The 72,089-nt window shown below is 42.3% G+C and overlaps 1 protein-coding gene across 1 annotated transcript; it reads right to left on the reverse strand.

Moving 5' to 3' along the window:
* Positions 1-11,017: 11,017 nt before the first annotated feature.
* Positions 11,018-54,068, reverse strand: wdr18 (WD repeat domain 18). Its single transcript, XM_069679213.1, has 10 exons — positions 53,856-54,068; positions 52,733-52,843; positions 52,333-52,466; positions 45,929-46,070; positions 38,616-38,759; positions 37,202-37,266; positions 33,282-33,406; positions 11,728-11,891; positions 11,568-11,636; positions 11,018-11,232 (listed from the first exon to the last, which is right to left on the reverse strand). Exons 1-10 carry the CDS (start codon positions 54,063-54,065, stop codon positions 11,104-11,106), a joined length of 1,293 nt encoding a protein of 430 aa, XP_069535314.1. The 5' UTR covers positions 54,066-54,068; the 3' UTR covers positions 11,018-11,103.
* Positions 54,069-72,089: the final 18,021 nt, after the last annotated feature.

Raw genomic sequence — 72,089 nt, forward strand, 5'->3', positions numbered from 1 at the left:
TCCTCAGATGCAACAAGAGACGAGCATGCGCGCGCACACCGAACACACACACACACACGCACACACACACACACACACTGGTGTTTATCATAAAAGCTGCTACAGGCTGTAGACGGTGTTAAAGCAGGTTCTGAACTCATGAAGACTTTCAGCTGCAGTTTTTCAGACTTTTTTTTTTTTTTTTACAAAAGAACAGGTTTGTTTGTTAACAGCTGTTTATTGAAAAATTAATATATCATATGAAAAACATAAATATTTTTTTTGATCTTATTTTAAACTTTAATATATCGGGTGTTAATCATATACGTTAATGAGAGTAAACTCAGATCATCTTCAGTTGAAACAAAGACACACCAGGGGCCTACACGATGAAGCGAGTTCAACGGACCCTGGTTCTCTTCTCCTGATCTGCTTCACTCAACCTGACAGAGGAGATCGCGCTGAGCGGTCACAAGACGCTGGTTATCAACTCGATAAGTCAACCCAGGGTTCCTCTGAGCGCGCTCACATTAAAGGGGCGTGGTTTGGAGCAAATGACCAATCTAAACACGGGCGAGTCTGCCGTCAGCTGATCGGCATATTTTACAAACTCAGAGCAAACTGTGATTTCAGAAAGAGATGAAGAAGTTTCACATAATGCAGACTGACATCACTCAGCTGCAGCTGCTGGATGCAGGACGGACAAACAGACTGTGTGAATGTGCAGATATAACACCATCACTGCTCCATCATTAGAGCACCATATATTTATTATAGCACTGGTGTGTTACATCAGATTAACACGCTGCACAGATGTGTTTTTGTTGCGTTAATGACAGATTTAGACTTATTCTCTCAGCTGTATCAAACTCTGGAGCAAATAAATATAAATATAAAACCACAATTTAAAGCAGAATGTTTACTGTCATATCTTATAAGTATAAATATAAATATAAATATAAACCCTCATAAATATCTTGTTTTTATCAGTCTCTGTTGTAACTGTATATCAGTAAAGCTCGATGAATATCTTTAATGAATATATTTCATAAAATTACACAGTAAAGCGGAAGTGTTTTATAATGACACTATAATAACACTGTATTACATGTACATTATTTTATCATAGCACTATAACAAATTATTAAATATATTACAGTGTTTATATATTAATTATGTGTCTTATAATACACTATTTATATATTAGTTATGTGTGTTGTATTACAGTGTGTATATATTGATTGTCTTATATTAGTGTTTATATATTAATTATCATTTTGGCCCAGACAGGTTAGGGTTAGGGTTAGGGTTAGCTGTGACACAGTGAATCCTCTGACAGGAAGTTCATGATTTGATTAAAAATGATGAGAGGAAGTTTCTGAGCATCATCAATATTTTATCATCAGAAGAAGCTTCACACTTCAGCCTCACTGTTACACACACTAATACACACTTATACACTATAATACACAATAATACACAACAATACACAATAATACACAACAATACACACTAAAATACAATAATACACATTAATATACAATACTACACACTAGTACACACTAATACAGAAAAATACACACTGTAACACACTGTAACACACTGTAAGACACAGTTAGGTCTGACACACAAAGCAGAACTCTAGCGGCAGCCTGCTAGAGTCGCTCCTCGTCTTTGTGTCTGTTAAATATTGTATTTGATATATTTGACCTTTTTTGTTTTTCTCTTTTATTTAAGTAGTTTAATTTTTCTTACTTTAAAGAAGATGGAGCCTCTCTCTGCGCATTTCCCAGCCCCCACTCCCTACCCCAACCCCGATCACCTCCCTACCTCCCAACACTTCTCACCACCTCATCTTCCTTAATTTTCTATGCTGCGGTGTGCTGGGGCAGCAGGCTAAGACATAGGACACTAACAGACTCAGTAAGCTCATCAGGAAGGCAGGCTCTGTCCTGGGAGTGGAGCTAGAGTCTCTGGTGGAAGTGTCTGAGAGGAGGATGCTGAGGAAACTCAGGATGATGAACAACACCGCTCACCCCCTGACCACCGAGGAGCGCCACAGGAAGTCTGTTCTACCTGTGGCCATCAGACTGTATAACTCCTCCCTGTTCAGCAGGAGGAAAAATGGTGCAACTTCAATAACACCTTCAATTTCAGGTTATATGATGTTTACCTTGTGCAATAATACTTTTCTTTATCGGGCTATATTATGTTCATTATGTGCAATAATATTTTTCTGGCCATATTTATATTTGTATTCATGTTGATATTTATAGAATGCATAATCATGTGCATGACTTCAGATTACTTATTAGCACCATGTGCAGCATCAGAAGCCACATAATATTCTCTTAATAACTCTTGTGCAGTAGAAGCTCCTACTACGTAATAACTGTCGACACTACTCAATTTAACGGCCACCATTACGTCCTGCCAACTTTTATAGATGACTATTGTAATATTGTTTTTCTCTTAGGCAGCATCTCTTTTGCATTAACCCATACACTTTATATTTTATATTCTCACTTATATTTTATATTTTCACTTTTAGATGAGTTGTTGTTTGTGTTTTGTATTATATGTATTGCACTGTATTTTTTGGAGCTATCTGGCACATTACGTTCCTTCGGGATTAATACAGTTTTATCTTATCTAACTCAGTACAGCATTAGACGTGTAGTTTATTTTGAAAATATACACAAATAATAATAGTTATATAAAGTTAACTAAGTAATATAACTGTATTGTTATACAATAGTTATATCACATAGTTATATAATACTATGGTACTCCTTATATTCTCATATAGCTGTATAAATCATATTTTTCTTCTGTCTCTGGATATTTTTATTCATACCTGAAGCTTTTCTGCTCTTCATGACAGCAGCTGCCAGCTAGACCTCCTCCGCCTCATCAGGTTTTCCGCCTCATTTCTCAGCAGCCCCCTCTTACTGAGGATGCTATGATGTATGTGTGACATGAGGAAGTTTCCACACTACAGATCAGTCACAGCAGAATAACACGCTGATTATAAATCAATGATTTAATGTGTTAATCAGTTTAATAATGAAATAATAATTACAGGAGTTACATCCTGTCTTCACGTCCTCACTGTGATCTATGCTGTCAGAAATTCTCCTTACACTGTTAAAAAATCAGTTTCACCTGGATTAGACCAAAGTGATCTTGATCAATCAATGTTTTATTCATGTTATTATTCTTTGATACTACAATATGAGATGATCTGAAGGTCACACTGAAATCTAAACTCTTACCTCAAAATCTAACAAAGGAATGTTCATGTGTCTCATTTACGTAACTGAAAGCAGAATTTATTTACTTCTACACTGAGAGGACTTTTCTACATTGTGAGGACTTTTCTACACTGAGAGGACTTTTCTACATTGTGAGGACTTTTTTACATTGTGAGGACTTTTCTACATTGTGAGGACTTTTTTACATTGTGAGGACTTTTCTGCATTGTGAGGACTTTTCTACACTGAGAGGACTTTTCTACATTGTGAGGACTTTTCTACATTGTGAGGACTTTTCTACATTGTGTGGACTTTTCTGCATTGTGAGGACTTTTCTGCACTGAGAGGACTTTTCTACATTGTGAGGACTTTTCTACACTGAGAGGACTTTTCTACATTGTGAGGACTTTTCTACACTGAGAGGACTTTTCTACATTGTGAGGACTTTTTTACATTGTGAGGACTTTTCTACATTGTGAGGACTTTTCTACATTGTGAGGACTTTTCTACACTGAGAGGACTTTTCTACATTGTGAGGACTTTTCTACACTGAGAGGACTTTTCTACATTGTGAGGACTTTTCTACATTGTGAGGACTTTTCTACACTGAGAGGACTTTTCTACATTGTGAGGACTTTTCTACATTGTGAGGACTTTTCTACATTGTGTGGACTTTTCTGCATTGTGAGGACTTTTCTACACTGAGAGGACTTTTCTACATTGTGAGGACTTTTCTACACTGAGAGGACTTTTCTACATTGTGAGGACTTTTCTACACTGAGAGGACTTTTCTACATTGTGAGGACTTTTTTACATTGTGAGGACTTTTCTACATTGTGAGGACTTTTCTACATTGTGAGGACTTTTCTACACTGAGAGGACTTTTCTACATTGGGAGGACTTTTCTACACTGAGAGGACTTTTCTACATTGTGAGGACTTTTCTACACTGTGAGGACTTTTCTACATTGTGAGGACTTTTCTACACTGTGAGGACTTTTCTACATTGTGAGGACTTTTCTACACTGAGAGGACTTTTCTACATTGTGAGGACTTTTCTACACTGAGAGGACTTTTCTACACTGAGAGGACTTTTCTACATTGGGAGGACTTTTCTACACTGAGAGGACTTTTCTACATTGTGAGGACTTTTCTACACTGTGAGGACTTTTCTACATTGTGAGGACTTTTCTACACTGTGAGGACTTTTCTACATTGTGAGGACTTTTCTACACTGAGAGGACTTTTCTACACTGTGAGGACTTTTCTACATTGTGAGGACTTTTCTACACTGAGAGGACTTTTCTGCATTGTGAGGACTTTTTTACACTGAGAGGACTTTTCTGCATTGTGAGGACTTTTCTACATTGTGAGGACTTTTTTACATTGTGAGGACTTTTCTACATTGTGAGGACTTTTTTACATTGTGAGGACTTTTCTACATTGTGAGGACTTTTCTACACTGAGAGGACTTTTCTACATTGTGAGGACTTTTCTACACTGAGAGGACTTTTCTACATTGTGAGGACTTTTCTACACTGAGAGGACTTTTTTACATTGTGAGGACTTTTCTACACTGAGAGGACTTTTCTACACTGAGAGGACTTTTCTACATTGTGAGGACTTTTCTGCATTGTGAGGACTTTTCTGCATTGTGTGGACTTTTTTACATTGTGAGGACTTTTCTACATTGTGAGGACTTTTCTACACTGAGAGGACTTTTCTACACTGAGAGGACTTTTCTACATTGTGAGGACTTTTCTACATTGTGAGGACTTTTCTACACTGAGAGGACTTTTCTACATTGGGAGGACTTTTCTACACTGAGAGGACTTTTCTACATTGTGAGGACTTTTCTACACTGAGAGGACTTTTCTACATTGTGAGGACTTTTCTACATTGTGAGGACTTTTCTACACTGAGAAGACTTTTCTACATTGGGAGGACTTTTCTATGGATTTCTATGCAATGTCAAGTCAAGTTTATTTTTGCCCAGTATCACAAAGCATGCCTCAAAAGGCTGTACAAATCCTAAAAACAACATTGGCACACAGCAGTAAAAATTGCATAATAAACAAGCACAATACAGACAATTAAACTGTAATGACTGGTATTGGAAGAGGATGGAAAATGTGGACTAAGTGAGGTTGAATGCGATTGCAAAAAGATGTGTTTTTAGTTTACTCTTAAATGACTGAACTAGCCTCTCGAATTTGGGTAGGAAGACGATTCCAAAGGATGCCCTACCACCTACTGATGTTTTGTTTATTTTTGGAGTTATAAGGAGACGGTTATTTTCAGATTGTAGAGCACTGGCAGGTATATAATGAGTGATTAGAGTGCAAGTCTGTGTAATATTTTGTAGGTTAACAGTAAAATCTTGAAGTCAGATCTAGCATGTACAGGGAGACAATAAAATTAAATGAGGGTTATATGATCCAATTTTCTGGTTTGGGCGAGTATCCTTGCAGCAGTATTTTGAACAAGTTTTAATTTTCTAGGAGTTGATTTTGGCAGGCCGGAGAAAAGTGTATTACAATAGTCAGTCTAGATGAGATAACAGCATGAATAAGTGTTTCAGCATCAGCTGTGGAGAGAATGTGACGGATCTTGGAGATGTTTCTTAGGTGGAAATATGCAGTCTTTGTGATATTGTTGATACTTCAAATGAGAGATTTGGATCAAATAGCACACTGAGATTTCTAATACAGGACCTACTGCTTCGGACCAATAATTATCATTTCAGTTTTCTCTGCATTTAGAAGAAGGAAGTTAGACGACATCCATTGTTTAACTTCTGATATGCATTCTTCAAGTTTCACTAGCTGATAACAGGCGTCAGGTTTAATGGAGATGTAAAGTTGAGTATCGTCTGCATAGAAATGAGAGCCAAGTTTGTAGTTATTGATAACTTTACCAAGGGACAGCATGTAAATATTGAAAAGAATAGGACTGAGCACAGATCCCTGAGGTACACCATAATTGACTTTTTTGTGATCTGATGAATGGTTGTTGTGTAGAACAAAGTGAGATCTGTCAGATAAGTATGATCTAAACCAGGAGAGAGCAGTGTTAGTGAGACCAATATAACTTTGGAGGCGATGTAATAGAATGTGGTGGTAAACCATATCGAAAGCTGCGATGAGGTCTAGGAGTACCAATATTAAAACTGAGTCAAAGTCTGAAGCAAGTAGTAAATCGTTTAGAACGTTTGTTGAAGCAGTTTCTGTGCTGTGGAATTTTCTGAAGCCAGATTGATGAAGGTCACACAGGTTATTTGATGAGAGTTGATCTGTGAGATGCTGAGCCACTGCTTTTTTAAGGAGTTTTGAAAATAATCCTAGATGTGTGATTGATCTGTAGTTGTTGATCAATTCTGGATCAAGGTTGCGTTTCTTTAGGAGTGGCCTGATAACCCCTGTTTTAAATAATACAGCCACAATGCCACTAACTAGAGAGCTGTTTATTATCTGTAATAAAAGCGGGCTGAGCATGGGGAAAAGATCCTTAATAAACTTAGAGGGAATAGGATCCAGTAAACAAGTAGTGGGCTTGGAAGAGAGTACCAGTTTAGAGAGTGTGTCAGGAGAGATTATGACAAAGTTGGTGAGTTTGCCGGATGAAGACTGGAGCTTAACGCTCTGAAGACAGTGGAGATGGTTGTGGATTTTAGAAAGAAAGCAGCCACACCCGCCCCCATCACCATCAACGACTCCACTGTTTCCACCGTGGAGTCTTTCCGCTTCCTGGGGACCATCATCAGCCAGGACCTCAAGTGGGAGCTTGATCAATAGGGAAGATCAACATGCCCCAGCATTATTGATCTGGAGTTCTTTATAGCAGCGATGCCCCCACCTCTTCTTGCTTCACGTGATTCTTGAAAACTGGTGTAACTTGGAGGTGATGCTTCATTTAGACTTCCAAAGTCATTTGGCTTAAGCCAGGTTTCACATAAACCCATAAAATCCAGATTATAGTCATTTATTATGTCATGAATAAGCAGTGATTTAGTAGAGTAACATTTTGCAAAGCACCAGGGGAAGCTGGAGAGCAGGGCTTAATGTTGATGATGTTATTGTGACCTCTAAAATTGTTCCTCTTGGATTTTACATCCTGGTTATTACCAATCATGACAGGGATATGACTGTAGAGACGATGGTTATCCATACTGTAGGGATGGTCAGACACTTGGCAGCCATCATTTGTGGTGCTTTGATCAATTAAATGTGAAACAGCAGGCCATGAGCCAGCAGGACCCTCTTTAAGAATGGGTGTGTTTAGAGTCAGGGTGTGGTCATTGGGGTCATGCTGGGATGAAGGTCAGAAAGAGTCAAAAGCTCAAGCTCTGTCCAGAAAGTATCAAAGTGGCTGATAATGTTACAGTGTTACAGTTTCATGTAGCAGACGCTTTTGTCCAAAGCGACGTACATCTGAGAGTTAATACGACACAAGCAACGATCGAGACAGGAGGGGGCGGAGTCAGTGAGAGCCAACAGACAGCTTCAGGTGTGATCCGGGACAGGTGCTGACAGGAAGTGTATAGGGCGCTGATTTTTTTGTTTTTGTTTTTATAATGATCATCAGCAACATCAACAAGGTCAATATAGTCATCATCATCATCATGAGAATCTTTAATCAATATAAACCACATCCTAAATGTCATCATCATCAGTAGCATCAACATCATAAAGGTCAGAGGTCATAAAGAGCTGGGTCTTTAGCTTCTTCTTAAAAGTGAAACGGACTCTGCGGACCGAATGGAGTTTGGTAACTCGTTCCACCACCGGGGGGCGACAGAGGAGAAGAGTCTAGTTAGAGACGTAGGGCCCTGTTGTGATGGGAGCACCAGGCGCCTTTCATTAGCAGAGCGGAGTGGGCGGGACGGAGTGTGAGGACAATGGGCCTCATTCACAAACCGTACGTACGCACAAATCTGTGCTTAAACCGTGCGTACGAACGTTTGACACAAATCTGGGATTCATCAACATGTTCTTACTTGAGTTTGTTCGTACTCTGCGAAAACAACGGTAGAACTTCCTCAGATGCAAAAATGATGAAGGGCTGGCTTTCTCAGACACACACACGTACGGCACATTAGAACTACTCATCTAAAAACAGCCTTTAAAAGACAACAATTAAAACTGCGAATTTACTAATGCATTGACCAAATTCAATTGTTAACTCTAATTCATTAATTGTTGCAATGAGCGTTGCTATTTTCATTTGAATACAATGTTGTTGTTTTTTTCACATTGACTCGTTAATTACAAAACAACACTTTAAATTGTGAAATGACCTTTAGGAGGCGGCTAGGGTTAGGGTTAGGGTTAGGGTAACCCTCATCACTTTCAACCTCAGTGCGTCAACAAATTCCAGATATGAATGATTCTCCAATTATTGCAGCCAGTCTCTCGTCCTGCGCTGTCAGGTCAGGTGCTCCTTGTCCTCCACCTGTTTCCTTCCTTTTTTTCTGCTCAGCAATTCTTTTTTTATCATCCACCTTGATGTCACCTTTATATTCGTTTTTTTTACTTTGGGCCATCTCTTGCTACTTTTCCCTCTTTTTACTCGTCTTCACCTCACCGCTCTCTTCCTCATACGCCGAGCGGATGTCCTTGTACAGAGAAATGGGGGCGTGGTGCAGATAGCAGATTGCGGGCGAGCGTTTGTCAATTTAGAATGATTCTCATTCACTAACATACGCACGGTGGTGAGAACAAAATTGGCCGGTACGCACGTCATGAATCCGACGGTGATTTTGCGTATACACTGACTTTGTGCGCATTTCTACGCATACATTAGTGAATGAGGCCCAATGTGAGGACTTTTCTGCACCGTGAGGACAGACTGGATGTTGTCTGTCCACAGAAAAAATGTAAATAAAGTTGTTTATGTTTGAACCATCAGAGGACAGAAACGGCTGCACTGAAATCCTGAATCATGTTTGATCTTCTTGTTTGAACTGTTTTTGTTATTTTTAATCCAAGTGTTTTTTATGCTGCCCACCTTTTTGGGATTACAGTTTATTATTTTTAGTTTCTTTTTGGTCTGACCTGCAGCAGCAGCGTGAAATGGTTCAGTTCATGAAACCACACTGAAGGAGATTAACCAGTAAAATCAGATCACACAATAAAAGTAGTTTGAATAAAGCAGATTTTTTCCTGAAACTTTGGAATAACATATGGGCTTTGATGCACACACATAAAAACATATTTCATATTATATTTTAAGCAAAATTCAATGAATCTAAACTCCCCGTGTTCACAGCTGAGGCAGTATCATCTTTAAAATATGAGTAAGACTCCTTTAACTGAACTTAACACAGCAAGTATGACTAATAAACACTAGACATAGTGCATTATATTATATTAGTACGGAGTATATTTTTTGGACAGTCTAAATATAATATACAGAAGAAACAGAAACAGCCATGAGATCAGTAAATACAAATTTCAGTTAGTAAGAAAAGTTAATAATTGTAACTCAACAGAAATAGCTCTCCTCTTCTATGCTCCAGGGGTCAGAGGTTAAACGCTGCTTTTTTTGACAGGAGTTTGTTAGAGAAGAGACCTCATATTTAATGTGATTTACTGAAGCTCAAACTGAAGACATTCAAACTCTATTTAAATAACACATTTCTTCTGGTTTATTCAGATCTTATTTTGAAAGTATTTTAAAAACAGGAAAAGACAAGAAGTCTGACCTTTGACATCATACCAGTCAGGTTAATTGAGGTCAAAGACAGAAAGCGGAGGAATCCTTCAGAATAAAAGCCTCTGGTTCATGATCAGTAACAAAGACTAACGAGGAACTTCAACCTCTGACACTTTAGTCATCTGAAAGCTGATTGGTTTCATGATGTGGCAGAGAGAGAAGGGTAGTTAGTGAGAGAGAAGGGTAGTTAGTAAGAGAGAGAGGGTTAGGTAGTGAGAGAGAAGGGTAGTTAGTGAGAGAGAAGGGTAGTGAGAGAGAAGGGTAGTTAGTAAGAGAGAAAGGGTTAGGTAGTGAGAGAGAAGGGTAGTTAGTGAGAGAGAAGGGTAGTTAGTAAGAGAGAGAGGGTTAGGTAGTGAGAGAGAAGGGTAGTTAGTAAGAGAGAAGGGTAGTTAGTGAGAGAGAAGGGTAGTCAGTAAGAGAGAAGGGTAGTTAGTAAGAGAGAGAGGGTTAGGTAGTGAGAGAGAAGGGTAGTTAGTAAGAGAGAAGGGTAGTTAGTGAGAGAGAAGGGTAGTCAGTAAGAGAGAAGGGTAGTTAGTAAGAGAGAGAGGGTTAGGTAGTGAGAGAGAAGGGTAGTTAGTAAGAGAGAGAGGGTTAGGTAGTGAGAGAGAAGGGTAGTTAGTGAGAGAGAAGGGTAGTGAGAGAGAAGGGTAGTTAGTAAGAGAGAGAGGGTTAGGTAGTGAGAGAGAAGGTTAGTTAGTAAGAGAGAAGGGTAGTTAGTGAGAGAGAAGGGTAGTCAGTAAGAGAGAAGGGTAGTTAGTAAGAGAGAGAGGGTTAGGTAGTGAGAGAGAAGGTTAGTTAGTAAGAGAGAAGGGTAGTTAGTGAGAGAGAAGGGTAGTCAGTAAGAGAGAAGGGTAGTTAGTAAGAGAGAGAGGGTTAGGTAGTGAGAGAGAAGGTTAGTTAGTAAGAGAGAAGGGTAGTTAGTGAGAGAGAAGGGTAGTCAGTAAGAGAGAAGGGTAGTTAGTAAGAGAGAGAGGGTTAGGTAGTGAGAGAGAAGGGTAAAAAGGGTTTAAACCCTGCTGCTGCCGCATAACCTTTGACCAGGCAGCATCAACACACACAGCAGACAGGAAGTCATACAAAAAACAAAAGCTTTTATTTTGAAACAACAAAAATCATCAGATTGTGTGTGTGCATTTGTGTGTATATTGTGTTGGTGTCTATGTGGGCTTTGTGAGCAGCTGGCTGCTGAAGTCGTAAAGATCTTTGTTCACTTTCTTCAGAGTTTGAACTTCTTCTTCAAGCTCGGCGACACGAACCTTTGAGTTCTCCCCGTCACCAAACACAGACTGAAACACACACACACACACACACACACACACACACACACACACACACACACACACACACACACACACACACACACACACACACACACACACACACACACACACTATTATTATTCATTCAATCAATCTTTATTTGTAAAGCACCAAATCATAACACAGTAATCTGAGGACTCTTTACAGACAGAGCAACATGAATCCACCATGAGCAGCACTGGTCATGGTTCGACTGGTTAAACTGGTGATTTTCAAAATAAAATACACACTTTGATCATCTTCACGGATATAATTGAGAAACACAAACACATGTGCCCATGATGAAGCCCCGCCCACCTTACCTTGTCAGTCACAGCGTTCATTAAAGAGTTCAGCCTATCAGCTTTCTGCAGATAAGTCTCCTCCTCGTCCTGAAACACAGGAAGAGCATTTCAAAATAAAAGCCATTCAGAGATAATATCCTGGGTAGGAGGAAGTCACTCTGTTTCTGTGATGACTAACCTGTGTGTAGAGTCCGAGCCGCAGACACACCTCCCCCGCCTCCCCCCCATCGCCCTCGGCGATGTGCAGGTGTCGGCTGAAGCGTGGCAGAGGGACGGCGGGACGACTATCGGGCAGGAACATGTTTGCCGGAGCCGCCATGATGACAGCATTTGTTACAGGACCTGCAAGCAGACAGGAAGTGAGGTCAGGAGTGCTTCTGTTACCATGGAGACGGTTTGTGTGTTTAATTACCGATTAGTTATGAATTCATTTACAGTTTGAGAGTTCCATTTACGGAGAAATTACATGTATTTTTCATTCTTTAACGCCAGAATGATGAAACAGATTTATTTCTGTTCACACAGTTTTGAAAATTAATTTCCATTTCTTTGTTATTGAATGTGTCAAATAAGACTGCTGGCCGATACAGCTCAAACAACGTGGAACATGTGCTATACACGGGGAGTCTTCAACAACACTTCCTGTTCACGTACAGGACCTCACAGCCTAGCTGTCTATTCATCTCTCTGACTGGTCACACGGTACGTCAGTCTACTTGTATAACCCAATACCTCGACAGGATGAACGAAAGTCTGTTTCCCCTGAGGCATGAAAACATAAAAACACCAGACTTCATCAACGACACACGACAACACACAATATGAAATGAAACAATCATAAAAACATCACAAATACATCATTTATAAATCTTAGAAGCATCGTGTGGTAACCTGTGAAAGATCATAATGTAAATCAGCTGAACACCACATGGAACAGGTAATCTGCCTCCTGCGTACCTCCACCCTGAGGATAAAAGTTCATATTCTGACCACAGGGGGCGCAGTGGGTCTGCTGTGGTCCTGTGAGCTGAATTCAAGTGTTTCACATTAAAACATCTTAGTTTCCTTAAAGGGACACTATCCTTTGAAAATAGAGACAATGGTGAGCTTTGCACATGTTGCGTCGTCGTTAGCTAACCCTAACCCTAACCCTTCCATGTCAGTTTGTTCCATGTTTAAGTATTTAAGAGTCTAAAAGCTAATAAAGTGAATGTTTCCAGAATATCAGTCGTCCGAAGGCCGCAGCCGTGCGTCTCTTTATTCTTTTATGGATCTCTTCCAGTCTTCAGCCTGACAGCTGATCTCTGATTGGTCCATTAGTGTCAGTCTTCTTCAAACACGCTCGCCATCATCTGAACGCTGCATCACGGCTCTGAGCTCTGATTGGAAGGACAGGTCTTTTCTTCAGTGTGGCGGCAGACTGAACTCTTCTGTCAGCAGACGTCATCTGCGCGTTTTACCAAAGATCCTGAAAGTCATTTTGGGTTTAATTACAAATATTTTGTTGTTATTTAGTTCTAAGGATTTAATTAAAGTATTTATTTTTATTTTAATGTCGTAACAGTCGTCTATCTATTTTGACTTCTCTACAATGAAACATTGATGATGCTGCAGGTTTTCAACACTTTCCTTCCTCTGACAGAAACTTCCGTCTTCTTGTCGATGCAACCGTAGTTTGTATTCAATTCCACAATTCAGCAGCGACACAAGAGGATGAGTTGAAGGCCGAGTGCAACACTGACCATCAAACTTTTATCACATCACATGTCTGAAAGAAGACAAAACTTCACAAACTGTTAAAACCATAAAAACTTGAGAAACAAAATCGGAAACAAAAAACCTGAAACACTATAAATCTTCTCTCTGGTCCTGACGAGGACATTTGGCTGCAACACAAAGTAAGAAGCACCAACGTTCTGAAAGGACCTGAGGAATGCAACACTAACCCAACTCATCAAGACCTGATCAATAATATCGATCAAACTTCCGTGTGAGATCAGTGACGACCTAATCAGGAACCGACCGACTGCAATTTATGCTCAAAGATGTTAAATATTTCTCTTTTTCTTCTCTGCACTGAGACAATTTCAACCTGACAGTTTAAACTGTTCCTGAGAGAAACATTAAACTATAAGAAACATTAAATGAATAAACATGTCAGATAAAAGGAACATGTCTTTTACTTCCTCTCAGGTTCCCAGTTGAATTAGTAAAACATCGGTCAGAAGTCAGATTACAGCGGCTCTCTGCTCCGTCTTCAGTCGATATATCAGTGAATCAACCAGCTGAAGGGGTGACGCCCTGCAGACTCATTTCACGCTGAAGGTGGTTAAATTTACTGTCGATTCACTGAGATCTCTGAAACACCTCTGAAACACTTCAATCTCAACAACACAAACTGAGTCAGGTCTGCTGTCACTCCGACTTCCTGTCTAGGGACTTTTCAAATTGATTTCCCTCAGATTACCTCGAGGATCAAATTAAGACGACCAGGCTTTGGAGGGCGAGGACGATGTTCCCAGTAATGACTGAAGTTATTGATGAATCCATGAGAAGTGAAGCAGGACCAGGTGTGTCACCTGTTCATTTTAACCCATGTAACCCTTCACATCCTGCTGGAGACGGTGCGCTGCCTTTAAAGACGTCGCGTGGAGCCTGACTTTGGTCGTCAGTCACCAGAAATCACAAAATATACATCATATTAGCTGCAGATAATAAACCTGTTGTGTCTCTGTGCAGGTGTGAAGCACCTCTGTCACTGTATGTTGTGTTGTTACTGAGTCTCTGAGGCAGCGATCAGCTGATCAATAACTGAAGCATCAGCTGTAAACCAGGAGCTTCAGTATTCTGATCACGCAGCAGCTGAACAAACAGTCGTCTCCAGCTGTTATTTCACATTAATATCACATTAATATTTGATGAACGCTTCGAAGCTGCTGCTCGGCTCATTTTCCGGTTTATTAATCAGTTTCTGACCTCTAACACACTAAACATCTAAACTGAGGACCAAACCTTATCGATGTAAAAAATGCTCCTCAATTATTTGTATTATATTTATGCTGCAGGTTTATTTCTGCTGGAGCAGCAGGCGTCTCAAACTCTGTTAATATACAGAAATAAGATGTGAGCTGAATATTTAATGCTGAGCTCTGACTCTTACTGACAATCTGCTTTTATTTCGCACAGACCAACTTCTGTTACCGAGAAGCTGAATAAAACATCGAGACGCCTGAGAGACGAAGAGCAGGGCGAGAAAATGAAAACGATGAAAAAATGACCGCCCGGTGACCTGACAGGTGAGAGAGAGAGAGAGAGAGAGAGAGAGAGACAGAGACAAACAGACAGACAGACAGACAGACAGACAGACAGACAGAGAAAGAGAGAGAGACAGAGACAGAGAGAGAGAGAGAGAGACACAGAGAGAGAGAGAGAGAGAGACACAGAGAGAGAGAGAGAGAGAGAGAGAAAGACACAGACAGACAGAGACAGAAACTCCCAAACCTGCTGGGTGAAATACAACAATGTGCAAACACAGCAACAAGGTGTGTGCGCTGAAAGAGGGCGTTCCAACAGCCCCTCCATGAAGACTGTTTACATAGAGAGGTGAGCAGTGCACAGGCTCAGTGCAGGTACACACAGGTGCTTAAACAAAGTGTACACACAAAGAACAAAGAACTGTAAACACATTTTTTAACATAAATAGAAAACATTTTGACTTATCTGTTTATATTTTAAGTTAACACCACATATTCTCTAAGTGATTATAATGCTGAAACGTATGTTTCCCATGTTAATAAAGCTCTTTGAATTGAATTGAAATTGAGAGAGAGAGAAGAGTCCTCTTAGTCCTCTTATCCGGTGTTGGGTCGCGGTGGCAGGAGGCTCAGACATCCTCACAAACATTTTCCAACTCCTCCTGGAGGATCCTGAGTTGTTCCCAATAATACCTCCAGCAAGCTCTGGGTCTGCCTGGGGTTCTCCTGCCAGTTGGACCACCCAGAAAACGGGAGACGACCATGAGGATCCTGATCAGATGCATGAACCAGGTTAACTGGCTCCTTTGAATGCTGTGGACCTCCCTACAGATATCTGAGCTCCTTACCCTATCTCTAAGGCTGAGCCCAGACACCCTGCAGAGGAAACTCATTGGTGCTGACCCTCATCCAAACCGCTTTACACCCGGCTTCAAACCACCCCAATGCCTGTAGGAGGTCACAGCTTGATGAAGCCAACAGAACCACATCATCGACAAAAAGCAGACTTTAAATACTGAGGCTCCCAACAGACAGTCCGGTTGAACTGATTGTGGGACTTTCTGAGCTTAATCCAAAAGGCAGCTGGACTTGCTTGAAGTTCTTGAAGATCTTTCACCCCTCATCCGAAAGGTTTCTTCAGTTCTAAACTGACTGTGGGCGGAGTTAGAATGATAAGCCTCTGTAGGTCATTAGTATGCTAATAGATGTAATCACACTCAGGCAGAAGCTTGTCCACCCAAAGGACAAAACACTCAGACACAAACAGAGCAATGTGGTGTATGCAGGACAATGCAATGAGGACTGCAGGGACCTGTCCATCAGGGAAACAAAACAACCCCTCCACAAACACGTGGCCCAGCACAGGAGAGCCAGCTCCTCAGGTCAGGACTCAGCTGTCCACCTCCATCTTAAGGTCAAAGGACACTCCTCTGAAGACAGCAGGGTTCACATCCTGGCCAGAGAAGGCTGCTGGTTCAAAAGAGGTGTCAAGGAAGCCATCTTTGTTAAGCTGGAAAAACCATCCCCTAACAGAGGTGGTGGCCTTAGACACCCACTGACAATGCAGTGTTGAACTCTGTCCAAACAGCTGAGCTCACACTCACACTCAGGATCATGTGAGCCTAACGACCCCTCAACACCAGAGGGTACTAACGACTCTCAGTGATACTGGGTTCACAGCTCAGGCTAACGACTCACCCTGATTACACATCTATTAGCATACTAATGACCTACAGACGCGTATATTTCTAGATAATAATGCTAACATCTATTAGCATACTAATGACCTACAGAGGATGATATTTCTAGCTAATAATGCTAACATCTATTAGCATACTAATGACCTACAGAGATTTATATTTCTAGATAATAATGCTAACATCTATTAGCATACTAATGACCTACAGAGGCTGATATTTCTAGCTAATAATGCTAACATCTATTAGCATACTAATGACCTACAGAGGCTGATATTTCTAGCTAATAATGCTAACATCTATTAGCATACTAATGACCTACAGAGATTTATATTTCTAGCTCTGTCCACCAGTCAGTTTAGAACTGAATGGTAAGTCGACCGTACTTATGTCTCTTGTCTTTGCGACCACTCAAAGCTTCTTTTACACTACATGTCACATTCACACATTCACACGCTGACAGAGGCTGCTACGTAAAGTGCCCAACTGTCAATCAGTTGTCACATTCAGCAAAGGTTCAGTGTCTTGCCCAAGGACACTTCGACATGTAGCCTGAGGGAGCTGGGGATCGACCTTCCGATTGAAAGACGACCGACTCTAGCACTGAGCCACAGCCGCCCCTTTTTTTTCCCCCAAAAAAGTTTATTTTTTCAACTTGTACAAAACAATTGACAAAGTAAACCAACAGAAAAATATAGACTGTATTCAATCAAAGTGCATTAAAAGTTCCACAGCCAGGATGGTATTTTAGAGCTTCTACAATCGGCCGTAGCTGGCTTGAGCCTCAAACGTTTTGAATGAAGCCCCGATACAATATTTACTGTCACTCTGCTGCTCTCTCTCGTACTTGCTCAACCAATGCGCACATCATGACACAAGTTACAGCGAGAGGAGAGGAGAGAAAGGGATGCTTTGACATACAGTGATTAGATCTAAATCTGTGTCATAGCAATCCTTTTGAATTTGACGTCCAGTATTTTTCTGCTCAGGCATCTGACAAATAGTCAATTATTATTATTATTACTTTTTTTGGTTATTATTATTAGGGCTTATCCTAGCTTATTTTAACGCTCGATTAACACACGTGCGTTCTATTATTCTGACCCTCCGCCCGCCCAGTACTTTGAGAAATCAGGAAGCGATGCAGCCGCAATGTTGTGGATAGCGAGCAGAGACAAACCTCGGTGAGCCGAAATAGAAAAAGAAAAGGGTCTTTTAAATGTTCAGCCTCAAAGCCCTGCTCGAATGTTCTCTGACAAGACAAAAGTTATTTGTATTTACTGTCGATGTAAACGGAGTCACCACCGGCAGTGTAAATGTAATGTAAACATTCCTACTGTGTATCTCCGTATGTCTCCATTGTACATTCATTGATTGTCGCCGCTTAAAAAGCTTATAAAAGGTGCAGATGTCATTCGGTAACGATCGATCGTTTTGATCGCTACTTCACTAATAACTTCCATCGTGCACACGCGGCTCACGTGCTGTGAGAACTGAACTGCGAGAGAAAATATTTAACTTTGTGACTTAATGAAACAGACTGCTGATGAAGACAGTCAACACAGCAGACAGAGAGACAGACAGAGAGAGGGGGCGGGGCCAGCAGCTGTGCAGAGAGCACAGGTGCAGGTGTGTTGGGGGACTGAAGCAAAGCAAAGTGATCAGATTAAAGTAGTTTGTGAATTAAAACATGAATTAAGGTGAAGCAGAGAGAACAATCAAACTGTGGAAGGAAGAAATCAGCATCTAGAAAGAGTTTAATCCAGACTGAGTAAGTCTGCATGTGACGTGCTTCTCACACAAATCACTGATATGTGCGATGATCACCATGTTCTGCTATCAGCATATGTTCTGAGCGTGCAGAACCTTTGAGGTTATTCTGTAGAATATTCTGGACAGTATTTCTCATTGTTTTGAGATGTTGCAGTAATAATAAACATACATTAGCATAAAGGAAGCATATTTGTCCATTCCCATGTTGATAAGAGGATTCAAAACTAGAGCCCGACCGATATTGGAGCAGTGCGACGATGGCTTATTAAAACAAAACCCTGTATCTTCCTGCGGGGTTGTACGGAGGTGTAGACGTGTAAGCTTGTTGTTTAGAGCGTAACCGCTGTGAAACTAGCAGACAATAAAGCTTAAAGCTCCTGAACCTTCGTTATTATCGAACTTCAAACTAACTGAGAGCCCGACTGTACACACGGGATCTTGTCTGCACAGTTTAGATGCTCAGAGGGTAGAAACAGCGGTGCTCTGAAAGCAAGCTTTGGCTGATTACTGTGATTTCAACATGAGTTTGTTGCTCACAATGTTTCGCTCTGTATGGGAAAGATGATGCTTCCTGATGCTTCCCTTCGCTGTGTGTGCTGCTCTGCTCAGCTGTGACGCGCACTCTATATACATATATATACATATATATATATATATGTCACTACACCTCAATGGTAAATCAAGATCTACACTTTGGAGACTGAATTCAAATGTTTTAAATCAGGGGTTCCCAACCTCCGGTCCACGGACCAGTACCGGGCCGTAGGTTGTTCAGCACCGGGCCGCGAAACCCAATAGGTGTCTGTGACATTCCAAAACATTCGTGGAGTCAGAACCGTCGAATGGGCTGTGTGAAGTGTTCCTCGCGCCTCTAAAGACGCTTCAAAAGAGTCAGTCACAGCGTGTGTAGACGTATTGAATGCTTTATAAAGCGTTTTCACAGAAACACGGGACCGATCACAACGCTATAAGTCAGGGGCAGAGCCTGAGAGACACACAGATCGGTCACTGCGCTGCATGATTACAAACTGCTCACTGCTGGATCACATTATAAATTCAGATAAACTGCTAGGATCACACTATGGATCATGTGGATCGCGCCGTCGTTCCCGTCGCAGTCTCCTCACTGAATAAACACAGATACGATCAGTCTGTATTTCCATGCGTGTGAACGAGATTTATGCGCATGCGTGTCGAATCCCCCCCGGTCTGTCCAAAATATTATTGCTACTGTCTGGTCCGTGTAGTCAGAAAGGTTGGGAACCCCTGTTTGAAATAATCCACAGACCAAAGAAGTTACAGAACGAAATTAAAACTTACTTACATCTAAATGATAATGGCGAGGTGACGTCAGCTGTGCTTTGGGATGCGCTCAAAGCGGTAATTAGGAGCAAAATAATATCTATAATTTCTCATGAGAAGAAAATGAGAAAACAGAGACTCTAAAATCTAGAGGACAAATTAAAGCAGTTACAGAGAGACCATACAGACACTCTAAACGAAGAGATAAAATCAAACATTACGAAAATAAGGAAGGAAATAGATTAAATAAATACACAAGAAATACAGAGACAGTTGTTTACCAAACAACTGTTATCTTATAGACTACAAAAACAACAAGCCGACAGTAATCTATACAAGATAAGAAATCGTGCGTCAGGAAAGATTGAGACAAGTTCAGAAAAAAGTTTAGAAAAACATTATAAGCCCTGTACTCCCAACCACAAATTAACGCCGACCTTCAGATGGAGTCATTTTTAGCTTCATTGAATCTACCCTCTATTACTAACGAACAAGATGAAACATTGATAGCTGAAATTAAAAAAGAGGAACTATACTCTGCAATTGGCAGACTAGAGCCAAATAAATCCCCAGGCACAGACGGATACATTTCTGAATGGTATGAAACAATGAAGGAACAGTGGGTCCAACATGATTGAAAACCTTAAATTGGGTCTTACAGAAAAGGGAGCTCCCATCCTCATGGAGAGATGCGATCACGTCGGTTATACCAAAACCCAGGAAAGACAAACTAGACTGTGGTAACTATCGCCCTGTTGGTGTATTAAATGTGGACTATAAATTATTCACATCCATACTATCCAGAAGAAAGAAAATATCCCACCGGAACTCATCCACTTAGATCAGACAGGCTTCGTACGTCAAAGACAAACACAAGATAATATCAGGAGAACACTTCACATCATGGGACATGTCGCACAACAGAAACTAGAGACGGCCCTCATCAGTTTGGACGCTGAGAAAGCATTCGACTCAGTCAGATGGTCTTTCTTGTACAAAGTGTTGTCAAAATTGGGCTTTCACAACTCTATTATTGAAACATTTAAAGCACTATACGACAAACCATCCGCAAGGATAAAAATTTATGGTGACTTGTAGAATCCACTCATCCTAGAACGAGGAACTCGACAAAGCTGCTGTGCCTCAGCACTCCTTTTCGCCTTGTTTATAGAACCCCTGAGCCAATGGATTCGACAAAGTGCTGATATTAAGGGGATGAATATGTTACCAGGGGAACGAAAATTGGCTCCATTTGCTGATGACATATTAATATACTTAACACAACCTACGCAGTCACTCCCAAAATTGATGAGCCTACTAGGAAAATATGGGACACTTTCAGGCTATAAGCTTAATTTACAGAAAACTACGGCGGCTGTGGCTCAGTGGTAGAGTCGGTCGTCTTTCAATCGGAAGGTCGGAGGTTCGATCCCCAGCTCCCTCAGGTTACATGTCAAAGTGTCCTTGGGCAACACACTGAACCCCGGTGGCACAGCCAACGGTGTGTGAATGTGAATGTGAATGTGATGACTGATTGACAGTTGGGCACTTTACGTAGCAGCCTCTGCCATCAGTGTGTGAATGGGTGAATGTGACATGTAGTGTAAAAGCAGCTTTGAGTGGTCGCAAAGACTGGAATAGCGCTATATGAGTACAGTCCATTTACCATTTACAATCCACCCAATCATATTAGAGAAAAATATAAATGGGACGCAGAATCGTTTGGATACCTGGGTATCAACCTGCCGAAAGACATTAGAATTAGAATTATGGTCCATTGAATGCAAAGATAAAGTCAGACATATTAAGATGGAGTGTTATTCCTTTTTTAAGTTTGAGCTCCAGGGTTGAGTCGATTAAAATGAACATGCCAAGAATGTTGTACCTTTTTCAGTCTCTTCCAGTGAAGATACCGACCAAACAGTTTGTGGAATGGGACAGGTTAATATCCGAAAAACCCAGGATCAGGTATAAAACTTTACAATTAAGAAAGGAAGGAAGGAATACTATTACGCAGCATACACCTCTAGATGGAAAGAAATTGAAAGTGCAATGACAGAGAGGGGGATACCAATAGCAGCAATGACAGCAGATACTGAATTACAAAATACGACGCTGAACAAAGACAACCCTTGGTTTAATATATTATGGAAAACCTGGCAGGAGACAGTAAAATGATGTGGATTAGGTGATTCGTCTAAGCCGTTGCGGTGGTGTGCTTACGATACAGAATTTGCACCAAATAGATCTGATGATAGATTAAAAAAATGGATTGCAAAAGGCCTTACTATTATTCATTCCTTCATAAAGGGATATTCCAGAGCTTTGAATCCTTACAGAAAAAGCATGGTCTCACACAAAATGATTTCCATAGGTATCTTCAACTTCAACATTATTTTAACCAGCACCTGGGTGTAACTCTAGAAACAGGAGAGACAGGAATCATGAAAATACTCTGGTCAATATCCAAATCCACAACATGTAATAAGATTGTCTCCAGAATCTACAATGGCATTCTCCAGTCCAAGTCTGAAAATACAATGTATATAAAAAATTGTCATATTTCAGAGGAGCACAACTGAATCAACTAGTTCAACAACATGGCGAGAGTTCTGTTGGAAAAATGTTTTTTATTACGCAAAAACGACATCAGGAAGCGGAGCTGGTTGTTGGAGACAATGCGGGATGAATGATGACAATCACTACCATATTTTCTGGAGTTCAGGTTCCAGGTTCCAGTTCCAGGTTATTGTGCCTTATTGGCAGGAAATTCATAAACACATTAATAATGTATTTAGAGTTGACATTCCCTTTAGATGTGATGCTGTATATATGGGTGACATCTCATCTGAAGGGTGGAATAACAATAATAAGAAACTACTGGCAGCAAGCAAAAAGGCTGTTACGAGAAAGTGGCCAATACCAGAGCCACCAACCATTGACGAATGGATTATTATTATTATTATGGAAAGGTTGTCATTTTCCCTCAGAGTCCAAAATGACACATTTTTTCAGATTTGAGACTGAGTACATTAAACCTATAGGGTCAGACTTTAACTGACTTAATAGAGTGAAAGAGTGAGAAGTTAACATGACTTATATTACTGTATTGCACTAATAACTCGCTCTTTATTCATTTCTGATTTTATTTCTTTCCCCCTCGTAGTATCTAAGATGAAAGCTTCCCATGTTCAGTTGTGAGTAACTTTATCTAATGTTATAAAAGAAAACCTCTGGAAGGGCCAAGTTGTAAAACGTCCTGCAAATGTACTGTTTTAAAGGTGTACAATCTGAATCTACTTGTAGTATGCCTGATACTATGTAAAATGATGAATGTGGAATGACCAAAAAATAAAACATAAAAAAAAGGAATAATTGATAAATTAGTCGTTACCAATCGAAAAACAGCGTTGAGGACACAGAACACCTAAGACACACCAGGACAATTCAGAACACTTCAGGACACTTCAGAACATATCAGGACTCTCCAGAACACCTAGGACACATCAGAACACATCAGGACACCTAGGACACATCAGGACACATCAGGACACATCAGGACACATCAGGACACCTAAGACACACCAGGACAATTCGGGACTCTTCAGAACACCTTAGAAGACCTAGGACACATCAGGACAATTCGGGACTCTTCAGAACACCTTAGAAGACCTAGGACACATCAGGACACTTCAGAACACCTAGGACACATCAGGACACTTCAGAACACCTAGGACACATCAGGATACTTCAGAACACCTAGGACACATCAGGATACTTCAGAACACCTAGGACACATCAGGACACTTCAGAACACCTAGGACACATCAGGATACTTCAGAACACCTAGGACACATCAGGACACTTCAGGACATATCAGGACACATCAGGATACTTCAGAACACTTAAGAAGACCTAGGAAACATCAGGACACTTAAGAAGACCTAGGACACATCAGGACTCTTAAGGACACTTTAGAAGACCTAGGACACACCAGGACTCTTCAGGACTCTTCAGGACTCTTCAGAACACTTCAGAACACGTCAGGACTCTTCAGGACTCTTCAGAACACTTCAGAACACGTCAGGACTCTTCAGGACTCTTCAGGACTCTTCAGAACACGTCAGGACTCTTCAGGACTCGTCAGGACTCGTCAGGACTCTTCAGAACACTTCAGAACACGTCAGGACTCTTCATGACACTTCATGACACTTCAGAACACCAAAGACTCTTCAGGACAAATCAGGACTCCTCAGGACTCCTCAGGACTCCTCAGGACTCCTCAGGACACTACAGAACACCTAGGACACACCAGCAGGACACACCAGCATGACACACCAGCAGGACACACCAGGACACATCAGGACTCTTCAGGACACTTCATGACACTTCATGACACTTCATGACACTTCATGACACTTCAGAACACCAAGGACTCTTCAGGACAAATCAGGACTCTTCAGGACACTACAGAACACCTAGGACACACCAGCAGGACACACCAGCATGACACACCAGCAGGACACACAAGGACACGTCAGGACTCTTCAGAACACTTCAGGATAGACTGTGACACCTCAGGAGCAGTGGAGATGTTCTGGACCAGAGTGCTCAGAATCTGTGTCTTTAAGGAAACAGCATCATCACAGACAAGTTTCCTAAAGCTGCAAGGTAAATCTGTCAGCGGCTGCCAGTCCTGCTGAAGTATCCTTGAGTAGGACTTTGCTCCTCCAACTACTGTCTCTAAAGACAAAGTTGACAGACACAAATGTAAGTGTGAAGAAACAAACAGGCTGAAGAGGACACGCCCCCTCCATTAACATCAGAACGGGTCAATGAAACAATGGTCCGGTCTCCCTGATTACAGGCAATGAATTATTCACAGACGCGGAGGCTAGGTGAAAATGAGGACAGACAGAAATCTTTCATCTGTGATGTCACAAAACACTTCCATATACTTCCTGTTACTGTTATCTTTACTGGTATAACATTTAGACTGGTTTCATATTCATTAGCGCTGTAAGGTTTGAAGAGAAGTTTTATTTCCGTCTTTTTCCAGAGATCACTAAGACAAGAACACATTTATATTTACACCATTATATTCATCACACCTGGTGTTTGATGAACCAGCAGCTTCCGGCTCTCTCTCGCTCTCTCGCTCTCTCTCTCTCTCTCGCTCTCTCGCTCTCTGAACTCAACGCCAGCACCATTACTAGTTTGGGTCTTTCTGTTAGTGCACTCTTCAAACATCTCACCAAACCATACTCACACACCCACATGTACACTACTGATAATACAGATTTCACACATCTCATAGTGTTTGTAAACTCCTTAGTTAACTTACGTTCTTTTTGTAATAAATTAATTTATTTACTTTTGGCACCTCGTGTCTCTCCTAGTTGTTTGTCATGGCCTCACAGGCCAGGTTATGACACAAGTTTGAAATGAAAGTGGGTGAAAATAAAAACAGCATGTTAGAATTCATAAAGACATTGAACACATTGTGTTCAGACTCTGGTGCTTTAAACTGTGATGTTGACAGTTATGTTTGTCTTGTTCTTTACATTCAGGTTTTAGAAAAAGCAGTTAAAAGGTTTCCTCTCTTCAGCGCGTCTCAGCTGTCAACCATCAATAATTCTTCTCAGTTAAAGTGTGAGTGAACGGGCTGACAGGGGACGCAGGTTTGCTCTGAAAAGTGAAAGTATAGTTCCTGCTTGTTGTGGTAATAGAAACTGGATAATTATCTCCCACTCAATTACAAATATTGATCGCTGCTTGGCTCCAGCTGCACGCATTACACTAATGGTCTGAATGGGATCCAACATCGAGACACAAATCAGACTGAGTCCTGAAGAGCTGCCAACACACTGCAGATAGTACACATCCACCCACCCACACACACACGTACTGAGGAAACACCCAGAACACTCACACAAAGTCTGCACAGACTCCCAGGGTTTACCTCAGTGCAGCGTGATGTGTTCAGGTGTCTGTGGTCTGTTTAATGCAGCATGATGTGTTCAGGTGTCTGTGGTCTGTTTAATACAGCGTGATGTGTTCAGGGGTCTCTGGTCTGCTTCATGCAGCGTGATGTGTTCAGGTGTCTGTGGTCTGTTTAATACAGCGTGATGTGTTCAGGGGTCTCTGGTCTGCTTAATACAGCGTGATGGGTTCAGGTGTCTGTGGTCTGTTTAATGCAGCGTGATGTGTTCAGGGGTCTCTGGTCTGCTTAATACAGCGTGATGTGTTCAGGTGTCTGTGGTCTGTTTCATGCAGCGTGATGTGTTCAGGTGTCTGTGGTCTGCTTAATGCAGCGTGATGTGTTCAGGCGTCCGTGGTCTGTTTAATGCAGCGTGATGTGTTCAGGCGTCTCTGGTCTGTTTAATGCAGCGTGATGTGTTCAGGCGTCTGTGGTCTCTTTAAGGCAGCGTGATGTGTTCAGGCGTCCGTGGTCTGTTTAATGCAGCGTGATGTGTTCAGGCGTCCGTGGTCTGTTTAATGCAGCGTGATGTGTTCAGGCGTCCGTGGTCTGTTTAATGCAGCGTGATGTGTTCAGGTGTCACTTGAGGAAAGATAAAGCTGACATCAGGCCTGGTAGCGATGTGAGGAGGTCTCACTGACGCTTGCAGCCGTTCTGCTGTCAGACGGATGTTGTTAATACAATTCGCACAGATTTGACACGTTGAGACTGGAGGAGACACAAACACTCGTCTCTGCAGATTTCTGATTCATATCTTTGTTTCTCAGTTTACTGCTCGTTGTCATGAACTCTGACTGAACTTCACACTTTATATCTGTTTATAAACAGAAGGACAGTTTCTCACTGAGCTCTCAAAGTTTTCTGAGGTTCAGTAAATGAGAAAACATCTGTTTGTTGTTTCTTAATAAATGAAGTTTAAGATGAGAAATAAAGAGATTCATTTCAACAAAAACTGGACTCACTTCTTTTCTTTGAACAAAGATTAACATGGAGCTACGCTGACACTATGAGAAAATAAGAAAAATATCCGTATTTAATCTGAAATATGAGACCGAGTCGGTACTGATCACTTTTTTTTAATTCATTCATTGATATGGACCCAGACTGTGGAGAAACTGGACCCCTGACTTTAATTCTTATGTTTGAGTCTCTGGATGAAGTTAATCTGATGTTGTTTTGATCAGGTTTAAATAAAAACAGAAACAAACTGAATCCGTTGTGATGAGACGAATCGTTTGAAGCTGTTTTCATGGAGGATGAAGCTTCTTCTTCTGACATCAGTCGGCAGGAAGTCCGAGCATGACGGGCAGAGTCCGTCTGTCTGGCGGAAGGAGGGATTACGCTCTGCTGACGGTCTGTTTGAAGTGAGAGGATTTTGTTAATTACAAAGTGCCACTCTTCATCACGGCCGGCTTCTCCTCTTCATGTTCCTGTCAGATCACGTTTCATAAACCAGACGAGAAACAGCTCCAGAGAGACGGCAGCTCAGAACCTCCATTAATAACCACCAACAGAGACCAGGACCTGTTCAGACCACTGTTACCCCTTTTCCACCAACGTGAACCTGGTTCTAATTCAGGGCCGGTGCTCGTTCTGGTTCGGAGCTGGTTAAACTTGCGAACCAACTCGGAACCAATTTGTTTTTCCACCAGCTGGAGCCCGTGGAAGAGCCACGTCATGACGTCACTCTATACGTGGCCGCTTTTCCCGGCAACAACTTTCTCTCACAATAACAATGACGGACTAGATGCTGTGTTTGCCGTTGTCGCTCCTCTTTCCGAAATCACACTGGATCCCAAAGACAACCTGTCCAACACATCTGTGCTACTCGTCGTGCTTTCCATGGACGGTGACTTCTTATGAGAAGAAAGGTAATGATCCACCCATTTTTATTCTTAATAAGACAACCTAAGATGTTGTTAGCCTCTCTGCTAGCCCGCTAGCTCGATTTAGCTTGTTATTTAGCATCGATTAAACTGCCGTCTATTAAACAAATCAGTAATCTTTTTACTACGTTAGCCAGGGAGCGTACACGACGCCAGAGTTCTGAAACACTCATCTGGATGCCGTCAGTGACGGGGAGTTGCTGGGGCAAAACAAAGTTACCATCTCCGGCTGGGATGTTGGACATTCCCTGATCGGTCACCTGCGTACCCAATGCAACATCTGCTCATGAAACCTTCTTCAGATACTGGCAGACTGAAACCTGCTGTGTACTTCTACATATGTGGCGAACATGGCGATAACTTCACATAAGAAGGGACGAGTGACATTTTTCTTATTCAAAACTAAACAGTCTAATAAACCTGTTTATGTTTGTTTGTGTTAAAGCGATCAGTATTGTCTTTATTTGTTTCTCTATTGATTAAAAAAGCACTGAATCACTTTACAGGTCCAGAGAGTCCAGTACAGACCACATCATAATAAAATGGTTATAACTACAGATGTATGAGGTATCTGTGAGTACACCTGTCAATGAGAGATCTGATACCATCATATATTCCAAAACAACCTGGTTGGAGGTAAATTATCACGTGTTGCTGGAAAGTGTAATGTTAAAAAAATGTCAGTGTTTTTCCAGCAATAACATTATTTTTATTTGTTAATCCAAACCAATACTTCAGTATCAATAAATATTTCAAGTATCAATAAATACTTCAGTATCAATAAATACTTCAGTATCAATAAATATTTCAAGTATCAGTAAATACTTCAAGGTAATAAAATATTTCAATAGTAATAAAGGCTTCATGATTTTCCATATTAAATATTCCCTCTTCATCGACATCATGATCCAGGAGAAGTGTGAGCTGGTGTCTGTATCTGCAGAGGATCTGCCCTCCGTCTGAGTTTCTATTATTATTCTGCTCTGTTTGGGGCATTTGGGACGATCTATGGACTGTCTATCGCGGGGCAGAGGTCTGGAGCTCAGCCAACAGTCCGCAGGTCGGGACTCAATCAACACGTAGCATCACGGTGACATGGCTGTCTCTGTGCTCTGCTCTCTGTCTGTCTGTAGCACCGTAACATCATAACTTTAACATCTTTATGAGACGTGAAAGGGACTTCACAAAACGTCTTCATTTGCCGTTCTGTGAATGAGAACAGTCCTCGCGTCTGTTCAGAACATATGTTCAGTGCAAACCTATCAACATCACTTAGGGTGTCATATGGACAACTGAACATGTTACTCTCAGACATTCCTGACGATGGCACATCACTTATTGTCATGGGAGACGACCATCTCTTCTGTCCTCTTTCAACCTCAAACAGGTCCCGCCCGCTCCTACACACAAAGCAGGCAATACTCTGGGCCCGGTTGTTCAAAGGTAATCTATTTGGATTAAAGCTATCGGATAGGATCAAATCTTGAAAACAGGTTGTTCAAAAGAAAAAAAGGATGACGTAATCGGATCAGGTAATCCAATCTTGGCTTTTATCCAGATAAAACCTCCAGTTTGTGTGGTTCAAAACTTTTAAGTAGGATTGGGATAACTTTAATCCAAAAAATCAGGATCACCCTATCCAAGCAGAGGGTAGGATTCAGGCTGGATTAGAGGAAAAAATGTAATACAACTTTTAAGTAGGTCAAACAAAACATTTTTACAATGATGTTGATACTTTAGACTTTTTTAATATTTTGCTCTTGAATTGCGGATTTGCTACCGTGACAGAGCAGATGAGGTAGATTTTAGGGTTGTGGAAAAAATAATGGATTCCATCCCCATAAAAACTTTTGCCAAATAGCTGTTAACATCAAACATAAAATATTCATAAAAAAGCAACTGTGTTGTTTTGTGTGGATTTTGGCGCAAGTTAAGATGGATTACCTGAGCCTGGATAGAAAAAAAGGTGGCCCTGGATCTTATTTAAACTCAGAACTGCCCCACAGCAAATCCGACTGTCACCCCCCTACATCTGTCAGATCACTTCTTCATTCAATTCACCGTCTCCTCACCGGAACCTCCCCAAACTCCTCCACAAATGGTGTCATACCTACCGAAACATCCGGTCCCTTACACCAACCTAGCTTTCTAATGGGGTCTTGGCTACCATGCCTCCTCATGAAGAATTCAACACACTCTCTGTAAATAAAGCCACAGACACACACTCCTCCTAACTAGCCTCCTATCTAAACAAACTCTGCCCTCTAGTGTCCAAAACCAGCTCGTAACACCCACCCCTAGTCCATGGCCTACTGAGGTGATCTGAGGTGAATCAGTCTGGCTTTAATCGGGGCCACTCTACCGAAACTGCACTACAGTCGGTAACGGAATTACTGCATCTGCTGGACAGTCCTCAGCTCTATCGCTGCATCTGTCAGCTGCCTTTGACACAGTGAACCACCAAACCCTCCTCTCTTCTCTCTCTGAGCTTGGTTTCTCAGGCTCTGCCCTCCTCTGGTTCATGTCCTACCTCTCAGGGAGATCTGTTAGAGTGTCTTGGAAAGGAGAAGTGATCAAACCCCAGAGCTTATCCACAGGGGCGCCTCAAGGGTCAGTGCTCGGTCCCCTTCTCTTTTCAATATATACACCTCGCTTTGTGCAATCATCCGCTCCCATGGTTTCTCATACCATTGCTATAAAGATGATACCCAGCTCTTCCCGTCCCTCCCACCAGACGACACTACACCCTTGACTCAGATCTTGTCATGCCTTGCTGATATCTCTAAATGGATGAAGAAACGCCACCTTCAGCTCAACCTATCCAAGACCGAGCTCCTTGTCAACTCAGCCAGTCCCTCCATGCAACCACAGATCAATATCCAGCTTGGACAAACTCATACCCACTAACTCTGCCTACATTTAAAGGACAAGGGACTTTCCTTTGAAGTTATCAAGGTTCACATCCAGCCATAGAAGGTCGCTGGTTTGAAAGAGGTTTCAAGGAAGCCATCTATGTTAAACTGGAAAAACCATCCCTTATCAGAGGTGGTGGCCTAAGACACCAACTATCACCCACTGACAATGCAGTGTTGAATTCTCTGCCCAAACAGCTGAGCTCACACTCACACTCAAAATCATGTGAGCCTAACAACCCATCAACACCAGAGAGGGTACTAACGACTCTCAGTGATACTAGGTTAACAGCTGAGGTTAACGACTCACCCTGATTACACATCTATTAGCATACTTCTTTAGCAATTAGCAACTTCAACCAAGTCCAGCTGCCTTTAGGATTAAGCTAAGCTTAGACAAGTTGAAGTAACATTTCTGTCTGTGTAGACTCTAGACGTTGGAGTTATTAAACAAAAGGTATGAAGTGTATGTTTTGGCGAAATGGAAGTTAATAGCGACATGTATGTTTCCAGTGAATAGTTTCCAGTGAGCAATATGCTGCCCTCATTTAGGGCGTGTTCACACCAGCCTTGTTAAGTCTGATTGAACTGAACCCTGGAGCGTTTGTCCCCTCTGTGCGATTCGTTTAGGTCAGTGTGAAAGCCTGAATCGAACTCTGGTACGGACCGAACAACCCGACCCTGGTCCACTAGAAAAGACCGGTCCCGGTCCGTTATCAAATTAACCACAGTCCGATTTCATCCTGGTGAGAACGTTAACAGACTTGCTGATTGGCCCTGACACTGGCAGAGTCAGACACGCAGCCAGGCAGCAGGATAAATAGAGGACAGACATGGGGGAGCAACGAGGAAATAGAAATATGGGCTGACCAAATAATTTAACAAATGCTTGTGGAAACAGAGGTAATCAAACTGTGGAACAATATCAGTTAAAAGTAAAAAAACCAAAAAATTAAAACAATAAAACATTTAAGTCCACGATCGTGTTCAAAAAATTGCAACTTTTTAACAATTTGGTCTTTGATTCGGACAAACCACTTTAGAGTAGTGATAAAGAGCTTTGACACATGATGCAATTATCATCACCTTAAGTTCAATATTAGAAAGATCAAAGAGCTTGTTGTGGATTACAAGAGGAAAAGGAGAAGCAGCAAAATGTACTTGGTTGCTCCTCGAGTCCAAGTAGACGTTTGTGCAAAATTTTAAGAAATTCCTTCAAAGGCATTCCTGAGATATCGTGTTCACAAGAATGGGATGGACATGAAATCACATTGACCTTGACTTTTAACCACCAAAATCTAATCAGATTATTCTTGAGTCCAAGAGGATGTTTATGCCAACTTTTATTAGAATTAGTGTAGGAATTCTGGAGTTATAAGGAACGTGTTTTGTGAGGTCACAGTGACCTTGACATTTGACCACCAACATCTAATCAGTTCATCCTTGACTCCAAGTGAACAGTTGTGCAAAATTTGAAGACATTCCCTCCAGGAATTCCTAAGATATCGTGTTCACAAGAATGGGATGGTGTTCACCAGAAAGAGAGGGATGGACGGACGGATGGACGGACAGACGGACAACCTGAAAACATAATGCCTCCGGCCACGGCTGTCGCCGGCACAGAGGCATAAAAATAATGCCCTGTGCACTGCCTGTCGGCACCTGTGTCCGATCGAAGCTGTTTGTTGGCTCTTACTGACTTTGTTCCTTCCTCTCTTCGTCTTGATTGTTGCTTGTGTTGTATTAAATCTCAGATGTACATTGCTTTGGACAAAAGCATCTACTAAATGAAATTGTAACTGTACTAACTGTATAACCTGTATGAATTGTACAGACTGTATGAAGTGTACGAAGTGTATGAACTTTACTAACTGTACGAAGTGTATGAACTTTACAAACTGTACGAAGTGTATGACCTGTACAAACTGTATGAACTTTACAAACTGTACGAAGTGTACGAAATGTATGAACTTTACTAACTGTACGAAATGTATGAACTTTACTAACTGTACGAAATGTATGAACTTTACTAACTGTATGAAGTTTACAAACTGTACGAAATGTATGAACTTTACTAACTGTATGAAGTTTACAAACTGTACGAAATGTATGAACTTAAACTGTATAAAGTTTACAAACTGTACGAAGTGTACGAAATGTATGAACTTTACAAACTGTACGAAGTGTATGAAGTTTACAAATTGTATGTGTATTAACTGTGCAAACCGTCAAGTGTCCAAACTATATGAACTGTAAAAACCGTAAACTGTACAAACTGTATAAATTGTACAAGCTGTATCAAGTGTACCCTAACCACTGGACGCTCTCTGCTCCAGTGACGACTGTCAGACTGTTAAAACACTTTACAACCAGATGATAAATAATTAGATGACTTCCTCCCATCACTACCTGTTGTGAGGCGGGACATTACACTAGCAGAGATACAGAGAGGCATCCTCTGTACAACCCTCCTGTAAATGCAGTGATTGAGGTGCGACCTGCTGATGCCATTGTTTTAAAAGCTTGTAAATAGTACTTATGTGGTTTTGTACGTTTGTTTCGATACGTTGATAATAACAGCTCCAGAGAACTGAGCTGCAGTGAGTCTCAGTTCACAGGGTTCAAAACATGAGTTGAGTTTTTTGGTGACCTTATAAAACAAACCACAAATAAAGAAAGTCAACAAAACAAACACAGAGTGAGAAAAAGAGAGGCAGGCTGAGCCAATGTGTGCACCCAGGTAGGTCCAGGTGTGTGTGTGTGTGTGCTCGCGTGTGTGAGCAGACTAAAGTTGTAAAGAGAAAAAAATAAAATAAATAAATAAAAAGAACAAAAAAAGGTTTAGAATAAAGAAATATGGTAGCAAATGTTTTCAGGCGGTAACATAGTTTTGTCATTGATGATATCATGGCAAGGGGCAGGGCTTACCTTTGTGGGCCAGGCAGCGGATGCTTTGTTTGCTTTGGACGTCCCAGAGTCGAACCGTCTCATCGTGTGACCCTGACAGAAGGAGAGTCCCGTCCATCGACACCGAGAGACATGTGACCAGGTTCCTGAGAGACGCATGAGAAAGGTTTGTAGGACGAAGTTTTTAGAGTGTAGTTTAGGGTGTAGATTGTAGAGTCTAGTTTGTAGAGTAGTTTGTAGGGTGTAGTTTGTAGGATGTAGTTTAAAGTGTAGATTGTAGAGTGTAGTTTAGAGTGTAGTTTGTAGCGTGTAGTTTGTAGGGTGTAGTTTGTAGGATGTAGTTTAGAGTGTAGATTGTAGAGTCTAGTTTGTAGAGTAGTTTGTAGGGTGTAGTTTGTAGGATGTGGTTTAAAGTGTAGATTGTAGAGTCTAGTTTGTAGAGTAGTTTGTAGGGTGTAGTTTGTAGGATGTAGTTTAGAGTGTAGATTGTAGAGTCTAGTTTGTAGAGTAGTTTGTAGGGTGTAGTTTGTAGGGTGTAGTTTAGAGTGTAGATTGTAGAGTGTAGTTTAGAGTGTAGTTTGTAGAGTGTAGTTTAGGGTGTAGATTGTAGAGTGTAGTTTAGAGTGTAGTTTGTAGGGTGTAGTTTGTAGAGTGTAGTTTGTAGGGTGTAGATTGTAGAGTGTAGTTTAGAGTGTAGTTTGTAGAGTGTAGTTTAGGGTGTAGATTGTAGAGTGTAGTTTGTAGAGTGTAGTTTAGAGTGTAGTTTGTAGGGTGTAGTTTGTAGAGTGTAGTTTAGGGTGTAGATTGTAGAGTAGTTTGTAGCGTGTAGTTTAGGGTGTAGTTTGTAGCGTGTAGTTTAGAGTGTAGTTTAGAGTGTAGTTTGTAGCGTGTAGTTTGTAGAGTGTAGTTTAGAGTGTAGTTAAGAGTGTAGTTTAAGGTGTAGTTTGTAGAGTTTAGTTCAGGGTGTAGTTTGTAGAGTGTAGTTTAGAGTGTAGTTTGTAGCGTGTAGTTTGTAGCATGTAGTTTGTAGCGTGTAGTTTGTAGAGTGTAGTTTAGGGGGTAATTTAGGGTGTAGTTTGTAGAGTTTAGTTCAGGGTGTAGTTTGTAGAGTGTAGTTTAGAGTGTAGTTTGTAGAGTGTAGTTTAGAGTGTAGTTTGTAGGGTGTAGTTTGTAGATTGTAGTTTAGAGTGTAGTTTGTAGAGTGTAGTTTAGGGTGTAGATTGTAGAGTGTAGTTTAGAGTGTAGTTTGTATGGTGTAGTTTAGAGTGTAGTTTGTAGCGTGTAGTTTAGAGTGTAGTTAAGAGTGTAGTTTAGGGTGCAGATTGTAGAGTGTAGTTTAAAGTGTAGTTTGTATGGTGTAGTTTAGAGTGTAGTTTGTAGCGTGTAGTTTAGAGTGTAGTTAAGAGTGTAGTTTAGAGTGTAGTTTGAAGAATGTAGTTTAGAGTGTAGTTTGTAGCGTGTAGTTTGTAGAGTGTAGTTTAGAGTGTAGTTTAGAGTGTAGTTAAGAGTGTAGTTTAGGGTGTAGTTTGTAGAGTTTAGTTCAGGGTGTAGTTTGTAGAGTGTAGTTTAGAGTGTAGTTTGTAGAGTGTAGTTAAGGGGGTAGTTTAGGGTGTAGTTCAGGGTGTAGTTTGTAGAGTGTAGTTTAGAGTGTAGTTAAGATGTAGTTTAGGGTGTAGTTTGTAGAGTGTAGTTTAGATGGTAGTTTGTAGAGTGTAGATTGTACAGTGTAGTTTAGAGTGTGGTTTGTAGAGTGTGGGTTCAGGGTTTAGATGGTGTTTGGAGTCAGCTGAGAATCCAGAGGTATTACATGTGGGGAGGTTATATGGATAAGGAGAACTACTTTGGGGTAGAAATAAATAGTTTTAATAAGTAGAGAAAGTCTCGGATATGAGGAGTGGTCAAACTCGCGCCGTTGCCCGGACGCCCTCCCCCCCGGGGAAGGAGAGACCCTTTAAATGAGAGGTGACAACTTCTCTCGTTCTCTTGCTTCTTCCCTTTTTGTGCTACACCCTTCGTCCCGGCCGCTGACGAGCGCCTCCCCCTTCCTCCGTAACTTCTTTCCTTTCCCCTTTTTTAAGTTTTGCCCGCGAGTAGGCCCAGAACCTGCGTACACTCTGCCGTGCTGAAGACCTCGTGTGTCCATATTGCTCCAGTATTAGATCTGACTGCTCAAAATACAGACTCTAGTTCTCCCGGTGCTCAAGCCCCGGCGCTCGGACAAAATCTCAGTCCCAAGCCCAGAAGACGCATTCAGCCTCCATCCGGCTCAGGCCGCAACGCGGGACTGACCGGCACGTCATCATCTAGAGAGACCGAACCGGCCGTGCGGCGCCGCTCTGAGGGAACCCGGGTACAAGCCCGGCATCCGAAGCTCCGAACCACGCCGACCTGACGCTCTCCACACGCCTCATCTGCAACGCGGTTGACCCTCCTCACCCTCCGAGTAGGTCTAACTTTGGTTTACTGTATATTGGGGTTGATGCTTTAGTCACAGATTTGTTAGGAAGGTTAGCATAAGGTTTTGGGCGATATACCTCCTAATATCTCAGCTGCTACACTTCACTCCTTTGAACAGGTTTCAATCCATCTTTCATCATATTCATCCTGTTATAATCATTTCACGTTCATCACCATATTTAGTTCTCATGTATGTTTAGTAGTATTAGTCAATAAATTCTCAATTTATAAAGTACTGATTCAAGTGTCTTTGTGTGTGTGAAGTACTAAGCCTCTGTACACCGCGAAACGAACTCAATTCTAGACTGTAGCAACCTTCAGATTATGAGACTGAATCAAAATAATTAGGTAACTAATTATATGTTTTCCCTGTTTTGTCAAAATTGGGTGGTGCCCCGTTAAACACCTATGATAGGTTAAGTCTTTTAATCAACGTTAAAGTAACTTCTCGTCAATATAGAGTGCAGGCATTCTATGACGAGTCTAATTAATTATTAAATAATTAATCGACTGATTTACGCTACAAGTTTGTAGAGTGTAGAATGAAGTCTGGTGAATAATATCTGTGAGTGAGGATGAATAAAGAATTATTATATCCTAGTTATCCTGTCATAAATTAAAAGTTATTTTCTGTTGAAACAAGGGCTGTCAAAGTTAACGCGTTAATAACGAGTTAATGCACGTTCCCATCAATGCCACTAATTATTTTAACGCACGATTAACGCACGCGCGTTCTATCATTTTGACCCTCCGCCCCCCCGTAGTTGGCGGCTGCATCGCTTCCTGATTTCTCAATGTTGTGGATAGCATGCAGAAACAAACCTCGGTGAGCAGAAATAGAAAAAGAATCCTAACCCTAACCCTTTGATCGCTACGTCACTAATAACTACCCTCGTGCACACGCGGCTCACGTGCTGTGAGAACTGAATTGTGAGATAACATATTTAACTTTTGTGACTTAATGAAACAGACTGCTGATGAAGACAGACAACACAGCAGACAGAGAGACAGACAGGAAGAGGGGGCGGGGCCAGCAGCTGTGCAGAGAGCAGAGGTGCAGGTGTGTTGGGGGACTGAAGCAACAGTCTACATGTGATGTGCTTCTCACACAAATCACTGATATATGTGATGATCGCCATGTTCTGCTTTCAGCATATGTTCTGAGCGTGCAGAACCTTTGAGGTTATTCTGTAGAATATTCTGGACAGTATTTCTCATTGTTTTGAAATGTTGCAGTAATAATAAACATACATTAGCATAAAGGAAGCATATTTGTCCATTCGCATGTTGATAAGAGGATTCAAAACAAATTATCTCTTTAAGGTACATTTACAACAGGTAAAAAATGTGCGATTAATCACGAGTTAACTATGGACAACCATGCGATTAATCGCAATTAAATACTTTAATCGATTGACAGCCCTAGTTGAAACTGTTCAGGTTTTTTTTCTTTGTTTTAAAGTAAACACCTGTTGTGGTCTCACCTGTGTCCTTTGAAGACCTGGTTCCCGTCATTGTCGGATGTGAAGGACTTCTCCCGACTGAGACTCTGCAGATGAAACACACTGATTCAAACAGTGAAACTTTATCGACACAAGCAGCAGCTCAGCCTCATTAGTTTTTAATCGACTCTGTGCATCTCTAAAGTCGTTAAATTTTACAGATGACACATCTGATCCACAGAGTCTGCAGAGTCAAAGCATCAGAATTAGACTCTGTTTCTGCAGCAGACAATCAATAATGATTAATAATAATCAATTATCCAGTTTCAATCAGGCTATGCTGTATTATGAGAAGGAGGGTAACTGCAGGTACTACTACAGCATGTGATTTAGAAAAGGTCTCTATGATCCAAACGCTCTGACAGATTAGTGAGAATGAATGTTGATTTATTTTAACCAGACAAAGAAAAGACTGAACACACGCCACGATGAATCTGCTGTTTGAGGACAAACAGTCTTCAGTCGGCTCCAAGCGCCCTCACAGCAACAATAACTGTAGTACAGGTAGGACAATAACTGTAGTACAGGTACTACAGTAAGTGTAGTACAGGTAGGACAATAAGTGTAGTAGAGAGTCGACAGATTTAACGTCCTCACAGACTGAACACAGGCTCATCATGCGGGGGGGGGGGGTGTTTACGCTCCCTGGTTTGTTTGCAGGATTAACTCGGTGAAGCTTAAAAATGTAAATCCGCTGTGAAAAGACCCGACACAGTGTCAAGCCAGAGAGAAGAAAAGACAGAGACGATGGAGGTGAATGAATAAAGCACGACTCTCCAGGATTCATCCACATAGTCACACGTCTCTTCACTTTAACAAAATGATCTGTCGATATGTCACTTTAAATGTGAAGTGTGAAGTGTCTGTTGCTGGCTCTTAATGAGGTCATTAATCAAACTGTTTCACATGTTCACCGTTTTACTGTTTACTACGTTTCATTCTCCTGAAATGAAGGGTTACAGACAGACTGCACTCTCTCAGATTAACACATTCATTTTAAGATTATTACCTAGGATGTAGTCTGTAGGTCATAGGATCTGGTATGTAGGGAGTAGGCTGAAGGGCGTAGGGTGTAGGTAATAGGTTGTAGGATCTAGTACAGGGGTCTCAAACCCTGCTCCTGGAGAGCTATCTTCCTGCATGTTTTAGGTTTCTCTGTACTCTAACACACCTGAATTGATCTGCTCGTTATCAATCAACTGAAGCGTCTCAGGGGATTGATAATGAGCCAAACATTCAAATCAGGTGTGTTAGAGTGCGGAGGAAACATGCAGGAAGGTAGCTCTCTAGGAGCAGGGTTGGAGACCCCTGATCTAGTATGTAGGGTGTAGGTAATAGGATGTAGTTGTAAGATGTAGGATTTTGGGTGTGGAGGAAATTGAAGACTGACACTCACCTGGCTGCACAGAGACACCTGGAAAATGTTGCCGTCGCTGCCTCCACAGAACAGGAAGTACTCACTAGGGTCAAAAGTCACAGACATGATCTCAACGTCAAACAGGACAGACAGGAGCAGCTCACCTGAGGACAGCTCCCACACCTGGACAGAAGAACACAGAGACATCTCAGTGACTCAAAGATTAAAGATGGCTGCCAGAGAACACAGAGGTCAAAACATCAGATCTTTGTCATCAGGTGAATTCAAGGTGTCATTTAGTGTTAAACTATTATTTTCTTTCCACTGCAGGAATCAGACTGTGACCTGGTTCTGCTCAGAACCGTGTGAGTCTTTGAGGTTCTTTTTTTACAAACCAGAACATTCACGCGTACATCTTAACAGTTATGTTTATATCATTATAGACCGCGGAGCCCTCCACCATCTTCACATCGTGAGTGTGGCAGCCATCCCCTCTCATGCTTTTGTTCGTCATCTGTGATGTGAAAATAAAATAATCTATTCTGCAAATATTCAGTTCTAAAATCTCAGAGCACCGAAAAAGCGTCTTTGCTGCTGTCAGAAAGGACAGAGCAAAGCAGGAAGTGACGTCAAAGTGACTGTCAGTGAAGTGATGATTATCACAGATTAATATTAGAACGAGTCTTCAGCTGAGCAGAGCGTCAGAGCCGCCTGCAGACTGCTTTGAGATTTGTGGTAATTTAGAGACTCGGGTTGTAAAGTGTGCGGTCGTGTTGCTCCTGCATCGCTGTCTGAAACAAAAGCACTGATGTTTTTCATGTTAAAGTAATTTGAACAGCTGTAGAGAGGGTTTGTACTAATAACAGGAAATGATTTGTCTCTGTTGCCAGATGACCATTGACCTCTGCACCCCCCTCAGTGTAATAGAGCTTCTGGCTCTGCAGAGCACAGACTGCGTTTCTGTTCCAGACTCCACTTAAAAACTTGATGATTTAGGTGTGAGCTTCAGCGATGCCTTGGCTCGACCATCTGTTATAATGTCACAGCCAGCTGACTTGTCACTACGCTGACTTCGCCTCTTTTGATTTATGTCGGATTTTACCTATATTAATTATCACTCCTGTTAATGTTGCTTAAAAGGCCTACATAAACCATGTGAACCATTTGGAATTCACATGGCCACACACTGAGGGTAAAAATAAAACTTTGGAATGCTTCAACCTACAGACATGGTTTAGGGCTCTCATGAAAGGTGACTTCTGACACAGTTATAACTATTGAAGCATAAACAACTTTTTAGTGCACTTTCACCCTTTTAAAACTAAACTTGTGCATATAAAAGTGCTATGGATGTAAAAGGAGTTCATATAAAAGTAACACAGAAAACTATTTACACATCTACATGCACACACATTTACACATCTATTTACAAAATCGACTTTTTACAGGAACATGGAGGTCACTGGAACGGCCCCTCACTGGTGCCTTTGCATGGCACTACCTGCACTTCACAGGTTGTTGACAACATGCCCGTCGACACTGTGGCGTCTTTTAGTACACTCCTCCATGGCCTCTTCCAGAGTATTCTTGCTCTTTGAAGTCCTTTTCGCCATTTTCAAGCTAAAAACACTAAAAATCAACGTGTCTACAGTCCAAAACAACGAGTCTCCTTGGTTACGCAGCTAACGTGCACAGATGCAGCCGGTTCTGGATGCACACGTTTCCCTTTACGCTCAGACTTCCTGGTTTTGCATGGAGAGTTACTCAATCACACTTCTATTGGTTGCTATCGGGCGGCTCTGCTGCCGTAAAAGAGGGGCAGGCACTTTCCTTCAACGCTGACTCTTGTTGGCTATCGTAGGCTGAGAACCAGTAATGGAAGCTCCTATTGGTTCAAATGACACCTCTATAGAAAGGGAAGGAGCTCGCCTCCATTTTGATACTGGAACAGAGCGGGACTTCAACAGGAATATTAAGTTATTACAGTAAATAGACGGCTGTTGAGTAACGACGAATGGCGATTGATGGAATAATGCTTTTGGACTAAATACTTTACTGGATTATATCATCTGGACCTTTAGCAATGTACCAGGAGTGAATTTATTGGTCAGTTACGTCAATTTTGATGGCATTGATTGCACCCGGTGTGGCGATTGTATCTATTAATGGTTTATATCAATCGAATCTGGAGAATCTTAGCTTTCCCATGATATGGCACGAGTGACGACATAAATTTATCATCATAGCTGCTATGCAAGTGTTGCAGTGACTGCCATGATGGCCCCAAGGACAGGCTGTACAGTGACAACGGGTTAAAAACTGATCTGAGGACGAGAGGAAACGCTAACTGTTCAAAAATATGAAATCTGATCAGAGGTGATCTATCCATCACAGCATCTGATTCTTTATTGAAGCTGCAGTGAATCCTGTTTTTAACCTCATACACTGTGAAAAACTACATACTGTATGTTTAACTCGTCTTCGTCACCATGTTAACTCGTCTGCTGTGCTAACTCGTCTGCCGTTAACTCGTCTGCCGTTAACTCGTCTGCTGTTTTAACTCGTCTGCTGTTAACTCGTCTGCCGTTAACTCGTCTGCTGTGTTAACTCGTCTACTGTGTTAACTCGTCTGCCGTTAACTCGTCTGCTGTGTTAACTCGTCTGCCGTTAACTCGTCTGCTGTGTTAACTCGTCTGCTGTGTTAACTCGTCTACTGTGTTAACTCGTCTGCCATTAACTCGTCTACTGTTTTAACTCGTCTGCCGTTAACTCGTCTGCCGTTAACTCGTCTGCCGTTAACTCGTCTGCTGTGTTAACTCGTCTACTGTTTTAACTCGTCTGCCGTTAACTCGTCTGCTGTGTTAACTCGTCTACTGTTTTAACTCGTCTGCTGTTAACTCGTCTACTGTTTTAACTCGTCTGCCGTTAACTCGTCTGCCGTTAACTCGTCTGCTGTGTTAACTCGTCTACTGTTTTAACTCGTCTGCTGTGTTAACTCGTCTGCCATTAACTCGTCTACTGTTTTAACTCGTCTGCCATTAACTCGTCTGCCGTTAACTCGTCTGCCGTTAACTCGTCTGCTGTGTTAACTCGTCTGCTGTGTTAACTCGTCTGCTGTGTTAACTCGTCTGCCATTAACTCGTCTACTGTTTTAACTCGTCTTCCTCACCATGTTAACTCGTCTGCCATTAACTCGTCTACTGTTTTAACTCGTCTTCATCACCATGTTAACTCGTCTGCCATTAACTCGTCTGCCGTTAACTCGTCTGCTGTTAACTCGTCTGCTGTGTTAACTCGTCTGCCGTTAACTCGTCTGCTGTGTTAACTCGTCTACTGTTTTAACTCGTCTACTGTTTTAACTCGTCTACTGTTTTAACTCGTCTGCCGTTAACTCGTCTGCCGTTAACTCGTCTGCTGTGTTAACTCGTCTGCTGTGTTAACTCGTCTACTGTTTTAACTCGTCTGCCGTTAACTCGTCTGCTGTGTTAACTCGTCTACTGTTTTAACTCGTCTGCTGTTAACTCGTCTACTGTTTTAACTCGTCTGCCGTTAACTCGTCTGCCGTTAACTCGTCTGCTGTGTTAACTCGTCTACTGTTTTAACTCGTCTGCTGTGTTAACTCGTCTGCCATTAACTCGTCTACTGTTTTAACTCGTCTGCCATTAACTCGTCTGCCGTTAACTCGTCTGCCGTTAACTCGTCTGCTGTGTTAACTCGTCTGCTGTGTTAACTCGTCTGCCATTAACTCGTCTACTGTTTTAACTCGTCTTCCTCACCATGTTAACTCGTCTGCCATTAACTCGTCTACTGTTTTAACTCGTCTTCATCACCATGTTAACTCGTCTGCCATTAACTCGTCTGCCGTTAACTCGTCTGCTGTTAACTCGTCTGCTGTGTTAACTCGTCTGCCGTTAACTCGTCTGCTGTGTTAACTCGTCTGCTGTTAACTCGTCTGCCATTAACTCGTCTACTGTTTTAACTCGTCTTCATCACCATGTTAACTCGTCTGCTGTGCTAACTCGTCTGCCGTTAACTCGTCTGCTGTTAACTCGTCTGCTGTTAACTCGTCTACTGTTTTAACTCGTCTGCTGTTAACTCGTCTGCCGTTAACTCGTCTGCCATTAACTCGTCTGCCTTTAACTCGTCTTCATCACCATGTTAACTCGTCTGCCGTTAACTCGTCTGCCGTGTTAACTCGTCTGCCGTGTTAACTCGTCTGCCGTGTTAACTCGTCTGCTGTGTTAACTCGTCTGCCGTTGTCTGCCGTTCTGTCGCCAGGACTATCTGCATTTCCAGGCAGCGGCTTCATCACCGTGTTAACTCGTCTACTGTTTTAACTCGTCTGCTGTGTTAACTCGTCTGCTGTGTTAACTCGTCTGCTGTTGTCTGCCGTTAACTCGTCTGCCGTATTAACTTGTCTGCCGTGTTAACTCGTCTGCCGTTAACTCGTCTGCCGTTAACTCGTCTGCTGTGTTAACTCGTCTGCCATTAACTCGTCTACTGTTTTAACTCGTCTGCTGTGTTAACTCGTCTGCTGTGTTAACTCGTCTGCCATTAACTCGTCTGCCATTAACTCGTCTACTGTTTTAACTCGTCTTCATCACCATGTTAACTCGTCTGCTGTGTTAACTCGTCTGCCGTTAACTCGTCTGCCGTTAACTCGTCTGCTGTGTTAACTCGTCTGCTGTTGTCTGCCGTTAACTCGTCTGCCGTATCAACTTGTCTGCCGTGTTAACTCGTCTGCCGTTGTCTGCCGTTCTGTCGCCAGGACTATCTGCATTTCCAGGCAGCAGCTTCATAACAATAACAGTCTGAGTGAGGTCGATGTTGGCCATCTTGGATCTAACCCTAGTGACATCACAATTTGACCTCTGTGACATCAGTTTATTCTGTCAGACCCTTTGAAGACTAAAGACCAGAATCACTGCTTAAAATCTAAATACACAAAGTACACAGACAGTACACAGACAGTACACAGACAGTACACAAAGTACACAGAGAGTACACATAAGGTACACAGACAGTACACATAAGGTACACAGACAGTACACAGACAGTACACAAATAGTACACAAATACACAGACAGTACACATAAGGCACACAGACAGTACACAAATTACACAGACAGTACACAAATTACACAGACAGTACACAGACTGTACACAAAGTACACAGACAGTACACAAAGTACACAGACAGTACACAAAGTACACAGACAGTACACAGACAGTACACAGACTGTACACAGACAGTACACATAAGGTACACAGACAGTACACATAAGGTACACAAAGTACACAGACAGTACACAAATAGTACACAAATACACACAGACAGTACACATAAGGTACACAGACAGTACACAAATAGTACACAAATACACACAGACAGTACACAAATACACACAGACAGTACACAGACAGTACACACAGACAGTACACAAATACACACAGACAGTACACAGACAGTACACACAGACAGTACACAGACAGTACACAAATTACACAGACTGTACACAAAGTACACAGACAGTACACAAAGTACACAGACAGTACACAAAGTACACAGACAGTACACATAAGGTACACAGACAGTACACAAATAGTACACAGACAGTACACAAATAGTACAAATAGACAGTACACAAATTATACAGACAGTACGCAAAGAACACATAAAGTACACATAGTAAACATGAAGTACACATAGTATAAAGTACACATAAAGAACACAAGGTACACAGACAGTACACATAAGGTACACAGACAGTACACAAATACACACAGACAGTACACAAATACACACAGACAGTACACATAAGGACACAGACAGTACACAAATTACACAGACTGTACACAACGTACACAGACAGTACACATAAGGTACACAGACAGTACACAAATAGTACACAGACAGTACACAAATAGTACACAAATACACAGACAGTACGCAAAGAATACATAAAGTAAACATAAAGTACACATAGTATAAAGTACACATAAAGTAAACACAAAGTACACATAAAGAACACAAGGTACACAAAGTACACATAAAGTAAACATAAAGAACACAAGGTACACATAAAGTACACATAGTAAACATAAAGTGCACATAGGATTAAGTACACGTAAAGAACACATAGTACACATAAAGAACACAAAGTACACATAAAGTACACATAAAGTACACATAAAGTACACAAAGTACACAGATATAGTACAAAGAGGAGCAGAAACCTGAATCTGAACTGATTCTATTAATAGAAGCCGAAACTCTGAGTTTAATAAAGTTTTTTAAAGAGACGACAGCTTCTGTCCCCACAGGGCAACCAACCAATCAGACGACAGACACCAAAGACGAGCAGCGAACACTCTGAGCCTCTGGGAGGATTTATCAGCACCCGCACTAATTCACTTCGTGTTCAGTAACACCGTGAAAACATGAAGACGAGTTTTATCTCTACGTCCTCTCTTTCATTTAATCCACATTTCACTTTCTGACAGAAACTCTCAGCTGTTTTTTAACAGACCGGAAACTGAGCTGAAGATCAACTGAAACACAGAAACATTAAACCAAACCTCATTAAGAAAACTTCTTATTCTAAGACGACCAGCAGCCAGGCTTAAAGTTTCAGGGTGAACATTTTGTTGTTTATGATAAATGTTAATATTTCTATATTTATACATGCTTTATTTATGTATTACACATTTATTTATTTTTATATTGTTACTATCTGAGCAGGACATTTTGTTTCTTTTGTTCAAAGTGTGTGTGTGTGTGTGTTTTTCTACATCATGATTGTTCTTTGTTTCCTGTTTATATAAAACAGAAAGTGTTCCTGAGACGCCCCCTGCTGGGCATCTTAGGAAACTGTCAGTAAAATGCAGCAGATTGTATTTTACCAGGAAACAGGAATTTGAAGTCTTTCTGTCTGTCTCTCTTGCTGTGTCCTAAATGTAGTATGTAGTATGCAAAATATGCTCCTCAATATTACATACTACCGCCGCACGCAGTATACAGTAAAAAAGTACGCAGTATATAGTATGTAGTATAGTATGTAGTATATAGTACAGCATTTAGAACACAGCCACAGTCCTTCTATCCGTCTGTCTGCCTGTCTCTCTATCTTTCTGACTGTTACCTGTCTCACCTAGACCAGGTGTTCATGTTTGTTCTCGTATTACAACATAAAGTAAACTTTAAACCAAAACTGCCCTACTGTCTGTTAAAACATCTTTGATCTGTTAGTTTGGTTTCAATAGAAACATCTTAGTCTGCTCATATTTATACTGCTTCTATTACCTGTGCAGGTGTTACAAACCTTACCTGTGCAGGTGCTTTAAAGTCTCACCTTGACAGTCTGGTCTAAGGAGGCGGTGGCGATTCTGGCCTGAGCTCCCATCAGGCCACAGTGCAGGTCTGTGATTGGTAGAGAGTGACGAGACAGGATATGACGTGGCTCAGGGGTGTGGCTTAAATCCAGCTGGATCACACTAAAACACACAGATAGTTTCTACATTCAGAACCTCATCAGGAAACAGGCGATTTTAGTTTCAGTAGTTTTAGGATGAATTTTCAATGATACTACATAGGGCTGGGCGGTATGACCTAAAATTCATATCACGTTATAAATCGAATCCCTTCACGGTAACGGTATATATCGCGGTATAAATTTAAGGGTGAGAATTATAATAAAGAGCAAAGATATAATGTAATTTTTAGAGCATTTATTGTGCAGAAAGCAGAACTCAAAACTCAAAATTAAACCCAGCTCTTTATGGTGCGAAATAGTGCAAACGAACACAAATAACATATAACAGAAGTACAAAAGAATGTTTTCCCTATGCAAAACAGTTTCAACCAAAAAACTACAAACAAAAGCAATTTCTCAATTCTTCAATAATATAAAAATAAAGTGGATATTGTAAACAGTACTTCAAGTAAGAGAAGTTTCCTATAAAGGCAAATGGCAAAAACAGTGAAAAGGTTCTGTAATCCAAAATAGTGCAAAAGTTAATCCTTCTGCTATTGCCTCACCCGTATGGTCATCAGGGAAATACGAAGTCTGCAAGCACCTGCTGGCCAGTTTCCACTCATCGGTAATGTAATGAATCGTGAGGCTGATATAAGGCTCCGGGGTGCGACTTGACCACAAGTCCGTAGTAGTTGCGTAGTATTTTAATTCACGGAGGTCTTTCTCAACTTTCTCTCGGAGCTGGCCATACAGTTTGGGCATTTCTGTGTCGTTAAAATACTTGCGGCTCGGAGGTTTGTAACGTGGATCCAGGGTTTTAATCATCTCTTTAAACCCGCTGCGCTCCACTGTGCAGAAAGGGACCATGTCTTTGCACAAGTACGTTGTGATGGCTCTTGTTATGTCACTCCATCGCTTGCTCTTTCTCTCATAAGCCGTACTCTTTGAAAAAGCTTGAGCAATGGAGGTCTGCTGCTGGGTAGCGGGGGAAACTTTTTTGCTTCCTCCCGTGTTGGTTGACCGAGCAGGTGTTTGAGCCGAGCGCAGCCTCTGGCTCTCTGCATACTCGAGCACATGCTTCGTCTTCAGATGGTAAAATAAATTGCTCGTATTAGCTTTGTTTGCCGTCACCGCCACTCGGCACATCTTGCAAAGTATTGGTTCAGATTTAAAAGATCGGATGTTGAAAAGAAAACAAGTCCAAATCACGGACGTAGCACCGTTTCCAGTCCACAGCCAGACTACACTCAGTCCACAGCCAGTCTACACTCAGTCCGCAGCCAGTCTACAGCCAGTCTACAGCCAGTCTACACTCAGTCCACAGCCAGTCCACAGCCAGTCTACACTCAGTCCGCAGCCAGTCTACAGCCAGTCTACAGCCAGTCTACACTCAGTCCACAGCCAGTCCACAGCCAGTCTACACTCAGTCCGCAGCCAGTCTACAGCCAGTCTACAGCCAGTCTACACTCAGTCTACAGCCAGTCTACAGCCAGTCTACACTCAGTCTACAGCCAGTCTACAGCCAGTCTACACTCAGTCCGCAGCCAGTCCACAGCCAGTCTACAGCCAGACTACACTCAGTCCACAGCCAGTCTACACTCAGTCCACAGCCAGTCTACAGCCAGTCCGCAGCCAGTCTACACTCAGTCCACAGCCAGACTACACTCAGTCCACAGCCAGTCTACACTCAGTCCACAGCCAGTCTACACTCAGTCCACAGCCAGTCTACAGCCAGACTACACTCAGTCCGCAGCCAGTCTACACTCAGTCCGCAGCCAGTCTACAGCCAGTCCGCAGCCAGTCTACAGCCAGTCCGCAGCCAGACTACACTCAGTCCACAGCCAGTCTACACTCAGTCCACAGCCAGTCTACAGCCAGTCTACAGCCAGACTACACTCAGTCCACAGCCAGTCTACAGCCAGTCTACACTCAGTCCACAGCCAGTCTACAGCCAGTCTACAGCCAGACTACACTCAGTCCACAGCCAGTCCACAGCCAATCTACAGCCAGTCTACACTCAGTCTACAGCCAGTCCACAGCCAGTCTACAGCCAGTCTACAGCCAGTCTACAGCCAGTCTACAGCCAGTCCACAGCCAGTCCACAGCCAGACTACACTCAGTCCACAGCTAGTCTACACTCAGTCCACAGCCAGTCTACAGCCAGACTACACTCAGTCCACAGCCAGTCTACACTCAGTCCACAGCCAGTCTACACTCATACTTGGCTGGCAGGAGAACAGAACCCATGATGGCAATCGCTGTGTTTATGTAACCCGGTAGGGAAATGGATGGGGCACCGAGAGGATGATGGGCAAAAAAATGGTATGTTTCCAAGCTCCAAGGTGAGTAGGGATGCCGTGGCTCCTGTATTTACAAGGAGGGGTAGAGTCAAAGTCCCCACAGTCACCTTACATATTTTTAATTTCACACTTTTGGAGGTGACATTGTGGATAATTGTTGTTTGTTACTGTTTATGTTGGCGGGCCTGTCCGGCCGGGGCTGAGCGGGAGACTTTAAAAAAGTAATTAAGATTACCACAACTTCTGCAGGCCTGGCCTCTTGCTGGGCAGCGGGGCGCTAGTTCTGTGTGATGGTGAGCCACAATTTCCACAAGGCTGGTGTGGGCGGGGCCGAGGCTGTGACACAACCTGTATGCGCTCCGTGTTTACCTTGGAGCCAGAGGGAGGGGGTTGTCACGTGTGGAGGCTGTGGCTTGACAGTGGTTTGAGATGAGCAGCACAGTCTGTGGCAGATTCAACTATTCGTATTGTGGCGAAGGTCTGAGCGTTCTGAAAACGCGCTGTACCTCCGTGCCCAGGCAGTGTTTCAGGATAGCCTTTATCATAGCTACGCTCAGGTCTGTAATTCCCAATGTGGTTAAGTATGTTTCGAAAGATTCTATCCATTTACTCCATGGCACCAGGGGCTCGCCCGGTAGAGCGAGGAAGGGAGAGGGATGAAGGGCAAATTCAGCCATCTTCGTTGGCAAATGTGGTTAGAAAAGACGAGCAGGACAACTCATTATGTGAACATGAAGGTAACTTTACTGTGTCTCTAAATGAGCCTCGCACATGGAATCTCCCAGAAAGCACACTGAATGCACACAACTACAACAATGCTTCGTAAAAACAGGCGACTATCAACAGGTGTCGTAAAATAGTATTATCTCAACAATGCAATATCGCATGGATGTAACAATGTGGTTTACCCATTTTTAATGTCCAAGTACGTGATGCAGTATTTTCTGTGCAACCCAGCACACCGGTGCTGCTTGGTTAAACCTTTGACAAGAGTCCAACTGATTTATCGGTCAGCCAATTTTATCGGCCGATATTAGCATTTCGCAGATATTTCGATATTCCAACACGTGGTCCAACTAGAGATGTTTCGGTCCTGAACGATTCGTTCAAAAAGAACAAATCTTTTCAGTGAACGGAATGATCTGTTCACTTCCATGCATCAAATTCGTTACTTTCGTTCACTTGGCTCCGCTCGCAGCTCCCCAGTGCCTCACTTCGTCTTTTAGAAAACCAGACTGATTGATGTTAGCACGAGCCAATTGCCTTTTAGAGGAGGGCTGTTTGTATCAAATCTAATGTATCAAATGACCATCATCGGTTAGGACAACGACTGAACGTATCGCTTGACCGAATGTCTCTCTCTCTCGCTCTCGTTCACTGAACGAAGCGACCCGATTAGGTGCATCTGTGCATACAAGTCAATTCACAGATGTGTAAACCACTGACAGATGAACACAAACTAAACTATGTTTATTTATTTAGAAATTATAATGTCAGAAGGTTTTGTAATGGGCAAGTTGGGCCAAGTTGGGCCAAGCAGACCAGTGAATGCAACGGGAGCCGTCATCGTTCATGAACGAGTGAGAGTGAGGGAGAAGTGACAACAGAACTGCGTCTGACTGAGCCTTTTAAAGGAGCGCTGTATATAACACAAAGGTATTAGATATTAATTGGTTTAAAAAATGCGAAAAAACATAATTGTTTTGGTATCGTTCGTTAATTGTTTTTCATACAGCAGTGTTGGGGGAGACTGATTAAATATATTACATCCTCAGGCCCTGTGATATATGAGGAGCCTCATTCACCTGCATTAAACTTTAAAAACATATAATAAAAACGGTGATGCAGACTCGCAGCGCTGAGAGGGAGAGAGCATCTGCACAGAGGGAGGGAGGGAGCGGGTCAGCGCGGACTGAAGTGATGACATGATATAAAAGTTTGATCATGAAGCCTGATCATCTACAGCTCTAAAATATATGTAGTGCACAGCAGACTGCAGTCTCTGTTGACAGACAGACAGACAGACAGACAGACAGACAGGTCTGAACACAGGTCCACGTTATTAAACGTCTGTGTTCTCCCCGCGCTGCGTTATAAACTATGATGAACTGATCGCAGGTTACAGCTCCTGCTCGTGTCATTCCAGCATGTGGAGAGACGTACTTTATTTTTTATAGTAATTGTGTGCGGAAAATAAAGACAGAACCTTATTGTGGCAACAAATCAAGATCAGTCATTGTTAGTCTATTCTATTATTATATATATTATTGATCACATGATCCTGAGTGCGATCTCACCTGTTTAGGCAGATGATTTAACACTGCATTGTAATTGGGAGATCGGTGGTGTCTAGTCCATTGCCTCTGTTAAGGGATGATTTTCTCATATTAGAAGCTTATTAAAATTACAATGACCTGGATTACTGAGAACCTTCACACTAGCAAATACAGTCTGAGCGCCGAGGAGGAGCGAATGACCGGGTCATCTCTCGGTCGTGAACGAACGAAATGAGTCCCAACAGGTCAGACATTCTGATCCTCGACCACGACAAACTAAGGCGGTGGGGGTCTATCTTACACACATCAGCAGTTCACATATGTTTACAGCACTGATGAACACAAACACAATTTTGTGTTGTTATATTGTGATGATTGAACAAGAAGACCAGTAATGCAATGGGAGCCGTATCGTTCATGAACGAGTGAGAGTGGGTGAGTTACTGTTAAACCGGAAATGTCACTGAACGACCTGGTGAACGAATGTAATGAACGAATCTTTCAGCTGAACGAGATCCGAAGATCCGGGTCACTGAAGTGAACGAGAGCTGACATCTCTATGTCCAAGCCGCAACCTCTCTACTAAAATAGAGCTGGAGTCAAGAAATGTAACGGCCTCCTCACTCGTGGTTACGACTATAAACTAACACAAAGATGACAATTACCAACATATGCAACATATGTGTCTGTTCCAAACAGACACATTAAAAACACTAACAAAATATGTTTTTGCATTTTGGAACATAAATAACAAACTTAACAACTTAAACTACTCAGTCAGCACGAGGCGGCAGGCATGATGGGAAATGAGGACGTCCCTGTCGCTGCCAGAGTGCGCGTCACAGCTGAGCAGAGCAGCACACACAGCGAAGGGAAGCATCAGGAAGCATCATCTTTCCCATACAGAGCGAAACATTGTGAGCAACAAACTCATGTTGAAATCACAGTAATCAGCCAAAGCTTGCTTTCAGAGCACCGCTGTTTCTACCCTCTGAGCATCTAAACTGTGCAGACGAGATCCCGTGTGTACAGTCGGGCTCTCATTTCTTGCCAGTTGCAGTATTCTTCTTGACACTGTTGCTCCTCTTAAAGCCATGCGTCCCAAACCCAAATTTTGAGTCATGGCTAAATGACATTACTCGTGCTGCTCGGCGCGAGTGCAGGAAAGCAAAACACAGGTATAAAAAAGACGAGTTTCATGTGTCTCATGATCTCCTGAAGGAAAGCTGGAGGAGATATCAGAACATTTCCAAAAGATGTTATAAACTGTGTGTTCTCTTTAAAACAATGATTCTATTCTTAATACTCCCCAAACCACCAAAAAAATGTCTCCACTTTCCTGTTGACAAGATTTCTATAATTAGAGGCCACATCTCGACCCCTCTTCTGACCCCTCCATAGCTGTGCCTTGCTCTGCTGTTTTTGACCAGCTTGAGCCCGTGTCCCTCTCTTCTCTCCGAAAAAATCTTCCTGTCCCACTGACGTTGTCCCGCCCCGCCTCCTTAAAGAGGCCTGGGAGACTTTTGGATCTGAAGTCCAAAAAATAATTAACAGTCTTGTCTCATGCGTTGTACCATCTTATGTTACCTCTGATTATAACCCTCATTTGGACTCCTCCTCGAAGCTTCAGTTCATGTCAAACACTTCAGAGAGAGATGTACTCTTACTATTACAGTCTTTTCTACATCTACAATACAAGCATTACCTGGACAAACTCCACACCAGGGCCAGGTTGTCTTTTCCTCCAGAAACAAAATGGCTGCTGTCGTCTGTGAACTTCAGACAGGTGACATCCTGATAATGACGACTGAGGACGGACAGCAGCTTGCCTGTAGACACCTGAACCAATCAGAGGACAGACATTAAAAAGGTATTTGACTGGCCAACACAAAGCCCTGATCTGTCAGATTAAAAAGACAGACAACCCGAGAATTACAAACACCTGGAAGGTTCCCCTGAACGTCTGATTAAAGAGAAGCAATGGAAGACAATTCAACAAATACTAACAGAGTGTAATCACACATTTGACAGAAGATCTGTTTTAGTCAGTAAAAGCTGAAAAAAAAGGAACATGTTGTCTGTTACTTTGAAAAAGGTGGACTCACCTCCCACAGGTAAACAGCCTCAGTGACGGCTGCAGCGAGGAAGAGTCCGCTGGGTGAGGCAGTCAGACAGGTGACGACACCTGGACACACAATCTTGTGCTGCAGCTGATCCTGAGACAAACAGGAAGTCACAAGAACTTTAATACAGAGCCGAATGGGTAGACAGCAGCTCAGTCTGTAGGGTCTTGGGACCAAGAATTGGGGCTGGCAGCTGGAGAGGTGCCAGTTCCTTTCCTGAGCTCTGTCGAGGTGCCTTTGAGCAAGGCATCGAATCCCCCACCGCTCGGGGACGCATGTCGAGTCCGGTTGGTGCACGTGTGAATCTGTATTTGCAGCATGTTTGTAATAAGGGAGTGCAAACATTGAATTGAAACGATACTTTCCCATAATGTGCATCTACTACAGTTCTATATAATAATATACTATATATTTTAAACAGATACCAGAGTTTTACATATATTTTAATTTACTGTGAACATATGGGTAATTTATGTTATTATGATTTAAATAACCATGACCTCCATTCCAAAATACAAGCTTAAAATACAGAAAAATAAAAGAAAGACACACACACACACACACACACACACACACACACACACACACAGCCTGTGTGTAACGATGTGCTGCAGAAAAACTACACTTTCATTCACATTATTTAAATGTTCTTTGGTTTCTGGTCTCAAACTTGGCTGCAAATTAAAAAAAGATTAGCCACCGAGCAGCACCGTACAAGTTGAAATTTAACTGCACAACTTTGCTTGGTTCTCCATCTGCTTTCAACCGAAACTCACAATAGAGGCTGGCCGCTGAATGTATTACAACAGATCAGTTTTAACCATGTGCCGATTTTAGCAGCAGACCCGGCTGGGTGGTAATAAACCTTACATTGTGTTTAGACATGAGTATTTATGCGTCACGGCCAGCGGCGTGCGTACATTTTGTGATTTTCTTAAAGGGGTCTGGTAATGTTTTGATTCTCTCAGTCCGGGGTGATTCGTGGCTTTCCCGCCACCTTTCTCGGGAGTAAACTGTGTGTTAGTGAGCTGATAAACTGCAGGTGTGTTGTTCTGTGTTCGCTGGTGTCCAGGTGTCTCCTGCTGTGCTCAGGTGGGACACTTACCTTCCTCTGGATCTCCCAAACGTTGATGAAGTTCTTGCCCAGCTGCGCGGACAGCAGGTAGCCCCCGCTGAGGAAGGTCAGTGCCCGGGCGGAGCTGTTCCCACCCCGGTACGACAGCAGGCTGGAGCCGCTGTGCAGGTCGAACACGGTGCTGTTCCACAGCTGAGAACCGGAGTCACTGCTCACTATCACCTCGAGAGGAGCCGCCATGTTGGCTCCACCACAATACTACACACGCGGGAGTGCGGCGGTATGTTACGTAATTTCCTGAACCAGATGCATTGTGGTAGATGTAGGAGCAGATGCAGACACACACAAACACACACACACACAACGAAAAATTAACTGTACGTGAAGAAAGAAAAAAAAAGTCAGGTATCTGTTTGCTCTACTGAAGCATCTATGTGTGTGTGTGTGTGTGTGTGTGTGTGTGTGTGTGTGTGTGTGTGTGTGTGTGTGTGTGTGTGTGTGTGTGTTACCTGCTAAGGTGTGTCTGCTGCTGTCAGCTTCATGTCTCATAAATTAACAGCCTGGGAATAAACTGGTTCAGTGTGTGTTTGAACACCGTGAATGTACTGCAGGTACAAGCAGCTGTAATAGGAGTAGTGGTAGTATCAATAGTCATAGTAGTGACAGTGGTAACATTAGTAGTATTGGTTGCAGTAACAGTAATAGTATGTGGTTAATGTACGGTACTGTGCAAATGTTTTAGGCAGGTGTTAAAAATGCTGTAAACTCAGAATGCTTTCAGAAATGGAAGTGTTCATAGTTTATTTCCATCAATGAACAAAATGCAGTGAATGAACAGAAGAGAAATCTAAATCAGATCAATATCTGGTGTGACCACCCTTTGCCTTCTAAACAGCATCAGTTCTTCTCGGTACACTTGCACACAGTTTCTGAAGGAACTCGGCTGGTAGGTTGTTCCAAACATGTTGGAGAACTAACCACAGATCTTCTGTGGATGTAGGCTTCCTCAGATCCTTCTGTCTCTTCATGTAATCCCAGACAGACTCCATGATGTTGAGATCAGGGCTCTGTGGGGGCCATACCATCACTTCCAGGACTTCTTGTTCTTCTTCACCCTGAAGATAGTTCTTAATGACACTGGCTGCATGTTTGGGGTCGTTGTCCTGCTGCAGAATACATGTGGGGCCAATCATACGCCTCCCTGATGGTATTGCATGATGGATAAGTATCTGCCTGTATTTCTCAGCATTGAGGACACCATTAATCCTGACCAAATCTCCGACTCCATTTGCAGAAATGCAGCCCCAAACCTGCAAGGAACCTCCAGCATGCTTCACTGCTGCCTGCAGACACTCATTATCGTAGCGCTCTCCAGCCCATCGGCGAACAAACTGCCTTCTGCTGCAGCCAAATATTTCACATTCTGACTCATCAGTCCAGAGCACCTGCTGCCATTTCTCTGCAGCCCAGTTCCTATGTGTTCGTGCATCGTTGAGTGGCTTGGCCTTGTTTCCATGTCGGAGGCTTTTAGGCTGCAGCTCTTCCATGAAGACCACTTGTGGCCAGCCTTCTCCGGACAGTAGATGGGTGTACATGGGTCCCACTGGTTTCTGCCAGTTCTGAGCTGATGGCACTGCTGGACATCTTCCCATTTGGAAGGGAATAAGCTCGATGTGTTTTTCATCTGCTGCACTAAGTTTCCTCGGCCGACCACTGCGTCTACGATCCTCAACGTCGCCCGTTTCTTTGTGCTTCTTCCAAAGAGCTTGAACAGCACATCTTGAAACCCCAGTGTGCTTTGAAATCTTTGTCTGGGAGAGACCTTGCTGATGCAGTATAACTACCTTGGCCCGTATTCATAAAGCTTCCTAGTGCAAAGAGTTGCTCCTAGTGACGAAATTCTAAGAAAATTCTTAGAATCGTGACGTTTTCTAAGAATTTCCCCTTAAAATTAAGACTAGATCCTGGTAAAGATAAGAGTTATTCACAAAGCATCTCAGCCCCTAAGAGAGCTCCTAAGGTGAGAAACTGTTAGGAGTAGTGAGGAGGACTTTTAAGAGGCTTAAGAGTTTCTTAAGCAGAGAAGAAAATGGCTGAAAGACGAAGAGTAAAGAGAAATGTTCTCCAAACAATGAACGACAGTGAGCTAATTAAATGTTACAGATTGGATCGCGCAGGGATCATGTTTGTTGTAGATCTTCTTAGGGATGCGCTCACATCTCCCACCATACGGAACAATGCAATATCGGCAGAAATTAAAGTGATGACCACATTAAGGTATTTGGCAACAGGGAAAATGCAACAGTGCAGCAGCGATGACCTCGGTCTTTCGCAACCTTCAATTAGCAGGGTGATCACGCAAACAATTGAAGCACTTTGTCAGCCTCATGTTGTGACGCGATTTGTTTATTTTCCATTGGATGTTCACACCCTGCAGGCTCACAAAAGGGCATTCATGGGCATAGCGGGCTTCCCTGGTGTTGTGGGTGTCATTGATGAGACACACGTCCGCATTATAGCGCCATCTGAAAATGAAGATGTGTTTATAAACCGGAAAAGTTCCCACAGCATCAATGTGCAAATTGTATTCAGTGCGAACTACTACATTTTAGACATTGTTGCAAAATGGCCAGGGTCAACTCATGATGCCAGGATACTGTCTGAGAGTGGCCTGAGACAGCTATTCGAAGGACATCATGTGCCAGTCGGTTGCCACTTGTTAGGAGACAGTGGCTACCCATGCAAACCATGGCTCCTAACACCGTACCTCCGTCCAGACCGGGGACCACAGCTGAATTACAACAGGTGACCCAAACAGTAGGCTGTGGCATTATTTCGCATGGAAATATAATGTAAGGAGCATGTTTGACTATCCTAGTAAGTTAAATATTTCCCTCAAATAGTGTCATGCAGGCTATCAAAAAATATTCACATTATTTTCATTTGCTTTGAATATATTGCTTCTGATGTTCAATCAATTTATAGGGCCCATAAAACAACACGGGCAGTAGTGGAGCGTGGTATTGGCCAACTGAAGAGACGCGTTCATGTGCTATATGGAGAGGTGCGGCTGATGCCATCTAAGGTCTGCACAGTCATCACGGCCTGTGCGATTCTTCGCAACATCTGCAAGGCTAGACACATCCCAGAGCCTCTCCAGGGGCATGGTGACGATGAAGACGAGGATGATGGTGATGACGTTGAAGATATTCACCCTCCACAGGGGAGGGACATGGCTCAGACTGGGCTTCCTTACAGAGTCCAATTTACAAATTTGCATTTTAGGCAAGTTACAGTCCATGTAATATAAGAACTGGTGGCTGTGTTGAACAAACATACCATACAGTTTTACTAGGCGTACATTAGAAAACGTGTTGTTAGACTCATGAGACATGTTACACATAAAGACATACGAATGCATCATTTCTATTTGTCATGTAATTTATTTTTAAGGAGATCAATTTTTAATTTGTAGTACTCCTCTTTTAAATGTAGCACTTTTTTTGCTGTCCGAGGACGTCCACTTCAAGTGCCAGTTTTGTGTCCTGCAGGGATGGTGCTGGAGCGGTAGCAGAGGGCAGGCTCAACTGAGACGCTTCGGACTGAGGGTCGTAAAACTGGGGCGTTGAAGGTCCCGGTTCGTCTGATGGTTCAATGCTGCAGAAAAGGGGACAATACTGTATTTAACTGTTTGGTGTTTTTTCTGTTGATTTTTGAATAAGCGTCCACCAGGATAATGAGCATGCGAGAAATGTGAGAACCTGCTTAAATAAAAAATGTAATGGATATTCTGTTTACTGGCCTATTGATTTGTGAAAGCTTGTCCTACCTTTGTTGTATTTGCATCATTGAACTGTCAATGCCTTCCTTCAGCCCAGTAATGGTAACTTCAGACTGTCCCAGTACATTAAACAGCAGGTTTAAAGGGGTTTTATTGTCCAAAAAGTAGTAGGAAAAGAGGTGAATAATCCAGTTAAAGAGGTGGTGGCAGGCGGGCAGGCAAAAACACTAGGGCAAAAAAGAGACAAAGTGTTAGGCTTTCAAAAAAGACTCTTCACAGAACAAGCAAAACTTGAATACACTATCCAAGTGGCTGGCTCTAACTACCACTGTTGGTGAGCAGACGATCTGGCGAAGAGTGGAAGTGGAATTTTGAAATGGTTTTGAGCTGAAAGAAACTGGGTTTTACGAGGTCGAATGTAAAAGCAGTGTCAATTAATTCCAAGGGTCTTAGTGTGGGGTGAAATGTAAGTGGACAAGTGACCTCAGTTGTTGGAGACACCTGGGGAGCAAAAAAACACAGGATCAGTTTTGCTCTGTGAGTTGCAGGAAATTATGGGTCATCCTCCAGCTTTTGATCTCTTTGAGGCAGTCTCTAAGAGAGGTGAGGTCTGACTGATTATTTGGTTTAATGGGGAGATAGAGCAGAGTGTCATCCACGTAACAGTGAGAGAGGTTGTGCTTCTGGGTAATTTGGCCGAACGGGAGCATGTAGATATAGAATAGAATAGGCCTAGGATGAACCTTACCCCACGTTAGCTTAGCTGGAGTAGAAGTGGAATTGCCAATGTTTACTGAAAAGGTGTTTCTTAGATGGAAGCCAAAGCTGGAGACAACTGACTGATATTTCATGTTGAGCGGTGTTAAATACTGTACCGAGCACAAGTGGAATTTACTGCAAGAAGAAGGTCATTGTGGACTGTGTACTATGAGCCGCCCTGAGACCTGACTGAAATGTATCTAATATGTTGTTATGATGAAAACAGAGCAACAGTTCCTGCAGAATAACCTTTTCCTGTCCCTTGGATAGGATGGGTAATTTTGAAATGGTTCTCTAATTTGAAAGTGGTTTGGGGTTCAGGTTGGGCTTTTTGAGAAAGAAGCTGCACCATAGAATCAAAACCTTATCAAACACTGTCCGGAGGGTCTTGGCATGTTAAAACAGGCACAGATAGGAGGAAAGCAAGTTCAATAAGTGGACTAACCTCATCAGTGTTCACCCAGGTTTCAGTGATCAGCATGAAAACTAATCCACGGCAGATGAAGTCATTGACAATAAATCTCGTTTGACAGCGATCTCGCCAGTTTAATTGGGGAAGCATTTCCATTATCAGCAAACAGCACCCACGGCAGAGAGGTTATTAAAAGCTGCAGTAGGTAAGACAGAGAAGAGAGTGGATTTCGTTTCAAAATTGGAAAGATTACAACCTCCAGGCCCCTCCCCCTCTCTCTGTGCAGCGCTCAGTCCTGCCTCCAAAGCCCACCCCGCAGAGGAGGCTGTCATGCGCGCGCAGGCTAGTAACCACGGCAACTGAAGGAGCCAGATATACACTATGTAAAAAACTTGAAATGACAACAACTGCAGCCGTTAGCCGCAGCTCCTATTGAAGCAGATGCACATCAAACCAGTGGAAATCAGTGTTTTTGCTGTGAACGGTAATCTACAGCTAATTCCATTTAACAAAACCAGCAGCACTTAGTTTGCTAACAGAGACTGTGGAAAAAAACAGAGCCAGCTCAGCAGTAACTCACTGATGTGAACATTTAGCCGTGAGAGCACAGGCACACAGAACTATCAGGAGGAAGTCTGACACGGTCACACTGCCTGGACACTTCAGAGATATGTTCAGCCACACCGCCATGAAACAACGCTGAACAGCAGCTGCATTGAGAACAAGCTAACGTTAGCCCGACTGCAACACCAACGTAACACAACGTCACAGTAACCGCAGACATCTCAGCAATGTGAAACAAAGACAGCAGAAATGAAGCTGGGGTAATTACCTGTGGAGCAGACCTGTCTAACTCAGCATCACTTTTTGATCCTCTCAGCTCCCGTAGCTCTCTCCACCTCAGAAACGCCGCTCTGATGTTTACTCTGGTTGTGTTTCTGTCTCGGTCCAACTCTTTCTCTTTAGCTTACTCCTCCTCATGTCTCTCCTTCGGTGTAACGCTCTTTGTAGTGTCAGCCTCGTTGGCAGTGGAGGGATGGGCAGTTTGTTCATTCCTGGTGGTTGTTTTTCAGCCTTTGTGGACACAAACCGGCTGACGCTGCGCACACTGAACAAATTGAGCTTGACCGTGTGAGCATGCGCGGAGGAGTGGTGCTGCACAGCGTGTGATTTTCACAGATTATCTCTCTCATGTACGACTGCATGTTTAAAGTGACAGTTTGAGCAAATATGACAAAAAGTTAGTTTTAATAATGTTGCCTACTGCAGCTTTAACACAGCAATGTGTCTATGTCCAGTGAGAGGTCGTGATTTGAGACATGGTGAGATTTGTGAGACTTTGACAGGGATGTTGGAAGTTCCTGAGACTGAGACTGCTTCAAATCTGATAGACCCATGCAAGGGGGAAAGGGACCCAGTCAGCGTCATCCTCCAACAGACCGGTTATTTCTGGTCAAACACGCCGTAATCTGGCATGGTATATTCCTGTGAGGAGGAATCTCTGATAATGAGAGCCTTCAGCGGCTTGTGCAGATGAGAAGAGGGGGCGTTTGCAGGAGAACAGCTACCAGCAGCTGTAGATTTTGAAGTTTGGAATTGGTCACTGTCACCAACCCTGAAAAGGAGTTGCAGCCATAAAGCTGGACCCTGACACGAACTTTTAGGATGCTTTACCAGCACAAGGGACAGCACAGTGAGAAGCAGGAGGCAGAGCTGCAGCCATCTCTTGGAGGGAGCCCACTGACCAGTGTAGGGAATTCCTGTGTATCGAGGATGTCAAACTTGTTTTGGAGCCTGATCCTCTAAGATTGCCTAAAACTTAGGGACTGCCTGCCACTGTGTTTCCCTCTGCCAACAACAGCCCAGTGTTTAGTCAGCTCCCTAAAAGGGGTAGAGCTGTCGGAAGTTTTGGTTTAGCACCTGGGAAGAACCAAGAACCAAAAAAATGGTGGTGTCATTATCCTGCCTGGGGAGCAGATCCTTGTCCCGGAGCAAACTACTTGTGGAGCTCAGAAAAACAAGCTGTTTAGCCTGAGTAGCAGCAACCTCCCAAAACTCAAGCACAAGTTTGTCTTTCTGTTTGATTTCAGCCCAAACGAGAGATACTGTCATTAAGACACATATGCACATACGCACACCAAACTTTTCCCTCTCCGTCAGTGTCTCTAATCTGCCTGTAAAACTCACCATTATCCTTCTTCCCCTCTCCGTTTCTGTAGCACGACCAAGGGTGCACACTTGGATGTTCTACTGTTAACCTTAGCACACATTTACACAGCGTCATGTTTCCTTACCTCGAGGTGCGCAGCATATTAACGCTGCCATGCCCCGTATGTGAGTTTGGTGAGAGGAACAGATCGTCCCAATTCAGTATATTAAATATCCTGATATGCTGCGTGTTGATGATCCCGTGAGGTCATAATACCGTCTTTGTTTGTTTCATATATATATATTACCAAATATGTTTTTTAGTTTGATTAAGATGATTATTAAAATGTATAAAATCTTATTATAAAATGTGTTAAAAGTTTAAAAGCTCCTGGCATGTTATTAATAACGCCCAGTGGGAGGGGCCTCAGGTATATAAGGTGCTGCTTTGGACTTTAGAAGTCAGTCTGGAGTTTGTTACAGAGGAGGTAACTGCTGAAAAAAATGATTTTGCATTGCTGGTTTTTTTGTGATTTTGTGCCTGTGAGTTTATGTGGAACTCCTGCATTATTTGCTTGTAAATTTTGTATATAGTATTTTTCCTATTTTCCATATTTTTTGTTAATACTCACTGCACTTTGGGAGGCCGGTAAAAATACCTGACACCATCACCAACTTGGAGGAGTTTGAGAGAGAACCCTGCTACAGTAAGATGGCACAACTCACACACCGCCACAGGCCCTGGATTATTCATAGGTATGTTTTGGTCATAACATGAATCAAACCAATCAGATACCCCTTTTCCACCAAGGCAGTTTCAGGGCTGGTTCCGGTGTAGTGCCAAAAAGAGACTGCTTGCCGAAAAACGACTGCCCCCGACAGGAACGCGCATCAGTTCAGAGGAAGTGAGCGTAGGTCTACTCGTAGATATAATATACGGGTCAGCTGGCAGGCGCAGCACCGAGAGAAATGTTTTTTTACTGTGCAATAGAAATGTCCTGTAGCCCAAGTGAAGAGGCTACGGAAAAAGAACGGCGCAGATAAAAAAAGTAACCTGATGTTTCCATAACGTAGGCTAGTTGTCTGTCAATCTGTCCTCTTTGGGTCAACAGTTGTTGAGGGTAGATGCTTTACCTTGCCACTTGTATTGTTGTTGTTGTTTTTACACCGCTTTGATCTATAAATAAAGTCATATTTCAATACCTCAGTTTCAATGATTTTATGAAGATTAGGAAATAAATGCAGAAAAGAATGTAGAAAGTTTTAACGTCATATTAGATAGCAATCATATAACACATAATGAGAAATCAGTAAGTGCTATCAGAGGTGGGTAATAACGAGTTACATTTACTTCGTTACATTTACTTAAGTAACTTTTTGGATAACTTGTACTTTTAAGAGTATAATTATGAATACAATAATGCAGAATATATAGAACTGTAACGGATTGCCTTTACATTCTGTATAACATTCTCTGTGTTTGCCAGATGCATGTACAGTCAATTTGGTCAATATCACTCCCTGCAATAAAGAGTTACAGGGTGCAGTCACTTTTCGACAGGGCCTCTCCCGCCGAAAAGTGACTGCACCCTGTAACTCTAGATTGGAATGGGTTACATTCTTTGACTTTTCGGCATGAACAGTAGAGGAAACCAGGTGCATGTACAGTCAATTTGAAAAGACAGGTCAGAGAACACCATGAGAAACTCCTTGATGAAGAACTGGAAGTCAACTTTGTCAACCACCAACTCCCAGTATCAGAGGAAAGGTTGCATGAGTTTAGAAAAGCAACGGAACAAGATGCCGAGTTGGGACTGGTCGCAAATGCAATTCAGAGAGGTTGGCCAGATAAACAAAGACAACTTCCAGACAAAATCAAACAGTACTGGACATTTAGAGAAGAACTGGCTTATGTGGATGGACTCATATTCAAGAACTCAAGGTTAGTAGTACAGCACACACTGAGAAGTGAAATGCTCAGAAAAATCCACGAGTCACACATGGTTATAGTTAAGTGTAAGGAGAGGGCCCGTGATGTCCTGTACTGGCCGGGCGTGGCCAAACAGATAGAAGAAGTTGTGGCTCAATGTGCTGTATGTAACACACACAAGAACAATAATCCCAAAGAGCCATTTATGTCACATCCAGTGCCTGAGAGAGCGTGGGCAAAGATAGGGGTGGATTCGTTTCACTTCGATGATGCAGAGTTTTTACTGTGTGTGGATTATTTTTCAAAATTTCCAGAGCTTGTCAAGCTGTGTGGAACCTCGAGCAAACATATCATCATTGGACTCAAGTCTATATTTGCAAGGCATGGTGTGCCAGATGAGTTATGTCAGACAATGGCAGACAGCTGGTGAGCCAGGAGATGGTGGACTTCAGCACTGAGTGGGTTTCACACACACCACCTCCAGTCTGACTTTCCCACAGTCAAATGGGCAAGTTGTGAGGGCTGTCCAGACAGTAACAAACCTGCTAAGAAAAGCACAGGACAGCGCTGGTGACCCATACTTAGCCCTGCTGGAATACCGGAATACTCCGCTGTGCGGGGTTGGCCTCTCACCTGCTCAAATGCTCAAGGGGAGGAGGCTCAAATCAAAATTGCCAGTGACAAATACATTGTTGCAGCCAGCTCTCTATAAAAACGCCAGGAGCAACCTTGTGAACAGACAGCAAAGACAGAAACAATACTTTGACCAAGGAACCAGGACACTGTCTGATCTCCAAGATGGTGAAAATGTGGGGATTAGACAAGGCAGCAAGTGGGAACCAGCCACTGTGATAAAGAAATACAACCTTCCGAGATCCTACATTGTTAAAACTCCAAGTGGACAAGTGTACAGGAGGAACCGCAGACACCTGCTCAAAACTAAAGAGACTTTAGTCCCGGGGACACCTGATGACACTCCATCAGAGCACCCATGTCATGTGGGACAAGACACTTTGATCCACCCAGTCCCACTGAACCACATGGCCCTGTGACAACAACACGCTATGGAAGGCCTGTAAGGGTGCCGCAGCGTTATCTGGACTAAATGGAACAGGCTAACTTAAAGACTGTTATGGGCTCAGTTCAAAGTTTGATTAAAGAATTGTGTGAGATAAGAAAAAAAAGAACAAAACACGGGTTTGGTAAGTGTTACACATTGAGCTGTTGTGTACTGATTGTAATCTTTTAATCGTCGGTCCTGATTTTAAGGTACAGATATGTTTTGTTAAACTTGTAGTTCATGGTGTAATGTTTCAGTCAATTGCTTTTCTGATGTGCGAGAAATGTGCAGACTTATTAGTGAATGTGATCGGTAATATCAGGTGGCGTTTTGGTTGGTTAAGTAAGTCTAATCAGGACTGTAGTATGTTTTTACAGTGCCTCATTTATTACACCTGGTTTGATGCAGTGTATCACCTGTTTTCATGTCTGTCATGTCCATATTCTACATAGAAGAAGAAAACATTCTTGAGAAAGAGAGATGTGGTGTATTGGAATATCAGAGGTGCAATACTCAGTATGTTCCCTTGGTGGCACTGTAGCTTTATTGTGGTGTTACTGTGTTGGTGTTGAGACCAGAGAATAATAAAAGAACAGCGGTAGACTGACAAGACACGGCTTCTTCAACAATGTATACTACATACGGTCTACACAAAAGAGTAAGGAAGAATGCAATTAGAGATATGTTGTGATTTTCACTGTCAAATATTACAGCACAAGGCAGGTGTAGCAAAAATACTTTTACAGAAAGCTAAACCAGATGACAGATGAGGATAATCTGATGGGGCAAAGAAATAAGACAGAGAGGGAAGCAAGAGGGGCAAACTCCGAACACGGGAGGGAAATAGGGCACAGGGCCAGACAAAATGAAGAAACAAACAAACATACAGGCACAAGTTGAATTTCACAGTGATTGGTGTATATGTTCTCTCCTCCTTTATTGCAGTTCCACTGGCCCGGCATTCCACGCACTGTGCCACCTGAATGAAAAGATGGGATGAAGGTGAAAATACTGTGCAGATTAATAGATTACCTGAAGCATTTTCTGAACAATAAATCTGAACACAGAGGCTTTCTTGTCTTTTTTTTTTTGTCATTAAAGTTTTTATTTATTCATACACATACAAACATAAAATCAAACTTGAAAACAAGCACTGATACCAGCATCAACAGACAGTATATCCATCATACAACCATATGTACAAAGGCCTGCAAATCGATATTTTCTTTTTGAAACAACCAAAATATACATTCAGCACCATGTCTGCAAATTTTTCCACATGTCCTACCTACAAAAAATAAGTTCCCAGGCTCTCCTAAAATCTTCCTCTTCATTGTTTATTCTAGCCAACATGCGTTCATATGATGCAACTTCTGACATCATTTCCATCCATTTTTTAACCTCTGGGGCAACTGTACTCTTCCATACTCTGAGAATTGTTCGAGCAGCTGTGACCATCCCAACTTTTAAAACTCCCCGTTCATATTTAGATACATTTGGAATTTCTGTTTGATCCCCTAACAAACACAGTCTTGGTGATACAGGTACCGGCACACCTAGCCATTTACTCAGATGTTCCAGTACTTTCTCCCAAAATGGGTACACTCGTTTACATCCCCATATTACATGTAAAAATGTCCCTATATCACTCTGACATTTCCAACATAAATTATTTCCTATTAAGCCCATTCTATGTAGTTTTGAAGGGGTGAAATAAAATCTATGGATTATCTTATACTGAATAAACTTCCCCTTCGCCTCTCTCATGTGTTTCCCTGTATTTGACAAAATATTTAACCAGTCTTCCTCACTCAAATCACACCCTAGGTCTTTCTGCCAAATGATCCTCAGATTTTTACACTTGTCTTCTCGTATACCATTAAATGTCTTGTAAAACAAGGCTGCTCTGTGTGTTATACTGGGAAGGTCCAGAACTTCCATCAATGTATTCTTGTTGGGACTAAATTCACCCTTTGTGATACAGTCTCTTATTTGTAAATATTTCCAAAAATTGCCTTTATATTCCAGATCATATTTTTGCATAATGTCAGCAAACGACATGAACACTCCGTCCACATACAGGTCACTTATTTTGTGTATCCCTCCTACAAGCCATTGATTCCAATAAACAGATTTCTTCCCAATTCGTATGGCTGGGTTGTGCCATAGAGAGGCATAAGGTTGTCTTAAGTGCGATATACCATACATCTTATGAATCTCCCTCCAGACTGCTTTAGAATAAGACAGCACTGGGTTTGAAAAATAATCATGTTCAGAAGTTGTTACACCATGTGAGAGAACATCAGGAGGTTCAAATGGGCTAGTTAAGTCCCGCTTAATTTTGATCCAGCCCAGCTCATGATCTATCCCCTTCCAATGTTTTATCAGTCTAGACATTTCAAATGATAGATTATATAATCTTACATTAGGTAGACCCATACCTCCTGTTTCCCTCGATGACCACATCTTCTTTATATTAATCCTTGGTCTCTTTTTATCCCATAAAAAGTCTTTAATAATTCTATCATAATGTTTAAACAGCTGTGGTGCTATATTAACTGGCAACATCATGGAAACATAATTGAATTGTGGTGCAACCACCATTTTAATTACATTAATTTTTCCCCATAGTGTGAGCTTCAATTTTCCCCATTTATCCAGGTTCATTTTTATTTTCTGGAGGAGTGGTTCCATATTTGAGAGCATTATTTCATCCAGATTTGAATTCAGTTGAATACCTAGATATTTCATACCAGAAGGTAGGAACCTGAAGCCATATGAAGTGATAGCCCCAGAGTGACATGTATGCGATATTGGCATACATTCAGATTTATGCCAGTTTATTTTATAACCTGATAGTCTCGAATATGACTCAATACAATCAAGTAACACTGGCAGGGAGTCCCCAGGATCCGCTAACACTGCTAGGATATCATCGGCATACATAAATAGCTTGTGCTCTCTACCCCCTGCCTGCACACCTTTAATCCTCACATCAGCTCTAATTGCTACAGCTAACGGTTCAAGAACCATAGTAAACAGCAATGGGGAGAGAGCACATCCCTGTCTTGTCCCCCTGGAAAGACAGAAAAGATCAGATATCAGCCCATTTGTTAACACAGCTGCTCTTGGGTTAGAGTAGAGTATCTTCACCCAGTTACAAAAACCAGGACCCAACCCAAATTTCGAGAGAGTCGACATGAGGAACTCCCACTCCACCCGGTCAAAAGCCTTCTCAGCATCAAGTGAAAAAGCTGCCACTGGTACCGGATTAGAGCGATTCATATGCATCAGATGTATGAGCCTTCGCATGTTATCAACTGAGGACCTTTTTTTAATAAAACCTACCTGATCTCCATGTATAATGTCTGGCAGTATCTTCTCTAAACGTGACGCCAAAGTCTTTGTCAAAATCTTACAGTCCACCCCAAGAAGGCTCACAGGTCTGAAATTAGACGGGTCTGAGGTATCTCTGTCCTTTTTAGGTATAAGAGAGATTAAAGCATCATTAAACGTGCCAGGCAGGGAGCCCTTCTCAAATGCCTCCATGTACACCTTATGCAATATGGGGGCCAAGATATCAATATATTTCTTGTAATATTCAATCGGGAAGCCATCCAAACCAGGTGACTTCCCGGTTTTCATGGATGAGATAGTAGCCCTAATCTCTTCCTCTGTTATTGGGGCATCCAGCATGTCTTTTTGGTCATTAGATACAGTAGGTAGATGAAGACCTGAGAAAAATGACTCTGTGTCTTCTTGATTAGATGTGCAGGAGGATGTATAAAGATTTTTATAAAAATTTTTAAAAACCTGATTAATTTCTTTTGAAGAGGTTACTACCCCATTATCCTTCTTAATCATTGGAATGTTGTTGGAATTATCCTGTTGCCTCAATTGTCTCGCTAACAGTCTGCCATTCTTTTCACCCCCTTCATAGAAATTAGTTTTTAGTCTAAATAAGGCATACTCAGCCTTTTTATTATATATATCATGTAGTTGATATTTCATCTTACAAATTGTTTTATATAAATTATCTGAATAGTGATTTGCCAATTCTTTCTCTAATTTACGGATCTCTTTGTCTAATATATTTTCTTTCTTCACATTCGCCTTCTTCATTTTTGAGTTGTGGGCAATAATTTTCCCCCTTATATAAGCCTTAGATGCTTCCCCAACCGAGGAGATTGTTTCTGTGGAGCCAATATTAATTTCAAAAAAAGATTTAAGATCCTCTGATAACATATTACTAAATGACACATCCTGTAGCCACACAGTGTTAAGCCTCCAACGTCCTCTTTTCGCATTATCTGTGTTCAGGTCAACCTGTAACTCCACCGTGGCGTGATCACTAAGGGCAATAGCTCCTATCTCACAGTCCACTACTGAGTCTATTAATGAGTTTGATATCAGAAAAAAATCAATCCTTGAATGAGATTTGTGACAGTGGGAGTAAAAGGTGTATTCCCTCTCACGTGGGCTCACCAATCTCCATATGTCTACCATGCTCAAGTCCTCTGTCAGCATATGAATTGCAGCTCTGTCCCTGGGTGAAGATTTAGCACTGGGCTTACTCCTATCAATTATCCCGTCCATTACCTGGTTGAAATCCCCCGCCAGTATCACCTGGCCCTGCATGTTTCCTATCACTCTGTTAACCTCATGAAAGAAGTCAGGTTCCTCCTTGTTTGGGGCGTATATATTACATAGTACTGTCTGGATTCCATTGATCAAGGCTTCAATACAAATAATTCTGCCATCCTTATCATGGTGTTGTTTTATCATAACAAAACTCAGATTTTTATTACTAAGTATCATCACCCCATTCTGTTTACTAGAGTATGAGCTGTGGAAAACCTTCCCTACCCAGCCTCTTTTAAATTTCCCTGCCTCTTCATCCCCCATCATATGAGACTCCTGAATAAATGCTATGTCTGCATTCTTGGATTTCAAATATGTCAGAACCTTCCTCCTTTTAATGGGGTTCCCACATCCATTTATGTTCCATGATATTATATTAATATACCTGTTAGCCATCATTTCTAGACCTGTGAATACTCTTTGACCTCAGTTCTCTCACCATGGTTTCAATAATAACTAAACACATATTCAATAGGTTGTTCAAAACGTTAGGCCTTCTCAGATCTACTGTCTTAGTGCAAAGATAAAACATGAAAAACACAGACATAACCCCGGTTAAAGCAACCCAGAACTCGGTGCTTCTAACTAACCCCCCTCCCGCCCCCCGATTAACCTGAACTAAATTAACCGTGTCCGTGAGGCGCATCCTGTCAGCTCGCGACAGCACAGCTCTTCCTGCCTCCCACAAACCATCATCAAAGTTACCTCATTCACATACACTTCGTCTGGTTTCCATAAAGTCCCGCGGTCCTCTATTCAGCATCTCGCACAAACTTCTCCGCTTCTTTGCTGTCTCGAAAAGTTTTCTTCTGTCTTTTCCATGTGAAGATGAGCGTTGCAGGGTAGACCAGCCTGTGTCTCACATTCAGCTCATGCAGACGTCTCTTCACTGGAGTAAATGCCTTCCTTTTCTCCGCCAACTCTCTGGTCACATCCTCATAGAAGGACAGCTTACCGTCCTCCCAGTCGATCCCACGTCTCTCCTTCGCCACCTGCAGCACCTTGTCTCGGGCCGATGAGCGTAGGAACCGCATCAGTATGGTCCTGGTCGGCTGATTCGGGCCCGGTACGGGCGCCAAAGAGCGGTGGGCACGTTCAACTTCAAACTCGCTGCCGGAGAGCCCGAGCCCCTGAGAGAGGATCTTTTCCACATACTGAATAACTTTCCCCGTCTCCTCCTTGCCCTCTTTCAGTCCCACCACTCTTACATTATTTCTCCTGCTGCGGTTTTCCAGATCTTCCACGCGCATCCACAGTGTTTCCAGCCGCTTGTCACACTTCTCCATGTTTTCCTCCATCCGTGTGTTTACGTCTTCCACGTCCGATATCCGTTGTTCTGCCTCTCCCAGCCTCACCTGTATGCTCTCCACCGCATCTTTAAGCTCTTTCGTTGTCTCCTTAATTGAGACAACATCCGTCGCCACCACCTGAAGAGTGGCACTCATTTTTCGTATTTCCTCAAACATAGCTTTATCGTCACACACTCCTCCAGGTTTAGGCTCGCTGTCCCCTGACGGTGTCGGCGAGGTGCGTTCAGGTGTTGGGCTGGTCTTTGAGGTTAGCTTACTTCTCGTCGCCGCACCTTTGAAAAAGGTAGCTTTGCTGCTGCTTGACATTTCGCCGGGAAACTAACAATTTTTGGTCGGAAACTGGTATTACGTCTTATCTTTAACACAGCCCCTCAGTTTCCAGACTTAAAACGAAGTGTATGTCTCCAAATTTACATAATTAACTGATGGTCATGAGGAGCTCTCCTACTGTGCTGCCATCTTCCCTGCGGTCCCACGTGACCCCGCCCGAGGCTTTCTTGTCTTAACAATTTGTTTGAACTGTAAGTTGTATAAAGGCAGAGTAACTCGTCACTTGTCTAACATTCCACAAAGTGGACACACTATGTAGATTCAGACTGACATCAGATGTAAAATCATCATGTTATTATCATGACTATTATTATTATTATTATTGATTTAAAACTATAGTGCACTTAAGGACTTCATAGGTGACTTCAGATACTTAGCCATGTGTCAATGTCATCTGACATGCCAGGCCAGTAAAACCGCCTGCTAATTGCATCCCGGGTTTTCTTTTGCCCACACTGTGCCCCAGTGCTGCTGGCATGAAAGGCTTTGAATATTTCTTCAGCTTTATCGGGCCCACACACCACCTCTGTGACATTACCCTTCTTTTTGTAGAAGAGTTTTTCATCTTTGGGAATAAAACAGGCTACATTAGTATAGATCAGTGGATTTCAAAGTGGGGGCCGCCAGGGGCCGCTAGGGGGGCCTCAGAAAATAGGAGAAAAAAAAAAAAAAAGGTTTTTTTTTTAATAACCATTTGTCCTGAACCTAACAACACGTAAACTGCCGTAATCTCGGATTCTCAAATTCAGCAATACAGAAAAATGGCCATGATTGCCCGAAATGGGTCCTCTGTCTGGAGACCCTCTCAAACGAGTGTTTAAAACCTTCGAAACTTCAGCATCACTTGATGCAAAAACAACCGGCAGAGGCCGATAAAACAGTAGACTTCTTCAGACGTAAAGAAGAGCATTTGGTCAGGCAATCTGCTGCATTCACACAGCAAGCTACCGTGCCGAGCGGGCCCTGAAGGCATCATTTTTAGCCTCATACCACATCGCTCGTGCTAAAAAACCTCAAACAATTGGAGAGGATTTGATTCTACCAGCTACCAAAGACATTGTCCGAGAATTGCTTGGTGAGGATGCTGCCAAAAAAAATCGACGCTGTCCCTCTCTCTGTTGTCTGTGGGTTTGGGGGTCCCCGGCCAGAAGCTATGCAGTTTGGGGGGCCTTGGCATGGAAAAGTTTGGGAACCCCTGGTATAGATTATTAAATACATCCTATTTCCACATCAAAACAAAGGGTCAAAAACACAAAGAGCAGTCCAAAACCAGGTAGATGCACAGACAAAGGGAAGACAGAAGGCAAAATCCAAACAGGCAGGGTCACAGTCCCTCGACTAATCTCACCCTCATCCCTCCTTCTGGAGTGACAGTCTATCACTCCTGCATCACCTGGTTCTCCACCATACAATAAACTACTTCAAATGCATCTTATTGTTGGGATCTTTCGTTAGTGAAACGTCCACACATACACATACACATACACATACACATACACACAACTGATAAGAGTCTTTTGTGATGAAACTGGTATGCTCCAAAAGAAAATTAGAGCAGTTAATCTCCCGTATCTGCTCAAGAGAAAGACCTGCTAAGTGCAAAAGGTCACACTTAATACTTTTCACTTGAGCCTATTTTTTCTGAAAATATTAATATTATTTACAAATTTCCTTTATTATCTGGTTGTCTTGGCTACTAACAATGAGACTGACAGTTGGCCTACCAGAGGCAGGTAGAGTAGACACAAACTGTACTTAAATAAGACTATTTTTTACTTAAGAACAATATTAGGCTCCTCATGTATCAATAAAAAGTAATCATCCAAATAATTACTTGGGTAAGAGTAAAAAAGTATTTGGTGAGAAAACGACTCAAGTACTGAGTAACTGTGG

Source organism: Semicossyphus pulcher, unplaced genomic scaffold (genome assembly GCF_022749685.1).
Source record: "Semicossyphus pulcher isolate SPU_LCO1_2020_fin unplaced genomic scaffold, fSemPul1.0.p SCAF_37, whole genome shotgun sequence".
In the NCBI taxonomy this organism is placed as follows: Eukaryota; Metazoa; Chordata; class Actinopteri; order Labriformes; family Labridae; genus Semicossyphus; species Semicossyphus pulcher.

Coding starts and splice junctions, on each gene's coding strand:
- wdr18 (XM_069679213.1), bottom strand. CDS start 54,065: ATGGCGGCTCCTCTCGAGGTGATAGTGAGCAGTGACTCCGGTTCTCAG. Junction 11,637..11,727: donor GGCTCGGACTCTACACACAG/GTTAGTCATCAC, acceptor CCTGTGTTTCAG/GACGAGGAGGAGACTTATCT. Junction 11,233..11,567: donor TGAACGCTGTGACTGACAAG/GTAAGGTGGGCG, acceptor TGTGTGTTTCAG/TCTGTGTTTGGTGACGGGGA.